General features: G+C 37.3%; 2 protein-coding genes across 2 annotated transcripts; both read right to left on the minus strand.

Moving 5' to 3' along the window:
• Window positions 1-249: 249 nt before the first annotated feature.
• On the minus strand, window positions 250-35,356 carry LOC131997229 (uncharacterized). The gene is made up of 2 exons (XM_059367840.1): window positions 35,268-35,356; window positions 250-384 (listed from the first exon to the last, which is right to left on the minus strand). The coding sequence occupies exon 2, from the start codon at window positions 380-382 to the stop codon at window positions 260-262; it is 123 nt and encodes a 40-aa protein (XP_059223823.1). The 5' UTR covers window positions 383-384; window positions 35,268-35,356; the 3' UTR covers window positions 250-259.
• Window positions 35,357-70,294: 34,938 nt separating this feature from the next.
• LOC106087973 (uncharacterized) lies at window positions 70,295-71,655 on the minus strand. Its single transcript, XM_013253205.2, has 2 exons — window positions 71,554-71,655; window positions 70,295-71,490 (listed from the first exon to the last, which is right to left on the minus strand). The coding sequence occupies exons 1-2, from the start codon at window positions 71,555-71,557 to the stop codon at window positions 70,640-70,642; spliced, it is 855 nt and encodes a 284-aa protein (XP_013108659.2). The 5' UTR covers window positions 71,558-71,655; the 3' UTR covers window positions 70,295-70,639.
• Window positions 71,656-72,089: the final 434 nt, after the last annotated feature.

The raw sequence follows: 72,089 nt of genomic DNA on the forward strand, positions 1-72,089 counted from the left end.
GCTTTGAAGTACTAATTAAACGAGAAAATTAATTAAACTTACTTTGTGTGCGGATAAATGTCCTTCCTTCTCTGCAGCGGCCACAGCAGCAACAATAGCAGCAGTAGAACTTCGCATCAAAATGGTCCTTTGTATGTGGCTGAGTTGCAGTCGGCGTATGTGTGTGTTTGCGACGAACTCGAATAGGGAAATGGAGATAGAGAATGAGGCCGAGTGTGAAAGACAGAGAGAGAGTGAGTGAGCGAACGGGCGAGACAGATTAATTGTTAACAAACAATTTCCAACCGAAGAACTTCAAGAGGGTACAAAACATATAAACAGGTATCAACATCAGGCCCACTAACACGTAATACAACCAACTGTCTGTTACGGCGTCCGTCATAACTGAAACGAAACAAAGAGCAAACGGAAACGGAAAAAGGTGAACTCATTTTCAAGAGATTTCAAAAATGTGCAACTTTTTAACTCCAAATAAAATGAAGAAGATGAGTGTTTTGCGTACCAAAAAAATCTATTTTAGATTAGGATTAAAAGTTATAACACCGTCCCATTGTTGGCTGCCAGCCTGGCATTTGAGTTCCAGCCATCCACCCACAGCAGTGCGGTGAGTGCTTCCGCCAGCCAACAGTTAGCAGCCATGGCATGGCAAGAGTCGGCCGAAACCGGATGAGAATATAAACATTGAAATTAAGACCATCAACCATCAGCCACCAGCATATTCATAATACAAATATTCGAAGAACGCATGCATGGCAGGAAGAACGGAATTAAGGCACCACCACCCCCCACATTTCGTGACCTAACCAAGCTCCACCCAAGAATATGATTGGGAAAAAAAGTAGCTCGCCTGCCAAATTGCCTAAATGTGAAAGCAATTAGTGAAAACCTTTTCGGTACTAATTCAATCCTTCCCTAGGGGTCTGTCCGTGCGATCAAACACACACATTGTTCTCCCTGTAGGTGCACATGCACAGACACAGTCACAGGCACATACACAGGCTCAGGCGTACATGTGTTCGAATGAATGTTCGAAGCCTCATATGAATGTTTAATAATGAAGGCTTTTCTAGTTACAGATGCATGGAAGTATGTAGAAATGATTGTCATCTGCACGCCTTCATTCGCCGCAGCGCTCCAAATGATGAGGCCTGTCATAATGAGGCCTCCAAAGCCTTTAATACCTGCAAAATTATCAAATTCACATTTCAATCAAGTATAAAGGTGAATATGGAAATCCCCCCACCGCCTATCCTCAAACTTCCGGCACGCACAGCAAAATTGACGTCTTTGGCATAAATTGAATTTTAGGATGCTTGCAACTTTCGGTGGCAACACTTGGGTGGCATTCTGCTGTCTCGATATGCTTCAAAAATGAACAAGAGGAAATCCAAGAAGAGCAAAGTGATTGCAACCTTAGAAATATAACCTAAAGGCAACTACGGAAGAATACGAGTAATTATGAATGTAGATCGGGTATATTTTGCAAAAATTTATTAACCAGCCAAATCTTTTGCAAAACGCATATCGTGGAGCAAGGTGTTTGTGGATAGAACGTGGATAGAAAGTTCGACGGGACCGAATCTTATATACCTCCACCATGGATAGCATTTGTCAAGTTCCGATTCGCGCCATACTTGGCTTTTATGTTGGAGACCATAGTCGATACCATTGTGCAAGATTTTAACACGGGCTCAAGAAGTAAAATCGGAAGATCTGTTTATATGGGAGCTATATCAGGTTTTAAACCGATTGGAACCATACTCGAACAAAACTTCAGTGAAATCGGATAGGAATTGCGCCGTATACGGGCTCAAGAAGTAAAATCGGAAGATTTGTTTATATGGGCGCTATATCAGGTTTTAAACCGATTCAAACCATTCTTGGACAAAACTTCAGCTAAATCGGATAAGAATTACGCCCTCTAGATGCTCAAGAAGTATAATCGGAAGATCGGTTTATATGGCAGCTACATCAGGATTTGGGCCGATGAATTGCGACCAATAGAGGCTCAAGAAGTCAACATCCGAGACCGGTTTATATGGGGGCTATATCCTAATATGAACCGATATGGCCCATTTACAATCCCAACTGACCTACACTAATGGGACGTATTTGTGCAAAAGCGCCTAGCTTTACACCTTCGAAAGTGCTTGCCACTGACGGCGGACAAACATGGCTAGATCAACCTAAAATGTCATAGCGATTAAGAATATAAATACTTTAAGGGGTCTTAGACCAATATTTTAATGTGTTACAAACGGTATGACGAAGTTAGTATACCCCCATCCCATGGTGGAGGGTATAAAAAATGCATACACTAGGTGCTAATCTCGCTTCTTCAAATGCAAGTGTACCAGTATTTGTAAAGTGTGATTTTTTAGGGATACCCACCATCATAGACTCTGCTAAAGTTGTGCCTTTGTTAAACAATCATATGAGGCTTCTATGGTCACAAAAAGTCATATCGGGGTTTGGGTTTTTAAGGGGCCTATATCTATTTATGAACCTATGAGGGTAGGATTCGTTGTGGTTATTGAGGACACAAGTGTATTTCACGTAGCAAATTTTAGCCAAACAAGCGAAAATCTAAGGCTCCTAAGAATCAAATCTGGAGATTGGTTTATTTGGGACTATATATATTTATGAACCTATCTGGTTGGGATTTGGCGTATGTGTTGGAAGGCATAAGTATACTTCATGTATGTGGGAAAAGTTTGAATGTATGTGTGTTTGGCTTTGGTAAACACAAAGACGAGTAAGCGAAGCACACAGAAATCAGTCTATCCGCAGCCGTGACGACGTAAAGACGCGAGTTAAAACCGAACGCCATTCCATTAGTTTACATTGATTACTGTTTTACTTTTCTATTGATATCAAACATTTTATTGTACTTTACTCTTAAACTTTAACTAAATATAAATAAAATAAAGGGATTTAAAAGAAGAAAAAAAGTGTCCACAAATTGGGGGCTCAACCGAAATAGAGTCGACTCAGTGAACTAAAACGACGATCGGCCAATAAAAGCCGCAGTGAAAGAAGAAACCTCGCGACGCGACTCGGTCGAGACGAACGGAGTAATTCAATGGTTAATGTGGAAAGGCGACAATCAGCCTGAACGGTTAGAAAAGAAAGAAAAAGAAAGGAAAAGACTCGACGAGGAAGTATATTTATTGTCTGCATCAAGCACATCAAAAGAGAAGAAAAAAGCAGAATAGTTTCTATCCACGAATGTCCAAGCACGGAATCACAGGTGTACAACTTCTTTAATTCTGCAACGCACACACTCTCACACAATCACGCAAAACGACGGTTGAATTTGAAAATACGGAGGTGGTTTAAATAACAACAGACGACGAGTGTATGTGTTAGTGAGAGAGAGACGGACTCTCGCAACCATACACAAAACGACGGTTAATTTTCAGAAGTGTATATGAGAACGCCGACATCCCAACGTTGTGTGTGTAGAGGCAAGTTGAGGAGAAGAGTGTGATTGTGTGTAAGACATTGTCAAGACACCTTAGACATTTGATACAATATCTGATTTGAATTGAGTGCACGTTTATGTGTTTGTGTGCAGCGGACAGTTCTTGTGAATATAAGAAAATAAAACTATAACAAAGACGCACACACACACTTGTGTAGGAAGAATACTCATAATAAATAAAAGAGAACCATGGCATGTTTAGGGGATTTTACGGCGGTTGACAATCGTTTAAGAACTGCCAAGCGTACGGTGGTGGTTGCGATGCATAAATTCATTTTTGGAAGAGAAGGAGATCGTGACAACCGAAAACGACTACGCTTGTTCGACGGCTTCGACTACGATGTAGACAGCGAAATGTATGCAAACAAAGCAACGTACATAAAGGCAAATTTGTGTCAAGCTGACCTGGTGTCGATATGTAACGCTTTGGGTATCGACTACATCGATGGTGATTTGTGTTTACACATCTTTAATAATCTGCGAAAGGGTGCAATGTTAGCTGCTGCTGTTGATGACGACGAAGACGATGATGAAGGCGACGACGACGACGGCGAAAGCAACGAAGACGACCGCACAATAATGAGAGCAGATAGCCAAGCAAGTGTTAGAGAATCAATTGGTGGTGGTTCACATAATGACAAGCTGTTGCTTGCAGGCGATTTGGTTCGCGAACAGTGTCTCAAAGCTGAAAGTGTTCACGTACAGCAAACAATGAATTGCGAACTGCCTAGTGGTGTAAATAGAGAGGTTTCATCGTGTCAGACGCATCAATACAATGACGTTCCCAGATTTACTTTAAATTTCCGAGATATTGAAGACTCCATTCGACCTTTTGATGGAACTGATGACTTACCCATTGGCGCATGGTTGGATGAATTCGACGAAACTGCTTTTGTTATGGGATGGAATGACCTCCAGAAATTTGTGTTTGCTAAACGCTCATTGAAAGGGCTTGCGAAATTGTTTATATCAAGCGAACGTGGTATAACATCTTGGAGTACCCTTAAAAGCAAATTGGTAGAAGAATTCCAGTCGACGACAAACAGCGCACAGCTTCATAAACAATTGTCCGAACGACGAATCCAAAAAGGCGAAAATTACCTGGAATATCTTTTAAAGATGAAAGAGCTAGCTTCTCGAGGCAACATAGAAGACGACGCTTTAATACAATACGTAATCGACGGCATAAATGATTTAGCAACAAATAAGGCGATGCTGTATGGTGCCAGAAATCTTAAAGAGTTTAAGGAGAAATTAACATGCTACGAGACGATGCAGGAAAAGATTAAACCAAGGTTTAATTTTAACCAAAAACAACCTGACAAGACGAAACAACCTGATAAGACGAAACAACCGGATAAGACAACAAACAAGGCCGAGAAAAAGGAGTTGTGTTACAACTGTGGCGAAAAAGGGCACACGTCCCGAAATTGCAGCGATAAAGATAAAGGGACCAAGTGTTTTGGATGTAATGAGTTTGGCCACATATCAAAACAATGTCCGCGCAAAAATGAAAGAGCCAATATGCGACGTTTAGTTCCTGATGACATAATGAAGAAAGTTGTTAAATTTTCTGATTTACAATACATGGCGATCTTCGATACAGGCAGCAGGTATAATGTTGTCAGCGATAAAGTTTACAATGATCTAAGAAGACCAACTCTTAAGAAATCTGATTTTTATTTGGTTGGATTTGGTGAAAGGACTCTCAACAACCGAATAAAGCCGCTGGGAAACTTCACGCATCAAGTTGAAATCGACGAGGAGGACTACCAATTGACATTCCACGTAGTTCCAGCAAATTCTATGGATATCGACGTGGTGCTAGGAAAGGATTTCTGCTCCGATGTTCGTGTTGAAATTACGGCGAATAGTTTAAAGTTCGAAAAGATCAAAGACGACGTTACCTCCCAGCAGCACAACATTATGCTCATAAGAACAGCTGACGAGCCAGAGAGTCAAGTAGACGTGAATTTAATGGCAAGTGATGGTGCAAAACGCGAAGTTATGAAGCTCATTGATAATTACAGACCTGAGAAGAACAAAACTACGAATGTCGAAATGAATATCATCCTGAGCGAAGACACTAACATATTTTCCAGACCTCGTAGATTACCAATGATGAAAGGGAAGCAGTGGATGAGCAAGTGGACAAGTGGTTGGCTGATGGCATCATTGAGGAATCTGTGTCTGAATATAGCAGTCCAGTGGTGATGGTTAGGAAGAAGGATGGTTCGTATAGACTATGCGTTGATTTTAGACGCATGAATAAGATCATAGTTAAAGACCGATACCCCCTACCACTCATCGAAGATCAGCTAGACCGACTGCAAGAGGCTACGGTGTTCAGCACAATTGACTTAAAGAACGGATTCTTCCACGTGAGTGTAGCCGAAGCAAGCCGTAAGTACACCTCATTTGTTACTCACAACGGGCAATACCAGTTTTGTAAGGTGCCATTTGGTTTGTCAAACTCACCTGCTGTGTTCCAGAGGTTTATTAACACAATTTTTCGTGATTTGACACGAAGAGGTGTTGCACTTCCTTACGTCGACGACGTTATTATTCCATCGAAAGACGAAGACGAGGCCCTGCGAAATCTGAAGGAGGTAATACAAGTTTGCAAGGATTATGGACTTGACCTAAACTTGAAGAAAAGCCAATTTTTAGTCAGACGCGTGGAATTTCTTGGCCACGTAATCGAGAATAAGCAGATATTTCCATCGAACAGCAAGGTCGCCGCTATATTGAAATTCCCAATGCCGAAAGACGTTAAAGGGTTACAGAGTTTCCTAGGGCTTGCTAGTTATTTTAGGAAATTCATTCCAGATTTTTCAATATTGGCTAAACCTTTGAGCGACTTAACGAAGGCAGGAAGATTATTCGAGATGGGTCACGAACAGATTGCTACGTTTAACGCTTTGAGAAAGATTTTGTCAGAAGGACCCGTATTAAATATTTTTAATCAACGATACGAAACAGAAGTTCATACGGATGCATCGATGGACGGGTATGGCGCAATCTTATTGCAACGATCTCCAGATGACGACGGTTGGCATCCAGTATACTACATGAGCAGGAAGACGACGGACGCCGAAAGAAAATATTCCAGTTACGAGTTAGAGATACTCGCAGTTGTGGAGGCACTGAAGAAGTTCAGAGTATACTTACTTGGAATTCATTTTAAAATAGTATCCGACTGCAATGCATTCACCAAGACGATGGAGAAAAAAGATTTATGTACACGAGTTGCCAGATGGGTGTTGCTACTGCAAGAATTCGACTATGAAGTGGAGCATAGACCTGGTGTAAGGATGAAACATGTCGATTCATTAAGCCGATTTCCAATAATGACGATAGTGGAGGATAGTTTACTAACCAGATTGGAGAAAGCTCAACAACAAGACGATGAGTTATTGGCAATTATAAGCATTCTTCAAGAAAAAGACGTTCATGATAACTATTTCATGAAAGGAAATATTTTGTGCAGGTATGTTGATGACTATGAGGTAATGGTGATTCCTAAGGGAATGCAGAGGGAAGTAATACGAGCTGTTCATGAGAAAGGGCATTTTGCCAAAGACAAAGTCAAAGAGATTATAAGAAGGGAGTATTATATACCCAAATTAGAAGAGAAGGTCAAATATCATTTGCAGAATTGTATTCCATGCATAATGGCTAACCGGAAAAAAGGAAAACAGGAGGGCGAACTCCACCCATTACCGAAAGAGTTTCAACCATTGCATACCTACCACATTGATCATCTAGGACCATTGGAATCAACTAGCAAACAGTATAAACATATTTTTGCCGTGATAGACGCCTTCACAAAGTTCTGTTGGTTGTACCCAACAAAGACAACATCGACGAACGAAGTTTTATCTAAGCTGAAGTCGCAAAGTGTTCTATTTGGAAATCCCCATCAAATAATTTCGGACAGAGGAACTGCTTTTACCTCAGAGGACTTCAAACTGTATTGTGAGACGGAGAACATCAGACATTTCCTGATAACGACGGGCTTGCCACGAGCCAACGGGCAAATTGAGAGATTGAACTCGACGATTATAGCCGTTTTGTCAAAGTTGAGTATGGATGACCCTGCAAAGTGGTATCGACACGTTGCAAAAGTACAGCAAGTCATAAATTCGACAATTTCCAGAAGTATTAGCACTACACCTTTTGAACTAATGTTTGGAGTAAAGATGAGGACTCCCGAACAATCTGAAATTCTGAAGATGATTGAGGATGAGCTGAATTCGAATTTCGTTGAAGAAAGAAACTTTTACAGACAAGCTGCGAAAGAGCAAATTTTAAAAGTCCAACAGGAAAACAGATTGTATTACAATCTACGACGACGTAAGGCCACTAAATACCAAAAGGGTGACTTAATTGCTATAAAGCGCACGCAATTTGGTCCAGGCCTTAAGCTGAAACCGAAATATTTGGGACCCTACGAAGTGATGAGGGTAAAGCCAAATGATACCTACGATGTTTTCAAACGTGGTTCTGGTGAGGGACCGATGAAAACTACAACTTGTGCAGAATACATGAAGAGGTGGTGCGATTTTGAGGGCGAAGATGAAGAATTCGAGACGAATTCCCCGCAGGATGGCCGAATTGTGGGAAAAGTTTGAATGTATGTGTGTTTGGCTTTGGTAAACACAAAGACGAGTAAGCGAAGCACACAGAAATCAGTCTATCCGCAGCCGTGACGACGTAAAGACGCGAGTTAAAACCGAACGCCATTCCATTAGTTTACATTGATTACTGTTTTACTTTTCTATTGATATCAAACATTTTATTGTACTTTACTCTTAAACTTTAACTAAATATAAATAAAATAAAGGGATTTAAAAGAAGAAAAAAAGTGTCCACATGTACCAAACTTCAGTCAAATCGGATAAAAACTGATGCTTCGTCGGCTCAAAAAGCCAAATCCGGGGATCGGCTTATATGAGGGCTATATCATTTTATACCCCGATTCGTATCATACCTAGCATGAATGTTGAAAGTCATAGCCCCATTGGCCTTGTGCCAACTTTCAGTTACATCGGATGAAAATTAAGGCTAACATCAGTTTTTATACCGATTCGAAGCATATTTGGCAAGAATGGTGGAAGCCAGAACAGAAACCTGTGCCAAATTAAGTCAAATCAGATGAAAATTAAAGCTTCTAGGGGCTCAAAAAAATCAAAACCGGGGATTATTTATATAGGGGACGATTAAAGTTAAGCCTACGTAGCTCCTTAATTTCTGGGAATTCAACAAATTCTCCTACCCCGGGGCCCCCATCCAGGTTGGACCCATCCGTGCAAACAGAGGGACCCAAAAAGTGCGAGACGCCCCCAGGCCAAAGGTTCCTCTCCAGGAGGACAATCTCAAGGACCCCATCGAAGAAAAATCCGCCCGGCCCATTATAAATTGAATCGCCAATGTTCTCAACGTCGCGCACTTCCCGTAAAAGTACAAATGCCTCAGATCAAATAATTCAGTGCTGCTCTTAAGAAAAAATTTCATACAAATTTTGTCTTAAAGAAAAATGTTTTCTTCTTTTTCTTGAGCCGATTTGACTGAAATTTTGCACGTGGTGTTTTGGTATCACTTCCAACAACTGCGCAAAGTATGGTTGAAATCGGTCCATGTTTTGATATAGCTGCCATATAAACCGATCTTGGGTCTTGACTTTTTGAGCTTCTAGAGGACGCAATTCTCTTCCGATTTGACTGAAATTTTGCACTAAAGAGAGATACAGCGCATATAACTCGACAAATGCGATCCATGGTGAAGGATATATAAGATTCGGCCCGGCCGAACTTAGCACGCTCTTACTTGTTTGTGATTAAGCCTATTGTCTTAGGAAATAAAAAGATTTTTTTCAATTGCTAAATTAAAAAATAAATTAAATTGGTAAAAAAATTAAGGGCTTGGAGTCGGAATCGAGCAATCTTCCCGGAGTGGGAGTCGAATAAAAATTGCGAATAAAAATATCCCGTTTTAAGGTATATAAGACCCTTTTATTAACCGATTTTGCTGAAATTGGGTAAAAAGTCTTTGCCGAGTTTGATTCTGATTGGACTGTATTTTCGAATAATTTCTATGGGTGCATACATACTGCATTTTCCATCGGATTTTGACGCAATTTGGTTAGCATATATATCCGAGAAGCTGGATATCCAAAGTTCAACCGGGCAAAACTTTTGGGCTTTTAACATCTATATCGTGATTACAATAGACAAACAGAGTGACAGACACACGGAAATGGCTAGATTGTCTTATATTGTCAACCAAAAGCCAGCTTTCGTTAATCCCATACGCCATTTGAAACAATGTTTGAGATAAGTATAGTTGGACAACTAGAAAGGTGGTTCTATAACTGGAACTAGACCGTGTACTGTAATTACTGATCTATATCATCGAACGCGATCAAAGTGAAAGGTGAAGCATAAACGCAAGCTAATACTGAAAGTTGACAACTATAACTTTAAAATAGTCAATGACTAAAGATAAACAAATGGCTTCAGTTGTGAACTTTGGACCAAGTTAGAATATCAACAGCCACCATTCGACATATTTTATTTTCATTTTAATAAGGGCCAAATTTTGCCATTGACAATGTGGATATTTTAATTTTCCCCTCTAGCCAATTGTTTGCCATAAAATAAGGCCTCCACCAAAACAACTTTCGGCCTCAATTTCAGACTTTGCGAGAGAAGAATTCATGAAAACAAATCATGTAGAGTTTATACTGCACACAGTATCCCCCACTCTGGGGTAAGTCACTGAGGACTGGCCGTGTGTTGCTGCAACACTTGCAATTTAACAAAATTTGTCGGCATGACTGAGTGTGAGCACCTTTTGAGCGTGAGACTCTGTTTGTGAATGACTTTGAACTGCCTTCCAAAGTATGGCCCTCATTCATGTCTTTGTTAGTGCCACAGCAATTTTCTCTCCGGGCTCCCAGTAGCACTGGGGCACCGGCATTTTGGCTTAAGGCAAAAAACGAGATATTTTCCACTTCGTCTTTAGGAAGAAATGTTTAATTAGAGAACTCACAAGTAATTGCAGTGATAACCGCATCAGTGGCCTGTAGACTTGATTTGTTGTTGGCTTAGACACCCCACCACCAACAGAAGGAGAAGTTGTAGCTGTTAAAAATTACAGGTACTTCTACGCTAGCCAAGGAGCTTAAGAAAAACCACAAAGGGCTTTAATCCATACATAGACTTACTGTAGTCAGCATATAAGAACACATTCATACAGCCACACACATACAGTGTGCAACTATCCCCCACTCTATCCCCCTCTCTATCTTTCTCTGCTTGCTTATAAATGCTTGTTAAATGTTTTCAAGTGAATTTCAAAATCTCCAAGTACTCGTACATGAAATGAATCAATGCAGTACCAGAAAGTTTTGTAGCACATAAGGAAAACGATTTGTAAAGTTTATGGTGATAATTTCTATGTTTTGGAGAGAACCCCAAAAAGTGGTCCAATGCAAACAGTTTTGTATTTACTAACCAAGCTGTACAATTTTTACTTAGTTGTATTTGTTACAATATTGAACAAATTGTATTAGTAAAATTGGACTTAGCCTTTCACGAAAATTAGTTTATCTAGAACAATTAGCTATTGATTCAGAAGAAGGGTTTTGGAGTGTATTACACATTGCAGCAATACGTTGCGTTGCAAATTCCAAAGACCTTAAAAAAATAAACTTTGCGTCAAATTGTACAACTCTTGCATTTTAGCTGCTAGAGAATATTTGTAGGTTAACAATCAAGAAGGAATATTTCGAAATTATTGAAGGTAAATGCTTGAAGGTGGAAAAATATAGGCAAGATCGGTATTGAGTGCAACGAACTACGTTTACCCAATCATCGACCTGAAATTATGTGAATATTGAAAAAAAAACACTCTTATTTCCAAAAGATGAATTTTTATACTTCTAACTGAGTACGAAATGTTTCAAATGTTTACCAGGAGAGTGCTAAGGACATCATTAAGCAGGCATGCTAAAAAAACGAAAACATATGGCATTTTCTTTCTCATATGAAAAAAAAAACAATACATTTTACAGAACCGTAGGGAGGACAACGTTCTACACTTGCTGACAATCAAACTTTGAAGAACCAAGTAAAAGCGTGCTAAGTTCGGCCCGACCGAATCTTATGTACCGTCCACTATGAATCGCATTTGTCAAGTTAGGATTAGGACCGATTGAGACCATTGTGCAAAATTGCAGCCAAATCGGATAAGTATTGCGCCCTATAGCAGCTCAAGCAGTAAAAGCAGGAGATCGGTTTACTTCGATATGTTACAATATTTCGATGTGGACCATATTGGTTACAAACGTCATGGCCATTGGGTCAAATTTGGGCGAAATCGAGTAATAAATGAGAATTTTATGGGCCTAATACCTTAAATGGGAAACTTGACATTACTGCTGTTTGAGCAGACATAGGGCTGTTGTATTAGCAAACATTTCGGTCAGCTAAATCAGCAAACAAAATCTGCTGTTTTAAGTACAAATCTGCTGTAAAAAATTTTATGCTATTTTTTATATTCGCCTGTTATTGGTTTTGATTACTTTAGGAATTTTTTAGATTTTTTTTAGGAAAATTGTTGGAAGAGATGATTTTAATTTGTGAAACATTACTAAAAAGAAGAAGGCTGAGCTCGCTCGCATTTTTTGTTATTGCTCTACTAATGTGCACATGACTGGCATTGCCTTTTGTATCTAAATTCAAAGAAAAAAATTATGGAAAGTATACATTCCGTGGTAATTATAAACATCCACTGAGACGCACATTTATATTTGTATTTTATTTTTTTTTTTCTAACATCAACGTCATAATTAAGCAGCAGTCATTTGCAGTAAACAACAGCAGCAATAACAGCAAACTTAACTACTAATATTCAGCAGACAGTGTTTGCTGTTATCAGCAAACTCTTTTCTATGAGTGAAGCATAAGTCATTGTGAAAATTTTCAGGTAAATCGGATAAATCTGGAGGCTCAAGATTTAAATCGGGAGGTCGGTTTTTATGGGATCTATATCAGCTTATAGACCGAGTAAGACCATGCCTGTGGTAGTCTTGCTCAAATAATGATTGCCTACGATGCTCGATATGAGATATTGGCCCATTTAAATAACCAATGGCCACACTGTCCCTGCGGCGATCTGTCTTGAGCTTGACGAGTATCGCCACCTCCACATGAAAATATGAGTACAACAATAACAGCACAGTGCGTCCGCATATTCATTGTGGTGGTTATTCCATGGAGGCAATCGTAGCGCATAGGTTAGTTTGTCGACCTAAGACGCTGGATGGCTGTGTTCCAATCCTGGCGAGATCATCAGAAAAAATTTTCAAGGGCGGTTATCCGCTACTAATGCTGGCGACATTTGTGAGGTAGTATGCCATGTAAAAACCTCTCCTCAAAGAGGTGTTGGACTGCAGCTCGCCGTTCGGACTCGGCTATAAAGAGGAAGTCCTTTACCATTTAGCTTAAACTGGAATCGGACAGCACTCAATGATATGTGAGAAGTTTTCTCATGTTCCTTAATGGAATGTTGATGGGCAAATTTGCTTTTGTGGTTAATCTACGTATTTCGATTGGATTCTACACTAAATCATTGTTGAATGTTAAATTCACTAAGCATACTCTATTTCATTTTGGCTCAAAAACTTAAAATTTCAAAAAATTTCATATTAAAATTTCCATACAATTTTCATTTTTATTGCAGGTTGAATGTTGAATAAATCTTCACTTCCCTATCCGAAATATTTGAGTGTTTCATAGAAAATAGACTAGAATATCATCCGTTGATCAAATAAAACAAAAAACCAATACGTGTCACACATCTACTCACATCATTTTTTTTACCCATCACTTTTAATTTATTCTATCGATATTTGAATCACTTTCAAAAATACTCTTTTTTGGAATGTCTTTCGATGGTGACATAACTTTGATAACTGCCAGCTTGCGCTGGCAGAAAGTGTGGTCTCTTTGATGGTGGGTATCAAAGAATGTATTTCCACTTCAAAAGCACATTTCCATTTCAACGCAATGCAATGCCTTGACAGAGCTTGCGGCTTTGTAGACACAGGTGTTATGAATAACGTGGCCCTGTTCCCTTATAATGTCTTCATCTTCTTGGGTTTCTATTCAATTGCTATGTTTTGATGGAATACAGTACAGCGCACATACAACGACCACCTGTATTGAAACACTGGCAGAGTAAACACGAGCAGAGGCATCCCCCCCCCCCCCCCCCCCCCACTACCTTAGCATAGAAAAACTCCCAGTAATGAAAGCCATTTCTGACGTTGTCTGGAGATATTAATTTGTTCGACGTACAAACATCATGAATAGAAAAACATTTGCCGTGTATCAATCTAATGGCTCATGCCCTGCTTACTGTGCTGTCATCAAGTTGCTGTCTCCTAGTTCCGTTGCTGCTGTTAATGGTGCTGTCGCATTGGATCATCAACCTAATCAGATCATTAAATGAAGCTCTACGTCCCATTATACATATGCCACCTATCCACCTGTTCTCGTATCTGTCTTCCCACATTGCTACTGTCGTCGCTCGGTTTACTTGCACAGACGGATAGTCAGTGTTCTGGGTTCTGGGTGGCGAACAAGCTCAATATTTTGCATGGAACACTCTAATGACACCAACAACAATAAAATTAGTATTTGAATTGAAATGTTAATCAAAATTAATGGTATTGAGATCCAGCAAAACGATTGGGATGCTACGAGAACTTATTGACGATGGCGAAACTTTTGTTTCCATTCGATTACGAAAAAAAACCAAACTGACGCGGGTTGGTAATGCGAAACTAAGGACTGCTCTCATCCACCTCTTATATAGGGGAGGAGGGCGGACATTGTTCAATGACTTCCTCAATATGTTCCAAGACTCGACGGCTTTAGGACAAGCAAACGAACATTTGCTCTTTAAAACTTGCCCAAATGAATTTTCGCCGAGCCCGCCCCTTGGTCCACTCCATGTGCTTGGCAAAAGATTACTTAGAGAATGTAATCTACATCAACAAATCAATATTTATTGAAAATCTCCATACTTTTGGACAATGGATAAACATTTTTTAAAGGAAAATTTACATATTAGATGTATAAAAACCAAGTCATCATTTGCATATTTCAGTATTCGTTTTGTTTTTTTTTTTCTTTTTTGATTTGTTGAATAATCACTCAGCATTTCTCATTCATTTGGAGCTTGGTCAGGACGGATATCCCCAATTGCACAGCCGGTACATAATTTTTTATGTACTCTAGGCAACATGGAATGGGCCTAGAGAAAATATACGGCAACGGAATAAGTAAACATTCGTTAAAAGTGAAAGAGTCCGGCATCCCTCCTTTACTTTGGCTTGACCATTTTAATAAGGGATTTCCAACGAGAGTTCGACTTTTTTATGTAATCTAAACAAGTAGTGCAAAAATAAAAAGAAAAGAAACGAATAAACAAATGGAAGACTACTTCATAATTGAACTTTATTACTATACCCTCTATCATCCTTTGGGAGCTTACAAAATTCGTCATTCATTTTGTAGCACAGCGAAATATAAATATTGCAAAAAAACCAATTTCAAAAGATTATAAATTTTTTAACGCAATTACATTTACCACTATGCGGCTCGTATCACCGTTGGAGCGGCTCATCGATCATGTTGGTGGTGGAGGATACAAACGTTGTATACATATATTGATGGTTAATCTTTACATCGAAATTATTGCGAAAATACTTATGAAAAAAGAATTCAGCAAACAAGGTTGAACATTTTGTCAGTTAGCAGCAGGGCCGCGAAGTGGAGCAATTTTGACTTGACTCCGACTGCGGGTAAATCGCTCGACTCCGACTCGAAATATATATCTGTGACCTTACAAAGTATATATGTATGTATATTCTCAATCATCTGCACATTTCAAGTCTGTTTATCCGTATTCGTCTGTCCGTTCAACGGGACTATATACATGAAATTTTTCATAGATACTTCTTATTGATGTCAGTCGTTGGCAGTTGCAAATGGGCCATTTGGCCAAGATTGATTATAGTTTATAATACTAACAAATTTTAAAATGCTTAAAAATTGTTTCGTACTACGTTTCTGAGCACGGACTTTCAAACTGTTCGGAGATAAACTTATTCAAAAAAAGGTTGGAAGTTTTTAATATTTTTATTTCCTACACCACTAATGTGAGATAAATCCGTTAATAAGCATACCGATCTGTTAATTTCCACACCGATCAACTAAGAATCACTTTCTAATCTCTGTTTATCCATCTGTCTGCCTATCCGTCCGTCCGTCTGCCTGTCTATGTTAATTTGTGTACAAAGAACAGGTCGCAATTTTCACCCATTGTCGAATTTAGTGCAGACCTCTTTTTTTTTTGTCTAGAGACAAAGCCTATTGATTTTTGAAGAAATCGGTTCAGATTTGGATATAGCTCCTACATATATGTTCATCCGATTTTTTCTAATATTGTAGTAATGTGGTCATTTGGTAACCGATTCTCACGACATTTCGGGGACTGCTGTTGAATTTCATAGCAATCGGTTCAGATTTATGTATACCTCCCATATATATGTGTCACGCGAATTTCTTAATAGATTTTCTCAAAATTTTTCACAATGTCTTCTTTTATGATTTCTATTATGTGTGCCGATTTTGATGGAAATCGGTTCAGATTTAGATTTATTTAGCTCTCATATAGATGGAAGCTATATCTAATTTGCGTCCGATTTCGATAATAATTTGCAATAATTTTATAATTAGTTAACCGATTATACAAAATTCGCCTCGAAAGTTTTTTTATGCCTTTTACATACACGAAGTTAAATCGGAATCAGGTTGAATTTAGATATAGCACCCCTATACATATTTTCACCCAAATTTTAACTAATTCTGCACTATTTTTTTGATTTGATAACCTGTCCTCACGGAATGAAGCACGAAGGTTTCTCTAATGACTTTTCTACTCACTGATACATTTTATTGAAATCGGTTCAGATTTAGATATAGCTCCCATATAAATGTATCCACCGATTTTAAATTTTAAGACCTTTGCACACGTATTTACTAACCTCTATGGCTCCTAAAATATGCACGGATATTGGTTGAATATCTAATTTAAAATTAATAGTAAAATATTCAGTGTAAACATAGGTCGCTAACAAGCTCCCTGCATCTAACTCTATCGTTGGCCAAAGCCTTGGCTTGATTCCACAATATATGAGTTGATTCCAACTCTCTCCTGGTACAGCGGATTCATGTATTCCTAGGGTCTCCACCTTCGCTGTCATTGAGGGTTCCAGTCAATGACATTTATCGCTATATCATCGCGCGGTCGGCGTAATATATGACCCAACCTAGTCTATTTTCTCTTCTGGATTTCTACATTGACAGACGAATATGGGTTGGACAGAAAATTCCAAGTATTTGTTTGTTGTCAGCGATTTATAAAAACTTGGCTTTGCAGGTAGTCCCTTGTGTCAAACTCCAAGTTGTAAAGCCATATAATAAAAAAGATTTCACTCTACATTTCTTATATGACTTATATGTCACTGCATCTCCAAACTTTGCTGAGCTTGTCGATACTTTCGCGGATGTCTGCTTCTGGTCCTCTGTTCTTTGCAATTTGGCTGCCAAGATAGGAATAGTTGTCAACATCTTCAATGACATGGTCGTTTATTAGAGCTGGCAAACTATTGATGTACGAAACATTCCACATTATAGTATCGATACTTGAGTTAATTTTCCCCCTCGTATTTTTCAAACGAAAATTAGAAGTAAAAATCACGAGATCGATTTATTTAGAAGCACAAACAATGCACAAACCGAATAAAACCAAATTTAATCTAGTCATTTGGAAATAATGAAATTATTGTACAAAATTTTCGCCCAATCGGATGAAAATTGCGCCCTCTATAGGCGCAATGTATCTTAAAGAATACATTCAGTGTCTGATTACTTAGTTTTGTTCAGCTTTGCAAAAAATTTACTTGGCCTATAATAACGATAAGAAAAATATCAATCGATATTCAGACAAAAAATAAAATATCGATAGTGACATCGATATTTAGCCTGCCAGATTTTTTGATCCTATCCAATCAATTTGGTCTGCCATAATATGTCTATGATTTGTCGAAATGTAGGATGTATGAGTGAGTTGTGTTAGGCCCTTCGACATCTTTCTCCAATTTGGCCCAGATCGGTCCAGATTTGGATATAGCTGCCATATAGACCGATCTCTCGATTTTAAGTCTTGCGCCCATAAAAGGCTCATTTAATGTCCGATTTTCCCAAAATTTGCAAATGCAAATTTTGACTATGAACATTCCATTAAGGAACAGGGGCAAACTCCTCACATATCAATGAGTGCTGTCCTATTCAAGTTTAAGATCAATGATAAGGGGCCTCCTTTTTATAGCGGAGTCCGAACGGCGTGCCGCAGTGCGACACCTCTTTGAAGAGAAGTTTTACATGGCATAATACCTCACAAATGTTGCCAGCATTAGGAGGGGAAAAGAAACGCTGAAAATTTTTTTTGATGGCCTCGCCAGGATTCGAATCTAGGAGTTCAGCGTCATAGGCGGACGGGCTAACCTCTGCGCTACGGTGGCTTTCCCAAAATTTGGGACAGTGAATTGTGTTAGGCCCTTCGACCATAATAGGCCCTTGGGGCCATAATAGGCGAATTGATTGCTCGATTTCACTGAAATTTGACATAGTGACTTATGTTAGGCTTTTCGACATCCGTGTTGTATGTGGTTCAGATCGGTTTTTTTAAATATAGCTAATAAAAAGACCAATATCTTGTTATACACAATTGAACAATGACTTGTACTTATTGGTATTTGGTTCCAATCGGAACATATTTCGATATAACTTATGCCCCATAGGGCATAAAGTATGCACTTTGACGAAAGGTGGTTTACATATATACCTGAGGTGGTGGGTATCCAAATTTCGGCCGGCCGAACTTAACACCTTTTCACTTGTTTTGGACACTCATTTTTGAACTATTTGCACTAATTATACCCACCACCGAAGGATGGGGGTATATTCATTTTGTCATTCCGTTTGCAACACATCGAAATATCGATTTCCGACCCTATAAAGTATATATATTCTTGATCAGCGTAAAAATCTAAGACGATCTAGACATGTCCGTCCGTCTGTCCGTCTGTCTGTTGAAATCACGCTACAGTCTTTAAAAATTGAGATATTGAGCTGAAATTTTGCACAGATTCTTTTTTTGTCCATAAGCAGGTTAAGTTCGAAGATGGGCTATATCGGACTATATCTTGATATAGCCCCCATATAGACCGATCCGCCGATTTAGGGTCTTAGGCCCATAAAAGCCACATTTATTATCCGATTTTGCTGAAATTTGGGACAGTGAGTTGCGTTAGGCCCTTCGACATCCTTCGTCAATTTGGTTCCGATCGGTCCAAATTTGGATATAGCTGCCATATAGACCGATCCTCAGATTTAGGGTCTTAAGCCCATAAAAGTCAAATTTTATATCCGATTTGGATGAAATTTGGCATAGTGAGTTGTGTTAGGCCCTTCAACATTCTTCGTCAATATGGCCCAGATCGGTCCAGATTTGGATATAGCTGCCATATAGACCGATCCTCCGATTTATGGTCTTAGGCCCATAAAAGCCACATATATTATCCGATTTTGCTGAAATTTGGGACAGTGAGTTGCGTTGGGCCCTTCGACATCCTTCGTCAATTTGGCTCCGATCCGTCCAAATTTGGATATAGCTGCCATATAGAGCGATCCTCCGATTTATGGTCTTAGGCCCATAAAGGCCACATTTATTATCCGATTTTGCTGAAATTTGGGACAGTGATTTGCCTTAGGCCCTTCGACATCTATCTTCTATTTGGCCCTGATCGGTTCAGATTTGGACATAGCTGCCATATAGACCGATCTCTCGATTTAAGGTTTTGGGCCCATAAAAAGCGCATTTATTGTCCGATGTCGCCGAAATTTGGGACAATGACTTGTGTTAGGCCCTTCGATATTTGTCTTCAATTTGGCTCAGATCGGTCCAGATTTGGATATAGCTGCCATATAGACCGATCTCTCGGTTGAACAATGACTTGTACTTATAAGCATTTGGTCTAAATCGGATGATGTCTATAGAGCTGCTATGGGGCATAAGGTATGCATTTTTCACTGGATTTTGACGAAATGTGGTTCACATATATACCCGAGGTGGTGGGTATCCAAAGTTCGGCCCGGCCGAACTTAACGCCTTCTTACTTGTTTTTATATTTTAAGGGCTACAAAGCGTGAAAAATTTTATGGAGATGGAGACATCTATTGTTGTCTGTAGTAATTTTAATTGATATGTATTAAGTACACGTTTAACAATGATATGTTCATTTCAGATGTTATAAGCGTTGCTTTTGTTTTACATGACACTGTATGTATTACTTTGTTGTTGATATGATGATGCCAAAAATAAATGGACAAATTTTAGAAAAAATGTAAACAAAAATTTTGTCTTTTTTCTTTTGTCTTTTGATCGATTTTTTTTTTTGGATTGAGAAAAATTCAAAGAAATTTAGTATTTTAAGAAAATTTGTCTTGAGAGAAAATTTTGTCGACGATTTGTCTTTGAAGAAAACTTGATGGAAATTTTCATATCTCATCTTTTCAGAAAATTTCATTAAAATTATTTGTTTAGAAAATTTTAAATGGTATCGTTTTGACTGCAAAATGAATGTTGAAGTTTAATTTCTAAGATGTTTCACTCTTATAAGAAATAACCGGTTTAATCGGGTTTTTAAAATAAATTATACCGTTTTTTAAAAAGGCCCATATTTGAATATCTCCGGAGTGTACTTTATATTTTTGTTTGGGGTGTTCAGGGATCAATGTTATTACAGGGTTCAATACAGTTGCAATACATTGCAGTCGTTGAGCTAATCCAGGAAAAGTAATAAAGTTTCTACACATATGAAATTTGCAGTTTGGCCTGTGTGATTATATTTGACCTGGGTAAACTTGGCCTCGAGCTTGAAGTTTCAATCAAAATAATCTGAATTGATAAAGTTAATTTAGATTCATCTTCTTCATTTGCTTAAATACGCAGTATCTTTATCTTCTTTCTTTCTCCTTTTCGTACTGTTAAGCTATTTTGCATTATTGTTGAGTGTTAAGAGATGCCTGTGCAAAACACGTGTCTTGATTATTTACGTTATTAGCACTTGTAACATAATGAAGAACTCACATCTTCTCTTCAAACACGGACTGCCATACGTTCGTTATACAAACACTCGAAAACACACATGCATGCGTAGTACTCTGTCGATGAGAGAGTGTGTATGCAAACGCCAAAAACAAGCCAAAGCAAAAAATATTCTTCTCATCTGTGTTAATGACCCATATCCGAAGATAAATTCACTCAAAATCAGATTCAGACATCAATTAACACAGTTAACGGCATTAAGTCTAGATTTATACAAAAACAAAAATTATTCAATGAATGATGACGATCTGCCGGCACGGCATTTGATAGAAACAATGCCAACGACAACAACAGCAATAACAATAACACTCCAGCACTTCTCAGGTACAACTTTGAGAGTAGAAGCTCATCTTTGCGCCGGCACTCTCTTAGCCCATTTACGTGGGCCAATGTCAATGAACTCTGTCTACAAAAACAACACCACAATGAACGGAGGAACAACCAACCGAACGACCAACTTTGTTGTTTTGATATCCCAAACGATACTTAAAGCCCATTTCGTTAACAATGCACACCAAACAAACACTTGACTCTCTGGCAAAATATGCGGCGGAATGTTGGCATTCCACAGAGTGGGAGTGTGGGGGCTCATTACTACCATCAGAACTTCCAAGAGCTTTTTTCTCCTAATTTGCATCGAAAATGAATAATAATAAGCAGCAGCAGCAGCAGCAAGCCACAACCACTGTCAGTAGCAGCAAGAAAGCCAAATTGTTTACGTTCATTAATCATGATACACTTGAAATGTTTCTATGTAGAAAGTCCGCAAGGCTTGCAATGAACGGCCAGCCAATCTCTACGGCTAAGCACAATGTGGCCCACAAAGGCCAAATACTCAGTGTCTGCGAAGGGCCCATGTTTGTGTGACGATATATGTGTCCGCCCGTCTGTCCGTTTGGCCGTCCGTCCATATGCATACAAACATGCTCCATACATAATTGCCAAACAACAATGGGGAACTTTGTTTAATATTCGTTCAGATAACGAACATTAGAAGGCGTTTAATGCCCCTCCCCTTCCCCATCGCACTCTTGCTGGCAGCCTGGCTGCCTTAATTTCACACAAATCGTTGCCAAAGTACATTCAAATGAAGCAACCAACTTCGACATCAAGTGTTATTAATACTCTTATCGAAATATGGCACACGCTTGTAGCTAGCAGTGGAGCTGGAGCTGGAGCTAGAGGAATTGACATAAACAAATTTTCTTGTTAATTGTTGGAAGGATACAAGAAAACATGGCCCACAAACAGTAAAGATTTGAATTTTATGTCCTTGCCTGGGATGTTTTCAAAGTTAATTTGAACATTTTGGCCCTAATTCGCACTCCTCAGGGGGACAAGATGAGGATGGGATCAACTCAAAGTTCTTATAGGGCTTTGAATTTTCTTTGTGATTTTAATTTTCCCGGGCAGGGGATTAATTTCCGGAATATTCGGAGATGTTGTAAAAGAAACGCAAAAGTTTTCAAATTTTTCATTGTTTCATAGAAAGACAAGCTCTTGAGTTCCTCATTGCAAACAAACCAATTTTATTGTCTTGTTGAAAATGTTCAACTTCAACAGTAACCAATGTGGAAAGGCTTGCAAATTTTCCGAAAATTATTGTTTCTTAATCTTCCACACCAAAATGTCATTCTTACAGACATGCTTGCGGTGAGAATGCATTTATTGTTAATTTAAATGGTATTTTGCTTTGCATTGGGAACAGCATAAGAAATGCAGAGAAATTTCCACTTAATCTGACGTTGTTCGGTCTAAAAGTAAATTTATACGCTGCTTCTATGAAAGCAACTATGGCCCAGTGGCCACTTGCACATTTAAATGTAGACATTTCAAACAGAAAGTGACAATCTTAGAAGCAGCAGACACTCCAATGCAGTTGGGGAAAATGAAAGAAAGGTTGTTGGAGTACATCTTTTGCATACTCAATGCTGTCATTGCACCACTTTTGTGTATGTGGCCAACACTTTACCCAGATTTGAGTACAATTTTAAGAATGTGTGTACAAAGACATTAGGGTGGCACAATTTCTTTCAACGAAATTCATTTTATACTCCATGAAGCAAAAATGCACGAGTAACTATGGTAGTTTGCCGAGTGCCAAAGATTCAATTTACCATTTTCTTAGATCTAGTTGGGCGATAGCGTTGTATGCGTCATACCCCATGATATTATTGTGTCTGATTCATATCTGCCATTGCATGTTGGGTGTAGCAACAGGCGACTGTTCCACAGAACTTTGTCGCATTAAGATGTGTTTGTAATTATCAAGAAATCAAAAATCTCCCAACTTGTTGAGTTTGCATTTCATTGTCGATTTCATTTCAGTTCAGTTTTTTGCCATATTTTGCAAAAGTGTCTTTCTTTATCAGTTGTTCAAAAACTCATACATAAATATGTACGCTCTTACGTTTGAATAACAATGTAAAGATTTTGTTGCTTATTAATGTTTGGTATGTTCAGTAGTTTGAAGATTATTTATTAGATTTTTCCTTTTCAAAGTTAGGAGCATTCAAGGAATCCTTTTGCAAAGAATTTCTTCTTCTTTACAGTTTTTTTTAAAGCTAACCGTAAATAAATGAAATTGCCGATTTCATAGTGACTTTTTTCCTAACTAGGTCTGCAAAGAAGAAGATGTGTGTGATTCAATCCCGTAACAGCAGGTTGTACGTACCGGATTGACCCGATGGAGCCTACAACGGCAAGGACTGGTGCCTCAGTGTACATTATAATGCTACAACAACATGTACAGTGAGGAAGAAGCAAAACCAAGTGAACGTTTAATTTTTTGCATATTTTTCGAAAATTAAAAACAAGTACCCACAAATACTAGTCCAAACTAGTTTGGCACATTTAATAAGTTCTGCACTTTTTCGATAATTTTAGAATATAATCTTTTTTTGATTCTTTATTCATAAGCCATTATTTTGTTCTCAAAAATGATAAATGTGCAATCCGATCTGTGATATTTAACCAAGTAGAATGTAAGAAAACTGTACCAGAATGATAATCGACAGCTGGGCAATAATTGGTGCCACTCTATAAATGAGTCACTCATGAGTGGTTACTTCCCATCTAATTGGAAGGAATTCATGGTCACCCCTATAGAAAAATCAACGAAAGCAAAAACTAGCGAAGAGTATCGCCCAATCAACGCATTGAAAACGTGCGAAACGAAATAAATAATTGAAAAATATGAATATTTAGTTGGAACAATAATAATTTGTTATTGAAATATCAATCGACATTCAGAAAACACTTTTCATACGAAACTACTGTGAACTATGTTTTAAATCTATGGAAAAAAAGAAGAAAAAAAAACAATCTAGCAATCTTCCTTGACTTTAAAAGGGCATTTGAGACAATACACAGAAATATATTGAAAAATAAACTATACAAATACGGAGTGCTGGGAACTGAATAAAAATGGTTTAAGGAAATAGGTATGAGCAGTCAGTTGAAACTCGCAATCAATAATAAGAAATCGAAAAGATGACATCGATTAAATACTTGGGTCTGATTATAGACAAAGATATGAATTTCAAGGAACATGTTATCAATGCTTGCAAAAAGATCGGTAAAAAATAAGTTTTTTCGGGAGAATAAGAAATCAAATATCGATAACAACGGCGATAAAATATACAACATGATGATAAAACCACATTTTGAGTTTTGATCTACTATCCTATATACATGTTGCACGAAAACACAGATAAACATACTGCAAAAACTACAAAATAAGGGGAATGAGTTACATTCTGAGAGTAAATACAGTTCTATTTATACAGAAAATGAAAAATGGGAATGCACAAAGATGCCCATGCGAGCAATTACAATATGTTGGGAGTGCACAACCATATACACTACGAAAGGCTGATCACTTCAGAATCAAAAGAGTATCAAGTAGTTCAAAATAAAATACACTTTTTTACAAAGGCTTACAATTATATAATTCTATTCCAAATTTTATTAAGAATTAAAGCAATCCCAATGCTTTTAACTCAAATGTTATCAAATTTATGAAAAGAACAATGTAATTAAGATAATGATTTACTTTTTAATTTAAGATATTCAAAGGAGTGTTTATAAAATATTAAAAATACTACTAATAAATTGAAAAAAAGTAAGTTAGCATAGCTTCCATTAATTTCCAAGTATTTTTAGAAATTTCTTATTTGTTCTGCTGAAATTTTTGTCGGTTAACGTAACGTGGACCGTTTCATGTATTTTTAACGGACCGTTTGCAATTTTCTTTGAGATTTTTGTTGGACATAGGACCCAAAATTCGCAATTCCTTTCTTTTAAAAATAAAAATGTGAAATTTATTAACCTTGTAAATTAAGTTTCCATTAGTAGAAATGTGATATTAACGACCACATACGTGTTATTGCCTAAATTTGTGGGATTTAGGGATTAATAAAAATTCAAATCAATTTGTTTTCGACGATATTTTGAATTTATTCGACTTTCTAGAATCGTAGTGGTTTATAATATATACAACACAAACGATCCCATATCTAGATGTATCGTTTGATGGCTTCTATTTCGTAAGCCTTTAGCCTTACAAACTTTTAACAAAACTTGAAAAGCCTTCATATATTGCGTTATTTGGTCCCTAAATTCATAATTTTATAATTTTAAGTCTAATCTAAAGAAATATTCTTAACACACTATACCGTCAATATCCAACATGGTCATAGAACAAATAGTACAAATATTAAACACGTCAATATGTTATAGTATAAAGTCGCACCACATGCTAGTTTATCCGATAGCTTCATAAACTTAAAGCGTATAACTAACTTTATTCACTCGAAAATTTCTTACTAATTGTTGGCGAAACATGTCGAGTTCTATTGGACGACATAGCACAAACAAAAGTCGCACAACAAGAGCAACTGCACAGAAAAGATGTAACGAAATTTTTTTCAATTAAAAACTTTACTGTTTTCAATTAAAAAATAAATTGAGTCAATCATTTTTTTATTGAATCCGGATGTTTTTTCAATAACGATCGTGATTGAAATTTTTGAATTTTTAAATAAAAAATTAATTGATTCAATCATTTTTTAATTGAATCTGAACTTTTTTGCAATTAATATCGTAATTAAAATTTTTTAAAATTTTAATTGTAAAATAAATTGATTCAATAATTTTTTTAATTGAATCTGAATTTTTTTATTGAATCTAGACTTTTTTATTACGATCGTGATTGACACTTTCAATTAAAAAAGAAATAGATTCAGCCAATCTTTTGATTAAATCTTAACAAATTTTATATATAAAATGTGATTGAATTAAACAACAACGGCCTAGACCACCAACTATTTTTTCTTCTTGTACTTGATTCATTCGCCAATTCATTGAAAACAGCTGATTTTATAAAACAAAAACAGCCGCCGTCCATTTGCGAACGAATATAGTGATAAAAAGAAAAAATCTTAGTGATTTATGCAGTTAGTTCTTTCAATAATTTTTCAATTTAATCGGAAACTTTTTAGATCCAAACTATAGATCCGTTTTTAGAAAACGGAAACTTTAGATTCGTTTTTGAAAAAATCCAGCCGCTCAAAATTTTCATAAATACTTTCTATATATTATTTCATCATCCTTATTGAATTATATAAAAGTGCATTGTACAATTTTTCTTGTTTCACTCGCGAAGCTTAAGGCTTTTCTGCAAGTTTAATAATAAAAAGGACCAAATACCAATTATATTATTAACCAATTATATTATTAACACTTAGGAAAGACAATACAAAGTATGTTTGAAACATAAGAAAAAGTATATAACCTCATACACATACATAGATCATTATTACTTAATTATGTTAAAAGCTTTTTATATAAAATGATTTTTAATTAATTTTTTTTTATTTTCTCATACGAAATTTTTGAAAATTTTAATTGAAAAATAAATTGATTCAATAATTTTTTTAATTGAATCTGAATTTTTTTATTGAATCTAGACTTTTTTATTACGATCGTGATTGACACTTTCAATTAAAAAAGAAATAGATTCAGTCAATCTTTTGATTAAATCTTAACAAATTTTATATATAAAATGTGATTGAATTAAACAACAACGGCCTAGACCACCAACTATTTTTTCTTCTTGTACTTGATTCATTCGCCAATTCATTGAAAACAGCTGATTTTATAAAACAAAAACAGCCGCCGTCCATTTGCGAACGAATATAGTGATAAAAAGAAAAAATCTTAGTGATTTATGCAGTTAGTTCTTTCAATAATTTTTCAATTTAATCGGAAACTTTTTAGATCCAAACTATAGATCCGTTTTTAGAAAACGGAAACTTTAGATTCGTTTTTGAAAAAATCCAGCCGCTCAAAATTTTCATAAATACTTTCTATATATTATTTCATCATCCTTATTGAATAATATAAAAGTGCATTGTACAATTTTTCTTGTTTCACTCGCGAAGCTTAAGGCTTGTCTGCAAGTTTAATAATAAAAAGGACCAAATACCAATTATATTATTAACCAATTATATTATTAACACTTAGGAAAGACAATACAAAGTATGTTTGAAACATAAGAAAAAGTATATAACCTCATACACATACATAGATCATTATTACTTAATTATGTTAAAAGCTTTTTATATAAAATGAATTTTAATTAATTTTTTTTTTATTTTCTCATACGACATCAAGTTTGTTGGCATTTGCATATTGTTGGTAGTGTTACTTCTAAGGCATTCTTTTCGTAGTTGTTTGCAAAGTTGAGAATTTTAAAACTTCCTTGTGTTGACTGGATGATTAATTAGGTATTTCTACACCTTATTGTAAAATTCTTAAACAACTGTTGTTTTGAAAATTACTTTAATGTTAAGGATCCGAAGATGTTTCTTTCGCGCAGCTTAAGGCTTGTCTGCAATTTAATAATAAAAAGGATCAAATACCAATTATATTATTAACCAATTATATTAAATATTAACACTTAGGAAAGACAATAAAAAGTATGTTTGAAACATAAGAAAAAGTATATAACTTCATACACATACATAGATCATTATTACTTAATTATGTTAAAAGTTTTTTATATAAAATGATTTTTAATTAATTTTTTTTTTTTATTTTCTCATACGACATCAAGTTTGTTGGCATTTGATTGCATATTGTTGGTAGTGTTACATCTAAGGTATTCTTTTCGTAGTTGTTTGCAAAGTTGAGAATTTTAAAACTTCCTTGTGTTGACTGGATGATTAATTAGGTATTTCTACACCTTATTGTAAAATTCTTAAACAACTGTTGTTTTGAAAATTCCTTTAATGTTAAGGATCCGAAGATGTTTTTAAATATTTAATTGTTGGTTCGTGTTTAAGTTTTCATGATGTTGGTATTGATAATTTTTTGAAAGAAGTTTCGTTACCCTGTCTTCCGTATTTTGTGAGGCTTTAGTGTATATAGAACATCAACAGCAGCTATGTCATTTCTTAAGTAAAACTCTGACGGCGAAAGGTATGCTTATTTCAAAACTTTATATGATGAACATCTGCTGAGAAGATATAGAGAAGACAATGTTTTACTCAACTTTTTCTGTGTGTGTTCAATATGAACTTTCCATTTAAAATGTGAATCTAGGTATTTGCAATTGTCGACCATTTCAATCATTGTGGAGCAACTACTCATGCAATCCTGGGTAATAGAGTAGTACATTGTGGTTCGTTTGCTGAATACGTTTTGGCCTAAAGTGCATAACTTTAGTTTTTGATGCATTTATTATTAGTCCCTTGTCGTGGCACCCTCTCGTGATTATATTAAGTTCCTGTTGTATAATTGTTATTGCCGTTCGTGAACACTTGTGTCTTACAACAATTATTGTGTCATCCGCATATGCAAAAGGTGTTGAGTTTTTAAGAGCATTAAGTATATCATTTGCATAAATGATAAACAGAATTGGACGTAATTTCCACCCTGTGGTAAACCGTTAGATACAGTCATCAATTGCTTTCGTTGTTTTCTATTTTCACTCTGTAAGTCCTGGAACCTAATTAGTTATTGAACCAATTGAGATATCTGCCTCATATTCCGACATCTTTTAATGTTTGTAATAGTTTATCATGAGGAATGGTATCGAACGCTTTGCTGAAATCGATGTAGAGTGCAATGCAACTAGATTGTTTGCCGAGACTTTTGTAAATCTGATTTGCAAATGCACCGAGTACCTTGTTTGTTTTTAGATTTTAAGAAACCGTACTAATTTTTAATGATTGCATATTTTTTTTCTTTATGAATTAATTTAATCTGCGTATAATGACTTCTCAAAAACTTTATCTAATATCGGCAATATGGATATCGGCCTATAATTATTATAATATTTTTTTCTTTATATAGAAGATAAAAATCCCCCACAAACAGTCTTTTGACTACTTTTTTGCATTTCTGGACGCAATTCAAAATTTTTTTTTTAAATATACATTAAAATTGCATAAACGCTTCTTTACCATCGATATAAATAATAACACATCCCAGATAAACGTTTTCTGTGGGTTTCTTCCCCTATACATGTAATTTATAAAGGTACTGTAATAAAAAAATAATTACTGTAAATCTATGCCGGTAGCTAGACATAAACCAGCCCCACATTATTTTCCGTTGCATTTTTAGGAGGGAGTGATCATGGACCTAAACATAAACCTCAAATTCATGTTCCAGGGCTTTTACATATGTGAACCATGTTGCATTGAAATCGAGGTTGCGTCCTATACAGCGTGCTTTATTAGAAATTTCAAAAAATTCCAATCATTTTTTTAATTGAATATGCAATTTTTTGCAATCACTCGTGATTGAAGCAGTTTCAATTAAAAAATTAATTGCATCAATTAATTTCGTGATTGAACCCGATTGTTATTTTTTCTGTGTATGGGGTAACAAAGTTGTTAAGAGTCATTTCGTGAGCATTTAATTACATTTGCAATTAATCGAAGGGAAATTTATATTGGCGCAGCAACATATTGGTGTTTTGCTCAAAAAACTCAGTACTACTTCTGCGGAATGTGCTCCCATTTTCTTCGTCACAATTTTTTTATTACGTGTTTTGGCAGTTGTTCGGACGAAAAGTCAGTACTAGGCCTTATGAGGAAATGGTTTTAAAGATATTTTAAAGACTTTCATCCTTTCTAAACTTAAATTACGCAATTCATACGTTTAGCAAAACACAATTTAAATATTAAAAGAAAGGAATTACAAAGTTTGGATCCCTTTTCCAACAAAAATCCCATAAAAAATTGCGACTGGCCCCTTAAAATGCATATAAACAGGCTACGCTAAATTAAATGGGTAATAGACAAATAGACAGCTATAGAATTGATTAATTTAATAATAACGAAGTAAATCTGAAATTATTGGAGAACATGTCAACAAATGCTTAAATTTAAAAAACAATTGTTCATGAATAAAGTATAAAAAACAGATAGTTTTTAAAGTGCATAACTGAGTGCACGTGCCAATTTTGTGGGGACTTTTCTTTAATTTTTTAAATTTTCAGTTATTTTTATCAAAACGCGATAAGAGTAAGAGCATAAAAACAGATGATCGATCATTTGGATCGGAACGAGCTTGCAGGAGCTTGACGAGGATCGCCACCTCCACATGAAAATGAGGCTACAACAACAAAAACAGCTGATAGAGTATGTCCGATTGAACTAAAATTATACTGTTAACAAATATTGTGGGAAATTATTAGTAACCTTGTTTTTAAAAAACGTTAGCGAAATGTTGTTTGCAAAAAAACCTGGCGGAGCGCCAAACCCACAAACACCACAAATTGAAAAGCAACATGATCAGAACATCATATGTGAAATGAGCAGGGTAGACCGCAAATTTCAGGAGGATCTTCAAAACACCCATATGACGAAACTTTGGAAGTAGAGTACGAATCTGCTATGATGTTAGGGGACGACCCATATACGTCACGGCATACAAACACACCACAACATTCTAAGTCGGCGTGTGGATATTTGTCCGTCCGCTTGTCGAAAGCAAAAAGTTCTCTTAAGTTGCTTCAATTTTTCTTCATCAATTAAGGAAAGTTTTGAAGTTTGGGATTTAAGATAGCCCAAAACGGTTCATGCCTTTTATTTTTGAACTTTTGATCAGAGCTTAATTCCAATTCAACATTACGGTTGGTCACAATTTGCCTATAACTTATATATAAACCAGTTTTAATTTTGTCTTCTTGAGTCCCTGGATACAATTCTTTTTTAATTTAAATGGAACTATTGGATGTGAACTTTTGTTCCGACTTCTATTTTTCAAAATGGTTACAAAGAGAAAGAGAAGCCATGAAATGATGAAAGCTAATCTGCACTGGCTCCTACTTAAATACAGAACGCCTTTGATGCTCAATATAAGAAGGCGAATTATTGGCACCTTTAAATCACTAGTGACCATCACGTTCCCGCAGCGATCGTTACTATGAACCCAATCAAACTTGCTCGTCTGTAAAAGCGTGACGAGGACTGCTATCTCTACATGTGGCTACAACAACAAAAACTTAATATACAATAGATACCGGCAGGGGATGAATATAAGCACCACACGGGTTGCAATACTTATTACCGACTTATGTGGTGTTCATCGTCATCACGAGAAGCTCAACTGAGAGCGCGTCCACAGGTTGCGAATTGTGGAATACGGAGTAGATGCAATTACAGTCACGGCCAATCAACGAAATCGAGTGCAGAGTTTCATCGGGAGGTCGAGAAGCACTGGCTCATGCTTTAGTACAGAGGACTCCGATACTCGATATGGCAAGGAGGGTTTTTGGTTTCTTTGAATAACCAACGGCCATAACGTACCCATGGTGATCGGTGTATTGAACCGGAATGAGCTTGCTATACTATGGAGTTTGACGAGTACCACTTAAGGCGATAGGTGTGTAGGCAGCTGAAAGAGATGATCGGCGGAGTGACAATTCCGAACATCCAGTGTCCCAAATTACTTCGTGTCACGAGTTGTTTTATTTGACGTCCAAACGCGTGTACAAAATTTCATAAAATTCGGTTTAGATTTTAAGCCTGCAAGACTTTAAGCTTGTATAAGCCACAATTTTGGCATCCTAATACGTGCGCAAAATTTCATTAAAATCAGTCCTGATTTAGATATATGTAGCTCATATTGACTTTTTAGGCAATATACATAAGATCAATATTCAATTATCATAAGATCTCTACACGGTACGTGTGCGAATTTCATCAAAATCGGAACAGATTTAAATGCTGCTCCTTTATATAACATTTGTCTGATATGGGTTTTTGAGGCTGTAGAAATCCACAATTTTTTCCTAACGTAAGAAAATCTTACAAGGTTCTATTCGATTTTTGAGGCTGTAGAAATCCACAATTTTTTCCTATCATAAGAAAATCTTACAAGGTTCCATTCGATATTTCAATGGGTATTCAAAATTAAAGTCTGACTAGATTTAGCGATTCTATATACTAAAATTAGTACGTAGCCAAGGTGGTGTAGGGTTTTTATAGCCCCACTTTTGCCTTTCCTTACTGGTTTTATTTTAATCAATAGCGGCCAAACTGTTGATGTTGGCAATAAAATACTGATTTCATTGACCTTTAGAAATGTTTAGTGGTAAATTGTTTTTTTGTTTTGCTCACGAAAATATGTGATAAAATTACAGTAAACAAATTGCAACGCATCAAAATACTGATTAATTTATCCAAAGCGAATTATGAATGGTGTGCAATTTTGAAACTACAAAGAAACGAAACCTTTTCTATTGTTGTTATATTTGTATGTGGAGGTTGCGATCCCCGTATAGCTTCTTCAGGTCAGCAAGGCGATTCCGGTCCAAAGCTATAAATACTACATAAGTCCGAGTTCAAAGTTGCATGATTTGTGGTGCTCATCGTTATGCCGTGCCGGGATAACCTTTAGCCACATAATATTGGAGAATTTCACCCGTTGCTCTCCGAAACGAAAATCTTGATGAATACGCTTACATTTCACCAGAGGCATGGCTACACATTCCAGTTCCTTTGTCAGCTCGGAGTATCCTGTTTTGTATAGTGATTAAATGATTCTAAGTACTCCTTTTAAGCCATTAGAAAAAAGGCATTTATTTATTTCACATGTTTTTAGCTTATACTTTTTATGGCAATTAACAGCTGTTCACGTGGAAATTCGAATAGAGTACCAGCCCTAAGCAGTTAAATCTTATGATCTGTCAATATCAGTAATGTGACGGAGGACGGACACATGTTCATGATCACAAGGGTGCACGACGTGCCAAATTTCTGTCCAATTGGGCAAAAATTGAAGGCTTCCGGGGCCTCAAGAAATCAAATCAAAAAATGGACTTATATTGCGGGCAATGTCCGTTTACAGAGTTATCAAAGCGTATGTGGCATGGAGAGCAAAAATGTACTTAAAGAAATAGCTGCGAAAAATTTACCTATGAAAGTTGCATTATAAAAAAGTGGCGATACTTATCTCAAATCAATGAGTGCTGGCCGATACAAGTTTAAGCTCAATGATAAGTAAGTCTTTTTTTAATGCCGATTCCGAACAACTTGCCGCAAAGCGACACCAATTAATAGAGAAGTTTACACAGCTGATTACTTAAGGTAAATACCTCACAAGTGACGCGAGCATTAGAAGGGGATAACCACTCCTGAAAATGTTATTCTGATCCTAGGAATTCTGCGTCAAATATGGATATGCTAAAATCGAAGCAATTGTGACCCCTTTGCTAAATTGCAAAATCCTGTATTGCATTCAAGATTTAGTTACAATTCATATTTCAACAAGTAAAAAAGTGTTCAGTTCGGCTGTGCCGAACTTTGGATTCCCATTACATTGGATATATATTAATCATCCTATTTCATTATAACTGCACTACCATATCCATAGTTATATTTAATTAGAAGCTGGACGGATCATATTTTATTCAGGTCCCGAGAACTCTTATACAAGCAAAAGTTTCATCGAAATCAGGCAATAAATCCACTTTTTATGGAATTGAGACACTAAGTTGGAAGATTGGTGTATATGGCAGCTATATCTATACAGTCTGATCTGATTCATACTTGGGTTCGTCGGTTTCAACGAAATCGGATAATAAATAAATCTTCTATGGGCTTTTGACACTTGATCGGCAGATTGGTCTATATGACATCTATATCTAAATAAAGACAGATCTGAACCATATTTAAGTCGTATGTTGGGAGACTTAAAAAAAAACCTACTGCTTAAAATTTTAGCGAAAACGGGTAGTAAATAAAGCATTTATGGGCTTCAGATACTTGATCGGCAGATTGAACTATATGACAGCTATATCGAAATATAGAGATCTGAACCATATTTGGGTAGGATGTCGAGAGGCTTAAAAAACCTACTGCTTCAAATTTCAAAATCGGGTAACAAATGCAGCTTTAATCGGTTGTCAGACCCTTAAACGGCAGATCAGTCTATATGGCAGTAATATCCAAATATGGTCCGATTTGGCCCGTTCAAGAATTAAACATGCGTGCAGCAAAAAGACATATATGTGTCAAATTTCAGCCCAAAATTTCATTTTTTGAAGGCTGTAGAGCGATTAAACAGACGGATGAACAGATGGACGACGATCGAAAATATATGCACCTCGTAGAATAGGAAATAGATATTTCGATGTGTTGCAAATAGAATGACTAAATGAATATAACCCCTATGCAATGGTGGTGGCTATAAAAATATTACCACGTCTATGTATTTGATTTTAAAATTTTCATATGTCATACCAAATATACCGCAAAAATAATTGACGGACTATTTGCTTTCATCAAAATTGTCACAATAAGAGAATTTTACTTTAACTCGAATCGAATACACTCAGTTGATGGTGGGTTGCCCACCTCTGGATCTGGATCAATTGCTTCAAAACAACAAACGACATACTCACTCATAATCTTTGTGGAAGATTTATACACCATTTCATGGTGTTTATTAAAACACTGTGGGAGAGTGGCACTTCTACCACTCAAACATTTGTAAGACTTCCTCACACAACTTGGCAAAGTACACACGTAAATATGTTCCCCGGCCACGGTTCCGTTTCTTGTCCTATATTGTATTATAGATCATATTTATCCTGTGTTGCATTATGGAACACTATTAGGTCATGTAAAGATGTTTGTTCAAACTCCTTTAGGATGTGGTGTAATAATGTTTACTCGACAACATGTAGCATGGCAACAGTTGATAGAACACACAAGCTTTGCTGATTACAAAGGGAGGGAGGGGTTGGGGCGATACGAAGACGTAAGACACAAGATGGTAGCCCACTTGCATTGCATTGCTTATCGAGCAAGTAAATGCATTGCATGGCTTGTCGACTTGCGCTCAAATGTCAAAGTATGGTGCACCTTTTTTTAAGGAGAATTCAATGGGAGAGTCTGGGTGGGCCGCTCTATTTCATTGTTGGAATCTAAAGTTCGGAGTGTGTTTCATGTTTTACCTTCTGCAGCTATTGGAAATTATATCTCTACGATGACACAAACAGCTGTTTCTGCTTTTATTCTTCGACGGCTTTCTTTATGTTGCGCGTCGTGGTTTTTGTTTTGTGTTTTCTATATTTCTTTTTATTTTTCACTTTGTTTCTTTCTTTCGTTTCTTTCTTGCATTTGATGCCTTGTTGTTGTTATTGTGTGGCACTAAACAAAAATTCATTCACATGTTGCTGTGCTTCCGCAATATTTATTTTTTCTTTTCCTTCTGAATTTTTTTTGGCCCGAACTTTAGAAGGTATTTACGACCACTTCGATATCAGAGAAACGGCATATTAAATGCGATACGTTTAGCAGGTCGCGGTTTGTATTTTCGTTTTTTTCTCGTGCACTACACTACGGATTAATACGTGTCGGCAAGTTTGTTGTTTGTTGGAAAAAGTTTACTTTTGTTACCACGTCCGTTCCCTGCGCGACTTTGATAATGATTGGAAATTTAAGCAAAACAGTCTAGGGAATCTGAAAGTCGATTTTCAACTAATCGACTTTTTGTATGGGAAAGTCGACAAATCGAAGTCGACTTTAAATGGATTAAAAATATCGAATAATCGATTTGTCCATTTAATTATGCTGTGTTTTTTTAGCTCTAACCAGTGCAAGTCTTATAAATTGTACTGAACAGTTATCGATATCGTCTGATAACAGATAATGGAATGTTTTTTTTTAAATGCAATGCATGGCTGAATAGTTTAAAGGGTATCTCACTTGTACAACAAAGAAAAATTCATGTGGTAAAATCGCCATGTTGTCATCAAGCTGGTTGACGTTTTGCCAGCACACACAAAGAAATTTGTGGGAGTGTGTGTATACGAGAAAGAAGATAACAACAAAGAGAATGCATACATGAGCAGAGAATATGCGAGAAGGAGAATACAAACGCGCGAGAGCACCTTTTTAAGTCCGCCTTAGGTTTTCAACAGTGAAAAACAAACAAAGTACCAGCCTTATGGTACTGAAATAAAACACAGCTTTTATCAAGGCGGATTTAACAAGGTGGGCTCACGCGAACAGCTGTTAACATCCGGCCAGGTTTGACAGTATTAAGTTGTCAGATTTTTGCTTGCATTCTCTTTGTTGTCATCTTCTTTCTCTCACATTCTCTGCTCATGTACGTATGTGCATACGTGTGCGTACATGAGCAGAGAATATGCGAGAAAGAAGATGACAACAAAGAGAATGCAAACAAAAATCTGACATCTTAATACCGTCAACCCTGGCCGGCTGTGAAACAGCTGAGCATGAGACAACTTTGTTAAATCCGCCTTGTAAAACACAGCAATTATATCCCGTAAATTTTGTGGTTGCTGCACATGATGTAAATAAACAATTTGAATGTCATCTTGAGAGTGTACAGAAATTTTACAGCCTAGGGGAAATCACCAAACCCACAGAATTGCAAAGTTGATGGTGTTGTCCTTCTTAATTATATCACTGGATTCGCTAATAGAAGGTTAGGTCACTTGCGAAAACATAACATCATTATGGATGATAAATATGCCGATTGAAAATGTTATTAAATAGGAGAACACGTAAACAAAGAATGGATGTAAGAAGAGAACAAGTTGACATCCTCAATGCCAAAAGTACGATTGTTATCGCTTATAACCCATCGCACATATAGGGTAATTTCATATATAGTCAAAAAAGTATATTTCTGGTGTCATTATGCAGTAAGTTTCAAGCATTTAGTTCGTTCAATAATCACTTTCATATATAGTAATTTTTCGCATATATTCCATTGTTTTATTGTACTGACAAAAATAAATAAATTTAAATTATTTAAGATGTAGTGCACAAACAAACAAAATCTGGGAAAAATTACAAAACAAGTAAATTTTTTAATAATGAAAAACGCCACATTGGTACCATTTCCTTTAAAATAAACATTGTTTGGCTTTTTTAACATTTGTTCACAGAGTTGCATTTTCAAGGTGACGCTCCTCAACACCTTCATTCTGTTTATGCCTTGAGCGCGTTGAGGAGCGTCTCGTTGTAAAATGCAACTCTGCAAACAAATGTTAAAAGCAACTCGCAAAAGTTAAACAATTTTTAATTTTGACGACTGCAAACACTACTGTACATGTGGAAACACAGAATGACGCTCGCTTGCAAGCATCAAAGTTAAAAATTTTTTAACATTTAAGCATTACTTTTGTGGTATTTGAGTGCAGAGTTGTGTTTTCACAACGCGACGCTCTAAAACAAACTCAACTCGCTCATTCTGTTTTGGCCTTTATTGTCAATGAGGCCTCTCTACTCTTTGATTTCGGCAAGTGAAGTAACTTCATGCCATGACAAGCCAATGACGAATGATTTTCGCTAGTCAATAAAAGTGTGCTGGCGCCATCTGTGAATGTCAGCGTAACATTTTTGAATAGTGGGTTGAAACTTTATTGAGAACTGCATTAGCACTGTAACTGTTTTATTAAAGACGCTGTTTTATCGGCATATCGTCAACTTTTGGGGTAAATATATCCGTTATAATTTTAAAAATTTTTGAGTGCTGCAAATGTCTTACACCGGACATTTTTAATGTGTTTGCTTGTGTTAGATGAAAACTGGGAAATATGGGCATTTTTACATACATTTCTCTTCCATAAAATGAGACATGCGACCAATAAAATTGCAGAGTGTAAACAGAGACTTACATATGGTAGCTTGAACTCATTACTTCTTTTTTTAAGTTTTTCTTCATTATAATAACTACATCCGCTTTTTGACATTGTGAAAATGACATTGATCGAATTTTCACAACAAACTTTTTAGGTTAAGTGGAATACATATTCAAATTTTATTTGGCACTTCCTTCAGCACTCCGTACATTGCCGTTTATATTTTGCAGTGCCATCTATGAAAATCAACATAGACTAAATATATTGTTAGCTGACTACGGTATTAACAGTAGAACTTCTTTATCGACGTTTGAATTTTCATAAAAGCTTTTGCTATTTTATCGTATACTTTTTCCTGAAAAATGTCTTTCTCAAAAATGATTTTTTTTGTGAGTGTTGTTTTATATTTTAGAGGTTTTTTATTGCTAGTAAGGAATCGAATTAAAAAAGTGTTCAATACAGATTGGTTGTTTATTTGGCATAAGAAGTTTTGCTAACACACCAAAGACATTAAAACTTAAGTGTTATGGTTACAACTATGCGGAAGCGCGAGCTTGCACGATTGTTAAAAAGTTATATTAGTTAGGTTTGTATTTCCTTTGTCATTGCCCGGCTTTCGCGTCTAACAGATACCGGAACTTAGGTGGAGACACAATACCAGACATGAACTAAGTTAGGGGAGTGGTATTGAAAACCATTAAAAAAAAAACCATTAAAGCACGAAATTTCTAACTTATTTTTTTTTAGAGGTTACTTTATAGTTTTTAGAGCACAACAAGCCGATTACTGGCTTAGGTCTATGTTCATAGTGGCATGGGGCGGATTAATATCTGCACGCTTTTTTCAACCTAACCAAACCTAACCTAGGTTTGAAGTGTGGGAGTTACAGAACAAACACATGCACGCATCTGACGGAATAAGTTAATCAACTCTCATCTTTGAAAGCGTTTCAGGGCGCAAGACTATGATTTGAATATGTTTTCTTTCAAAAATTGTTTTGCAGTCCGTAAATTAAAGAAATCGTTCCATTAAACCACATTGCCAATTTCCGTTGAAATTACGCAATACAAATCAACCTATTTTAATTTTTTCTGACATGCAACCCCACCTTTAACTTTGAACGCATTTCAGGGCGCAAAACATGATTTGGATTTGATTATAAAAATGGCTTTGCAGTCCGTAAAATGGAGAAATTCCTTAAATGAAATCTTATTAAACAACATTATTGACAATTTCCATTGAAATTAATGTTGGACATGTCAAAAATAAGCTCATTTTTAGAAATTCATATGGCGCAAAGGCGCATGGTATGTAACTCAACCCAAATGGCGTATATGCGCGCATTTGACGGGTTAAGTACGCATAAGTGCTGCGCGTGGTAAGTAACTTCAGCCTTAATGGAATTACTCTAAAGTTTTCAATTTCATGTCGTTTGGTTAATTTGTCGCACTTGTAAAACTCAAATGTTAATGATTAACTCTAAGGTTTTCCGTTTATGTCGCCTATGTTATTTGCGCACTCGCATACAAAACAAATGAGAATTTGACTTTTCCTGCCGTCGCTAGAGCTTTAACGAACACTTTCTTTTGAACCTTTACATTCCTTTGTTAAAAGGTTGTCTGAGATAACGACCTGTAATACATTTGGTGCGAATATTTTCCAAAAGATGGCAGCATTACGGCCTGCAACATCGGTTTTATATGTGGGCTACATCTACTTTTGGACCTATCTGGGTGACATTTGGTAAGTGTTGTTAGATGTCAAAACTAAATTTTAAATTCAAAATCATGCCGAATGATTTATGTATTAAAGCTTATACCATATATAAGCTGTCTTCGCAATTTTCAATCCCTAATCCCTTCAATAGGAAGTATCTATTCCTAATTTCAAAGGGATTGCTTTATTCATTTGTGAATTTCATAGATGGATGGGCGGACGGAGTTGTACAAGATATTCAGACTGCTTGGTCTTCCTAATATCGTAAAAGTATGATCTAAATCTGTTTATAACCTGATATAGCCGCCATATACACCGATCCCCCGATTAGACTTTTGAGCTTCTAGAGCACGCAATTCTTATCCGATTTGGCTCAAATTTTGCGAGAGGTGTTTTGTTATGACTTCCAACAACTGTTTCATGTATAGTCTAATTCAGTTCATAACCTGATATAGCCGTTATATAAACCGATCCCCCGATTAGATTTTTGAGCTTCTAAAGGACGCAATTCTTATCCGATTTGGCTGAAATTTTGAACATATCGTTTTGGTATGACTTCCAACAACTGTGTCATGTATGGTCTAAATCAGTCCATAGCCTGATATAACCGCCATAAACCGATCTCCCGTTTTGACTTCCTGAGCTCTAGACGGCGCAATTCTTATCCACTTTGGTTGAAATGTTGCATACGTCGTTTTGGTATGACATCCATTAACTCTGCTAAGCATGGTCTAAATCGGTTGAAACCCTGATATAGCTGTCATATAAACCGATCTCCCAATTTGACTTTCAGTGCCTCTGAAAGGCGCAATTTTAACTCAATTTGCATGAAATTTTTTTTTATCAACGAACGTGATAAATGCGATCTCTAGTGGGAAGGGTATAAGATTTGGCGCGGCTGAACTTATCGCGTTTTTGCTTGTTTTGGTCTATCTATGTATGTGTGGAATGCATGACAAATATTGTCCCTTCTAACTTTCCGCTTCATCGAGGAAACTCATTCGTTTGGTTTTTCTGGCATTTAGCCTTTATCCATATCTAGCGTGTAGTAGAACAACAATAGTGCAAAGGTATTTTAAACAGGGAAATGCCGCATAAGTCCTTCATACCTACTTGATGTTGATGAAACATGTGTGCTGTGTATTGCTCACAATAACGATCGCCATCTTTGCTATGTCATAAAACGCATGTGATGTCTTTGGTCGAAATTCTTTTACAGACAGCGTGTGCAATAAACAACAGAAGGTTATGCTTTTGGGTGTAGAGTGGATGTGTGACCGCAACCCTTTTTACACCCACCACCGAAGGATGGGGATATATTATATTGAAATCACGCTACAGTCTTTAAAAGTAGAGGTATGAGTTGAAACTTTGGGCCGCTTTTTTTGTCCATATGCAGGTTAAGTTTGAAGATGGGCTAAATCGGACTATCGGATATCTTGATATAGCCCCCATATAGACTGATCCGCCGATTTAGAGCCTTAGGCCCATAAAAGCCACATTTATTATCCAATTTTGTTGAAATTTGGGACAGTGATTTGTGTTAGGCACTTCGATATCCTTCCATAATTTGGCCTAGATCGGTTCAGATTTGGATATAGCTGCCATTTAGACCGATCCGCCGATTTAGGGTCTTAGGCCCATAAAAGTCACATTTATTATCCGAGTTTGCTGAAATTCTGGCCTGGTAAGTTGTGTTAAGTCCTACAACATATTTCTTCAATTTGGCCCAGATCGGTTAAGATTTGGATATAGCTGCCATATAGACCGATCTCTCGATTTAAGGTTTTAGGGCCATACAAGGCGCATTTATTGTCCGATTTCGCCGAAATTTGGAACAATGGGTTGTGTTAGGCTCTTCGACATTTATCTGAAACTTGGTCCGAATTGGACCAGATTTGGATATAGCTACCATATATAGATATCTCGATTTAAAGTCTTGGCCCCATAAAAGTCGCATTTATAATCCGAGTTCACTGAAATTTGACACAGTGACTTATGTTAGACTTTTCGACATGCGTGTCGTATTTGGTTCAGATCGGTTTATTTTTAGATATAGCTACTAAAAAGATCAATATTTTGTTATACACAATTGAACAATGACCTGTACCGATTAGTATTTGGTCCAAATCGGAACATATTTCGAAATAGCTGCTATGGGACATAAGGTATGCATTTTTCACCGGATTTTGACGAAAGGTGATTTACACATATACCCGAGGAGGTGGGTATCCAAAGTTCGGCCCGGGCGATCCTAATGCCTTTTTACTTGTTTTTATTGATCCAGAACTGGTTTTAGAGAAATCGCTTCACAAAGTTTGCAGGTATAGTTCTGAAAATGGCACATATTTAACAGATTTAAGTACATCGTTTGTAAAAATAGGTTTTAAGAAAAATTTTCCAAACACCATGTCTTTTCTAAGATCCTTCATTGCAAAATAATTTCATATAAATATATAAACATTAATTTGTGTTTGTTTGTCGGTTTAATTGTTTTTGTGTTCAAAAACGGCTAAACCGATTTTCATAAAATTTTCACTGATGGTGCATAATGATCCCGTGGTGAAAAAAGGGTACTAAATTTTTTGATATCTGAAGGGGAGACGGACCCCCCTCTTACCCTTATTTTCAGAAACGCCAGATCTCGGTGATGGGTAGTGCGATTGAAGCGAAATTTTATGTACTTTCTTATAGTAAACTAAAAATAAAAATTTGGTTATCAAATTTCGGATGGGGTACCTAGGGGGGCCTCTCCATACCCAAAACCTACCATATATATATTTAGACCAATCACTACAATATGGGGCTCAAATGAAAGGTATTTAGAAGAAGTAAACGTATCTGATATCCAATTGTCGGACCAAGTGTTAGGGGGACCTATCCAACCCCCAAAACTCCCCTTAATCGGTATTTGGGAGTAGAGCACGAATCTGATATCAACATTCGGGACCAACTGCCTAGGGGACGTCCCTCCCCCACAACTACCCCCAAATAGGACGTATTTGCTCACCATGACAATTTGGGTCTTAGAGGGAGTGGATCTCGATATTGATAGTTTTTAGGGCTCCATACCCCAAACCGGACATATTTGCTGACTTTTGCAATAAGGGGTTTGAATGCTCATCATGACAATTTGGGTCTTAGAGGGAGTGGATCTCGATATTGATAGTTTTTCGGGCTCCATACCCCAAACCGAACATATTTGCTGACTTTTGCAATAAGGGGTTTAAATGAAAGTTATTTGAGATTAAAAAACGAATTTGAAATCCAATTTTGAGGCAAATGACTATAGCATGTGTTCTATAGTCTCCTCTTCATCGACTTCCTCACAGCTTCTGTAAAAGCCATTTCTTGCAAACCTTTTTCGATCAGTCAGTGACCTTACATGACGGACACAATGACTGAGACGCTTTTCGATCCAGCTGCAGCCAAGCGGTAGACCTCTTCAAGTGTGGGCCAAATAATTCTGATGTGTTTTGTGATTATTTGCCATTCGTTGACTTTCGGGCCTGTTCTTGATGAAGTAGCTAACATGAGACTAGATGACAAAGCTAACATGTGACAGTGTGCGCAGGAGCCGCATTACCAAAAAGAAAATTCCCTTAGCCTCACAGCAGTGGTTGCAGCAATTTGCCTCTCCACAATGCCCAAAGGCATTAGGTGTAGCATTAAATTTAGTCCATCAGACGGTGTCGTCCTCAGTGCGGCAGTGATGCACAAACAAACCATCCTTTAGATCCGGCTGAGTACTGAACAGAAGGTTAATTTTTGAGGAGCTGCCCAGCAGACTACAAGAACGGATAACATCCTTGTGGCACTGGACCTATTGAAGGCATTCGACACGGTCAATCATGCAAAACTGCTTGAGGACATCGTCAATAGTCCGAGGCCTTCAACGCCAAGTATATGTATGGTCGCCAGTCGTTTGTGGAATTTAGGAATAAGAGGTCGAAGCAACGTAGAGTGAAACAGGGAGTTCCCCAAGGCGGGGTGATATCTGCAGCACTCTTAAACCTCCACCTATTCTCCATTACTCCGCATCCAGACGGCATAGAGATTGTATCATATACTAATGATCAGGCCACCACCCCTTGATGACATCTGTGATAAGTTAAACATCTACCTCGACGAACTTGCCTTTTATTTTGCTGCAAGAGATCTAAAGATATATGCGACCAAATCTTCAGCCACTTTGTTCACTACATACACGCATGAGGTGGGTAGGGAGCAGAAAATTATGTTTTTTTTTTTAATTATTTCAATGGAGTGACAATTCCGTCCATTATGATGACTTTGGTAGTTCACAGGAACTTTGGCTGGTTTTGTAAATGAAGATAGCTATGAAATATTTAGTAGAGTACAATGCTGATTTATTTTCAGGGCTAAGTGTTTGGGAGAACACACCACTCCCCAGAACACACCTATATCGGGCATATTTACCGACCACTTAAATGTGAGGCTCAAATGAAAGGTATTGGGGAAAATAGTACGAAATTGATACCCACTTTCGGGACCAATACCCCAAAACACCCTACAAACAGCAATTATTTACTGACTATCGCAATATGGGGCTCAATTAAAGGTATTAGGGAGCAGAATACGAATTTGATCTCCAAACGTTGGACCATGTCACTTTCCCGAGACACCACCCAAAGAGTACAAATTTTGGGGCCAAGTGTTTGAGGACGCCTTATCCCATAAACTCTTATTAAAACAATGACGATGCTAATACTTTTTTCAGGGCCAAGTGTCTAGGAGACCACATCACTCCCGAATACACCCCTAAATCGGACACCATGACAATATCGGGCTGTAATGAAGACTTTAAAGAATGAAGTATATCTAAAATCCAAACGTTAATGACCCTAAACCCTCCGAGCGAACATAAAGACCAATAAATATCATATGGGATTCGGATAAAGGCATACAAGATACAAGAAATATCTTTAAAGCACCGAAGCTGAAAACTTCACTTCGAAAAATTTTCTATGAGAACATTTTAATTACGAGAAATAGGAATGAACGCTTCCATAGAAAAAATAAACATATGCAGGCCAAAAGTGATTTGTCATGTGCATATTCATATGATGGACACATTGCCCTGCGGGCTTAGGATGAGTATGTAGAAATGGGAACACTACTCATATAAGAAAATTCTTATACAAGTATGAATCTACATAGGAAACTATTTAGTTTCTTAAGTGCAATAAATCTAAATAAAAAGCTAGGCAGAACCTCACAAAAAGGGGCACATAAATTCCTATTTAATCGCTAGCTCTTTAATATTTAATTACCCATTTGCTTCTTCTATTTTCTGGCCTTATATTGGCAGATTCAACAAGCTTCCAACGGCCACGGGGAAGAGGATACTGCAATGAGTCGCCTCCATATAGCACTAGCTCTAAGGGTGTTATGTTGGAAAAAGGGGTTTCAACCATTTTCTCCTGTCCCTTACGATGCTAGCTGGAGAAAAACAACAGAGTGCAAAAAAAAAAAAATTCAACGCAACACACGCCAAACATTAATAAATGGTAAATTTTCACTTAGTTCCTGGTCGTACTTTTGCCTTTTCCACACAGAGTACTTGTGCTTAAGGGAATTAAACTATAAAATGGCTAAAATGGCAACGCTGAATACAACAACAAGTTAGACGCATAATTCAAGCATTGGCTAAATGCGAAATGAATGATGCCCTATGCGTACAACCATTTCTGATAAGGTACTTTTCTTCTACACACAAAAAAAGTTGATCCAAAGATTTTGTCCTGCATCTAAGGATTTTGGTAAGAAGAGAATCTTCAATATATCTTCAAAATAAAGATGGTATCTTTTAATTTAAGTAGCTGTATACTAACCCACACAGCTTGCTGATTTGAATTTCGATCGCTGAATGTTATAAAATTATATTTTACTTTACAGATATTCTTAATATCTGAATAATACACAAAATTAAGGATATATTAAACCTCCATTGAAATAAAAATTCTTTCGTATTAAGTAAAAAATCTCTAAACATATGAAATGTTTCCTCAAACTAAGTTCGGCATCTTCGGACGAATCTTTAAGGACACAATTTTTGTCCGTGTAAGTTATAAATCAAATGGAACATGGCACATAAAAAAGGTTCCAAGTTCCTAAGGAACTGGAGGATGAACCAATACCCACCCTTCAAAATATTCTAAGCAGAAATATTTACGTGGGCCAATAGTTTAAAGTTTTCTGTTTTGTGCAAACTTTATAGGAGTTGGGGATGACTTATTTTTATGAGACTCCCAGAAGACCTCTACAATACAATGTTGCTGCAAAGAACCCTTTTAGTTAAAAACTAAATGGTACTGACGAGAAGAAGAAGCGAAAGGAACAGCGAAAAACTTCTCACACATCAATGAATGCTGCCCGATTCAAGTTTTAAACTCAATGATAAGGGGCCGAGTCTAAACGGCGTGCCACCGTGCGAACAGCGTTAGGAAGGCAAAACCACCGCTTAAAATTTTTTCTAATGGTCCCGCCAGGATTCGAATCAAGGATTTCAGCGTCTTATGCGGTCATGCTAATCTCTGCGCTATGGTGGACTCTAATACATGGGCCTCTATATAACACATGGAAGTGCCCTTCCGTCTGTAAATTGGTTTTGATGCCACTAAAACATTACAAGCTTACAAGCATCTATTTACGGTGAAAGAAACTGATGAGGCCCTGGTAATGGAAAATAAACCAAAATTGCAATCATTGTGGCTAGCCCTGTACATTTTAAAGCACACCACATTGTCGATAATTTTTAAGAACGAGGACACATTTCTCCAAGCTGGAATTACGAATCCAATAACAAAACAAAATATCTATATTCTTGCTCGAAATTTCATCTAAAGTGGATGCAAAAATTTCCGTCCATACTTTCGAAAGGTCGATAAATGAACCATACTAAGATATAGTTATCCAAAATAGATTTCCAGGCGCCTCGATATTTGCGTTCATTCTTCAATTTGTAACATCTAGCCTCGAGATGTCTTTCTTCACTCGATCTTCCATCGCAGATCGATTTTCCTCTTTTGTGTGCACGTAACACTGCGTTGACCTTCAAACGGCTTCCTAGCGGGAATGACAATATAATCTAGCCAACGCAATCATCGTATTTTGATAAGTTGAACTATGCTAGCGTCGTCATTGGGGTGTGGACTTTTTTACTACCTCATATCCCAGTATTTGATGAGTTTTTATTGATGAGTTTTTATTTAAGTTTATATAAAATGGTACATATAAGATGATCCGTAATATTCAGGAAATAATTTTTTAGAAAAAAAAAACTCAAAAGTATTTACCTGAATTGTCATACAACTCGTTTATCATTCGACGCCGAATTTCTTCAACATACAAACTGGCCCATAAATTGTACGAAGAATCTTTCCAAGTATTGACTCGTCTGCTGTTACAAGTACCCATGCTTTGGAACCATATAAAAACAAGTGAAGAGGGAGGTGCCTTTTGAACTGATTGCTTAATCTTAAGTAACATCTGTAAACCAATATTATACTTCGTTTTATGTCAAAACTGGTGTAAGTCGTTTCGTGGAGGTGAAGAGGTTAGCATGTCCGCCTTTGACGCCCAACGCCTGGGTTAAAACCCCGAACATCAGAAAAATTTTCAGCGATGGTTATCCCTTTACTAAAGTTGGATACATTTGTGAGGTTACACTCGAACTTTTTCGAGGTATATTCCCATGTTTATTATAAACGACCTGATGTCCTCGCTTTATGTGAAACCCAGGTGGGTGAGGATTCTGATCGACATTCCAGGGTATCACATTCTATCTCTTTTTATCCCCGACAGAGGCCTTGTGCTATATGTACGTAATGATATAGTGTTCTATAGGCAGCAACACTTGGGCTCACAAGATCCGGAATTTAATTCCATTTGGGTTAAATGTAGGATGGGAACACACGTACTTTATTTTGGATTTATATATAGAAGTCCAAACTTGGAAAGGTTTCCTTAAGCGGCTTTGACTCCCTTTCTGACTCAATCACTACAATGTTAGAGGATTTTCCGGACAGTGAAATAGTAGTTGCTGGCGATTTCAATGTCCACAACTTTTCTTGGCTTTCCCATTCGGGACATACGACTCCGGAGGGTCAATACGCCGAGCTATTCGCCGCTCAGAATGGCCTGATGCAACTATTGAATGAACCGACACATATTTCATGTGTCGAAGGGCACCAACATAACACTCTAGACCTATTTTTAATTTCGCACCCTAAGAAGTTCAAAGTTAATGTCCTTGCACCTCTTGGTAATTCCTATCATGGCACCATTTCAGCGTATTCTGCTGAATACGCGGAACTATATGGGATTCAAATGAAAAATATCTGAGAGTAGAGTACGAATTTGATATTAAAAATTGGGACCAAGTATCTAGGGAGCTGTCGCCACATTAAACGCCCCTTTAATCCAATATGGGTGGCTGATAATGGTAATATGGGATTCAAATGTCAAGTCAAAAGCAATGAAAATATGAATGCGTTATAAAAGCGAATGGTACCAATCTGTTCTCCGATATGGTCCATTGTGAGTAGTGTCCCATGCCTATTCCAGGATAATAGAGATCATACGATAAGCTGTCTCCCTGTCTGGAACCTCGTTTGCTTCGGAGTGAGAAAAAGGAACTATTCTTGCTGAGGAACGTGTGTCATCCTGCTGAGGATAACAGTAATACCAAACTCAGATATGGCCTGAAATAGCTATGAACGTATAGGGCGGTAGTCGACGAAGAGATGGTAAGTGTCATTCTATTGTTCTCGCATCTTTTACAAGATTTGGCGCAGTGTGATGAATATCTGGTCAATGCCGGGCTTACCATGTCTAAAAACGCATTGATGGGGCTCATTCACTTTCGATTTTAATCTTTCGATGGGAAGGAGACATTTTCCTCTGTAGTTGGCACATACTATATTGTGTCCTTTCTTGTGTACGGGACATAGTATGCTGAGGTGCCAACAATCATCGAACATGCGTTTTTCTAACCAAGCTTAATGCCATTTTTACTTGTTATACCCACCACCGATAGATGGGGGTGTATTAATTTTGTCATTCCGTTTGCAACACATCGTAATCGACCTTATAAAGTATATATATTTTTGTTTGTCGTAAAAATCTAACACCATCTAGCCAAGTCCGTCTGTCTGTCTGAAATCACGCTACAGTCTTTAAAAATAGAGATGTGAGCTGAAACTTTGAACAGATTCTTGTTTTGTGCATAGGCAGGTTAAGTTTGAAGATGCCGATTTAAGGTCTTAGGCCCATAAAAGACCCATTTATTGTCCGATCTTGCTGAAATTTGGGACAGTGAGTTGTATTAGGCCACTCGACATCTTTTTTCAATTTGGCTCAGATCGTTCCAGATTGGGATATAGCTCCATATAGACCGATCTCTCGATTTAAGGTCTTGGGCCCATAACAAGGGCATTTATTGTTCGGTTTCGCCAAAGTTTGGCACGGTGAGTTGTGATAGGCCCTTCGTGTTTTTTTCAATGTGGCCCAGATCGGTCCAGATTTGGATATAGCTGCCATATAGACCGATCTCTCGATTTAAGGTCTTGGGCCCATAAAAGGCGCATTTATAATTCGATTTTGCTGAAATATCGACACAGTGACTTATGTTTGGTTTTTTGACATCCGTGTCCTATATGGTTCAGATCGGTCTATATTTGGATATAACTGCTAAAAAGACCAATATTTTGTTCTACAAAATTGAACAGTGACTTGTATGTATAAGACCACTCAATGTCCGCGGCGAATTTGGTCCAAATCAGACCATATTTCGATATAGCTGCTATGGGTTCATAAATTATGAATTTCTCACCGGATTATGACAAATGGTGGTTTACATGTATACCCGAGGTGGTGGACATCCAATGTTCGGCCCGGCCGAACTTAATGCCTTTTTGCTCACTCACTCACTAACGCCTCATGCAATTTTAATGCCCTAACTAGCTTTTGCAGCGCAGCAGCGAGCAATGAATAAAAATAGTTTTAGAAATTGCTCACAATGCATTTGTTTAGCTTGCGTTATGCTTTTAAGCACATTTGCTCGGCGTTATTGTTGCACTAATTGTATTTCCATTTATGCGAATAGCACAACTCCGGCGTGCTTGGGTGGTGGCTAGTGGGTATATGTGCATATAGGATAAGTTTACTGACATTTGTTTGTATCCAATTGTTGATTGTTCTTGGTTAATTGGGCGAGGGAAGGTTTTTGGAAGTTGAATGTAGCATACATAGTTATTTTATCGTACACATCTTTAAAGTTTTCAATTACATGGTGAAAGGAAACAACAAATTTATAATTATATTTAAACAAATAATTGAATTTCCGGGGTTTCCTGTCTAAACTTTTCAACAATCTTGTACAGTGGGAAATACAAAAAATTAGGAAAAATAAAATTAAAGACGAGTAGTAATTTGGAAATCTTCATTCAATCATTTATCACTGAGTCAATTGTTATTGCGTTGATTCAACATGATGTGATGATTGCTAGTAGTTAATACGGACAACACCATATTTACACAGTTCTTTGTTTTAAAATAAGTAGGGGAAAATAAAGGAAGGCCACCTTAGCGCTGAGGTTAGTGTGTCCGCATATGACTTTGAACGGCTGGGAAGCATAGAAGCCATGTAAAAACTTCTCCCCAATGAAGTGTCGCACAGCGGAACTCCGTTCGAACTCAGCTATAGTCTTCTTTTTATACCTTCCACCATAGGATGGGGGTATGCTTATTTCGTCATTCTGTTTGTAGCTCCTCGAAATATTCGTCAAAGGCCCCATAAAGTATATATGTTCTTGATCGTCAAGATATTTTAAGTCGATCTAACCATGTCCGTCCGTCTGTCTGTCGAAAACACGCTTACTTTCGAAGAAGTAAAGCTAGCCGCTTGAAATTTTGCACAAATACTACTCATAAGTGTAGGTCGGTTGGGATTGTAAATGGGCCATGTCGGTCCATGTTTTGATAACACTGCCATATAAACCGATCTGGGATCTTGACTTCTTGAGCCACTAGAGGATTCCTATCCTATTCCTATCCGATTTGGCTGAAATTTTGCATGAGATGTTTCGTTATAGTTCCAAAGAACTGTGCCAATTATGGTTCCAATCGATCCATAACCTGACGTAGCTGACATATAAACCGATCTGGGATCTTGATTTCTAGAGCCTCCAGAGGGCGCAATTCTTATCCGATTTGGCTGAAATTTTGCATGAGATATTTTGTTATAGTTCCAAAGAACTGTGCCAATTATGGTTCCAATCGATTTGTCTTCAATTTTGCATGAGGTGTTTTGTTGTGACTTCTAACAACTGTGCAAAATATGGTTCAAATCGGTCCATAACCTGATGTAGCTGCCATATAAACCGATCTGGGATCTTGACTTCTTTAGCCTCAAGAGGGCGTAATTATTATCCGATTTGGCTGAAATTTTGTACAACGGCTACTCCCATGACCTTAATATACGTGTCAAATACGGTCTGAATCGGTCTTCAGCCTGATACAGCTCCCCTATAAACCGATCTCCCTATTTTCCATTTTGAGCCCCTAAAAGGCCCAATTCTTATTCGATTTCGATGAAATTTTCCACATAGACTTCTACTGTAGTCTCCAACACTCAACACTTTTTCTTTTACTCGACAAATGCAATCAATGGTGGAGGGTATATAAGATTCGGAACGGCCGAACTTAGCTTAACTTGTTATATACAGAGTCCGAACGGAGTTCCGCTGTGCGACACCTCATTGGGGAAAAATTTTTTTCATGGCCTTATCATTGACCAGAAAAACTTTAATTGGACAGCACTCATTGATATCTGAGAAGATTTGCCCTGTTCCTCAATGGAATGTCGGGCTGTGCGGGCTATATAACACCCTACACAAACCCTAAAATTTAAATGTTTATTTATTATTAATTGTGCGATGACTTTATATGAACGCTATATTTAATTTCATCTATCAAATTTTATTAAGATTAAGTGTAAATTAGGCTCTACCTACATTAACAAGTTTTATGTAAATCTAATGCGATTTGGACCAAATTCCACACGGATATTGAGTGGTCTATTAGGTACAAGTCATGCTCAGTCAAGAACAAAATATTGGTCTTTTTGGTAACCATATCCAAATATAGACCGATCTGAACCATTCACGACACGGATGTCAAAAAGCCTAACATAAGTCACTGTGTCAAATTTCAGTGAAATCGGATTACTAATTCGCCTTTTATGGGCCAAGACTTAAATCGAGAGATCGGTTTATATGACAGCTATACCCAAATCTGGACAGATCTGAGCCAAATTGAAGAGGGCTGATGAAGGGGCTAACCCAACTCACTATTCCAAATTTCGGCGACAACGGACAATAAATGCGCCTTTTATTGGGCCAAGACCTTAAATCGAGAGATCAGTCTTTATGACAGCTATATTCAAATCTTGACCGATCTGGCCCAAATTAAAGAAGGATGCCGACTGGCCTAACACAACTCACTGTCCCAAATTTTTGCAAAATCGGATAATAAATATGGCTTTTATGGGCCTAGGACCCTTAATCGACGGATCGGTCTATATGGGGGCTATATCAAGATATAGTCCGATATAACCTATCTTCGAACTTACCCTGCTTATGGACAGAAAAAGAATCTGTGCAAAGTTTCAGCTCAATATCTTTATTTTTAAAGACTCTACCGTGATTTCAACAGACAGACGGGCGGACATGGCTACATCATCTTAGATTTTTACGCGGATCAAGAATAGAATATATCCCTTATATGGTCGGAATGGATATTTCGATGTGTTGCAAACGGAATGACAAAATGAATATACGCCCATCCTTCGGTGGTGGGTATAAAAAGGTTATATGTAAAAATTTTGCCTTATCTGTTGAATATATGAGAAAATGTCTGCAATCCCAAACCAGTATTCTATTGGTATTGCGTTGATTCTCTTCAAGGTTGTAACGTGTTTCGAACAAACCACAACTTTCTCTGTGTTTTTGGTATTTAAATTTGAGTTTGCCAAATTGGTTTCTAACTTTGGTTTAAATTACACATTTCTGCTGCTATATATTTTTTGTATCGGAAACAAATAATTACAATTGAATTTAGAGAGTTCTTTGCATATACCGACAAAGTTTCTAACGCCTTTTCAATGGCACATCACATTCCAGTTTGAGTTCTTGTTTGTTTCTTTTGCAGAAACAAAAAGACCCAAACTCGTGCCATGCAAAAATTGTTCTTTTGGAAAAATCCATTTGAATGACTGCTTCGGTTGAAAAGTTTACAGCTTAAAGGACAATAATAACAAATTGTTGCGCACTTTCCTTGCTGCTGAACTCAAACTCGAATTAGCCAACAAATCTTCTTTTGAAACTAAATACACCTGTAGCTAAAAGAAGAGTATGCGAGGTGCGTTCGGGAAAGTTAAAATTTGGTAGATATGGAATTAACTTGAGGGTAGCTAAGGTTGAAAATAAACCATTCATTATGAAGCAGTATTGCCATATTGAACTTATAATTAGACAATTAGACGTCCATCGACCAACGTTGCGGTAATTTCGATGCCAACTCACACATAATCCAATTCACTTTGTATCAGTCACTGTTGAGACAGCAACGAATGAACATGAGCAAGTGTGTGCTCTTCGTTTTAAACCCCTTATCATTTTGATCTGCGATCCTATAGAGCACATATCGTCTTGAAATTCTAAGTGGATGTTCGTCCGCTTGTCTGTCGTAATCACGATAGCGGTAAAACGCGTAAAACTAGCCGCCGAAATTTTGCAGAGATATTTCTTATTGATGTAGGTCGTTGGGGATTGGAAATTGGTCATATCGGTTGAGATTTGGATATAGCTCCCATATAAAGTTCACCTTAAACGTGAGCCTCTAGAAGCTGTAATTGCTTCCCGATTACGCTGACATTTCGCACTTAGGGCACTTCCAACAACCACCGTAAGTATTGTCCAAATCGGTCTATGACCTGATATAGTTCCATTCAAATCGATCTCCGGATAAGCCTTCTACAACCCCTAGAAGATTCAATTGATACGGCAGAAATTTGCTCTTCAACAAACTCCATTTTGTGTTAATTTTCAGCAGAATCCAGGATGGTGGATTCCCAAGATGTAGTCCGTTTATACACCCACCACCGTAGGATTGGAGTGGTATGTAAAACCTCGAAATAGTTATCTGTGACTCCATATCGTCTTAATTTTCTAAGTCGATCTGTTCGTCCACCTATCGAAATCACGATAGTCGTCGAACGAACAACGTATTCCGCTTCAAATTGTTGGAAATTGAAAATGGGCCATATCGGTTCAGATTTGGATATAGCTCCTTAATATAGCTTGGGCTTGACTTTGGCGTTATGAGCCTGGAAAACAAAATTGTTGTCCGAGTTGGCTGAAATTTTGCTCGTAGTGTTTTGTTATGATTTTCAAAATTCATGATAAGTACTTTTCGAATCGATCCATAACCCACTATAGTTCCCATTTGAACCCGATTAGCCTTCTACATCCCCTTAAAGCTTTAATTTTTGCCTCGATTGGCAAAGATTTGTGATGTAAAGTACTACGATCCTCTTCATTTTGTGTGCATTCTCAACAGTATTCATGGTGGTGGTTCCCAAGAATCCTACCGGCTGAACTTAGCCCATTTTAAAATTACACACCTGTATTAAAAAATGTTCATAGATTGTGAATATAAATTGATAAATTTTGATAGAATTTCGTCTCTCACCTCGTATGCAAATGCGAACGGCACATCACGCATAGATGTGTGACTTGGTGTTGAGGTTGTTGTCAGCTCTGCACAATGTAGTCCAAGTTTTTATTACAAGACTGCACGGCTGCAGTCCGGTAATCGCAAATTACAACGACTGGAGTTCACTTAGGTCTCATATTTAAAACACACCCAAATAAATTCTCGTTTAGTCATTCGCTTTGCAACGTACGTCCCAAGTGATAGTTGGAGCAATGTGTAAGAGCAACAAGAACTTTAGACATTTGGGAGATGGGGGAAAGTACCATCTTGGTTTACCAACTGATCCAAGTTTACAATAAGAACATCTGTTGATGCAGTTGAAAGCCAGAGCTTTACCTAAGTGAAATGGCGGTCAGCTAAAATATCGAGAAGATGGCGATGTTGAAGCAGCGGGTGAATGAATAATGAATTTTAACCATGTGCCACCCCAACTGTTTTAGCTGCAATGCTTATTCTCTATTCTCAGTTGTTAATCATGCAATTCGCACAATATTTCTTAAGACAGCCAGAGTATCATGGCCATTTGAATTGGGCTTATCTACGAAATGTAGATGTCAGAGACTATGCCTCGAAATATTTGTCTTCATTTCAGTGCTTCACGAAGCGAGAATTTCGTTTCCCTATCCACCGGAGGATCTGTAGCCCAATACACATTTCCATGATGGTGATGCCAGTTTTAATAGGATGCCTGCCACAAACCGCTAACATTTGTAAGTGAGCCAAATCCTTGAATTTTGTTTGCCCCGTAAGCTTCTTTGTTAAGCATTTCGTCTGTCTGAGTGGCTGTGTGGATTTGCTCATGTGTTGGCATTGTGGCGTCGTTTTGTGGCTGCAATTCATGCAGTTGTGATGTTTGCTCATTTCCCACGGGAAGGATGCAAACGTTTATCGAACAACGCAATCAGCCTTGCACCGAGCCAATAGTGGAGTGTGCTTAGACCCAGGGCTCAATGGATTCGCTAAGCAGGTTATACACAGAGGGCCTCATTAAGAAATGCACTGACAGAAAAGGGTATCGTATTATGTAGTCAAAAATTTGCCAAAAATTGGTATAAAAATTTTATTACGCTTTATGAAAATTTGCTAAACAACCGAAACGTATTCTCTTTTAAAAGAAATTGTAATTAGTTCATATACTTAACACAGGTATGGAAATTCCCTAAAATTTTTCCCTATAACCAGTTTAAAGGAATTTAAAATTTTTGTATGGGAAAGAATTTTGTAACAAATTTTTACTGAAGATTATTACCACTAATTTTGCTAATTTGAAGTTCAATTTGAAGTGAATAGAAGCAAGTAAAACAAGTAAAAAGGCGTTTAGTTCGGCCGAGCCGAACTTTGGATACCCACCACACCTAAGGAATATATGTAAACCACCTTTCATCAAAATTCGGTGAAAATTTCATACCTTATGTCCCATAGCAATTATATCAAAATATGTTCCAATTTGGACTAGATACTCATAAGTACAGTAGCTATATCTAAAAATAAACCGATCTGAACCATATACGACACGGATGTCGAAAGCCTAACATAAGTCACTGTTTCACATTTGAGTGAAATCGGATTATAAATGCGCCTTTTATAGGCCCGAAACCTTAAATCGACAGATTGGTCTATATGGCAGCTTTATTCAAATCTGGACCAATCTGGGCCAAATAGAAGAAGGACGTCGAAGAGCGTAACTAAACTCACTGTCTCAAATTTCAGCGACATCGGACAATAAATGAGCCTTTTATGGCCCCAAAACCTAAAACCGAGAGATCGGTCTATATGGCAGCTATATCCAAATCTTAACTGATCAGGGCCAAATTGAAAGAATATCTCGAGGGGCCTAAAACAACTCACTGTCCCAAATTTCAGCAAAATCGCATAATAAATGTGGCTTTTATGGGCCTAAGACCCTAAATCGGAGGATCGGTCTATATGGCAGCTATATCCAAATCTGGACCGATCTGGGTCAAATTGACGAAGAATGGCGAAGGGCCTAACACAACTCACTTTTCTTAGTTGCCAGTTAAATATATACCAATATACAGTCGGAATTTATTTAAATCTGTTTTGTTTACATTTTTGGGCAAGCTAGTGCATGCTGTAAAACGAATGGCTGTGTGTGAATTGGCGTATAAACATGTATGCATACACACATAAGCATCACATAGGCAATTATCTGCCTAATTTTTTTAGTCAGTTGGTTTAGTTACGAATTCGGGTGCGAACGATGCGCCGAAAGAAAACAAAAAAGCAACATTCAGAAAAAGAGGTAAAAAATAGTCAAGTCCAGGTCCCGACGAAAAATTATGATAATTTTAAATGGTGAATTAAGTGAAATGAAATGTAATTATTTTTTATACCCTCCACCATAGGATGGGGTATACTAATTTCGTCATTCTGTTTGTAACTACTCGAAATAATCGTCTGAGGCCCCATAAAATATATATATTTCTGATCGTCGTGACGTTTTATGTCGATCTAGCCATGTCCGTCCGTCTGTCTGTCGAAAGCACGCTAACCTCCGAAGGAGTAAAGTTAGCCGCTTGAAATTTTGCACAAATACTTTTATTTGTGATGGTCGATTGGGATTGTAAATGGGCTATATCGGTCCATGTTTTGATATAGCTGCCATATAATCCTATCTTGGGTCTTGACTTCTTGAGCATTTAGAGGGCGCAATTCTTATCCAATTTGGCTGAGATCTAGCACGTGGTGTTCTTGGTATCACTTTCAATAACTGTGCTAAGTGTGGTTCAAATCGGTTCATAACCTGATATAGCTGCCATATAAACCGATCTTGGGTGTTGACTTCTTGAGCCACTAGAGGGCCTAATTCTCATCCGATTTGGCTGAAATTTTGCATGACGTGTTTTGTTACGACTTCCAACAACTGTGCTAAATATTGAAATCGGGCTATAACTTGATACAGCAGCCATATATACCGATCTTTGATCTTTACTTCTTGAGCTTTTTAAAACCGCAATTCTTATTCGATTTGGCTGAAATTTAGCATGTATTTTGTTATCCCAACATCTGCGATAAATTTGGTTCAAATCGATACATAATCTGATATAGCTGCCGTATAAACCGATCTCGGATCTTGGCCGATCTTCCGATTTGACTTCTTGAGCCCCTGGAAGCCTCAATTTTCATCCGATTTGGTTGAAATTTTACACATAGTGTTCCGTTATGACTCTCAACAACTGTGTCAGGTGCGATCCAAATCGCTCAAGAACATGATATGGCTCCCATATAAACGGATCGCCCGATTTGACTTCTTGAGCACTTACAAGCCGCGATTTTTATTGGATTTGACTGAAATTTTATGTTATGACTCTCAACAATTGTGCCAAGTGCGGTCCAAATTGGTCTATAACCAGATATAGCTCCCATATTTCAACAGAATCCATTGTGGTGGGTTCCGATGATTCGGCCTGGCCGAACTAAGCACGCTTTTACTTAATTTAATTTTAATTTTCACTTCTATATTTAAATACAATTAGTGATACCCACCCACATACTGCATACGACCTGTGCTGTAGTTACAACATTTTTTGAAGTGTTGTGTTCTTTCTCTCGCACATCTACCAGTTGTTTCTCTTACTCTCGCCAATAATACTCCCACCTACGTCTTTGCATTCATACTCTTAACGAATGCCTAGGAAAACAACCAACAACAATTTGTTTAAAAAAACTGAATTCCTAATTTTCATGGCTTTTCTTTAAGAAAAATTAATTTTTATATATATTGGTCGCTTTTCAATTCCCAATTCATTAAACCCCATTTAGCCGTTTGACCGTAATATGTAAAACAAAATCGCTTTTATAAAACAAACAAAATACTACTTGCAAAAATTCATTCAAATCGGATAAGAATTGCGCCCTCTAGAGGCTCAAGAAGTCAAGTCCCAAGATCGGTTTATATGACAGCTATATCAGGTTATAGACCGATTTACCATACTTGGCACAGTTGTTGGATATCATAACAAAACACGTCGTGCAAAATTTCATTCCAATCGGATAAGAATTGTGCACTCTAGAGGCTCAAGAAGTCAAGACCCAAGATCGGTTTATATGGCAGCTATATCAAAACATGGACCGATATGGCCCATTTACAATACCAACCGACCTACACTAATAAGAAGTATTGGTGAAAAATTTCATGCGGCTAGCTTTACTCCTTCGGAAGTTAGCGTGCTTTCGACAGACGGACGGACATGGCTAGATCGACATAAAATGTCGCGACGATCAAGAATATATTTTTTTAATAACTTTGACATAAAATCACACCTGCTGTCGAAAGTAGAAGGCTTATCGCCATAAATTTATTTCTTTAATAGGGAAACCATCTTCGTCACTAAACGGGTTTCCAGAAATCTCACTCCAAAGAATTTTGAGAAAAATTTTTCTTTGATTTTTTTTAGGTTAAAGAAGTAAGAGCGTGCTAAGTTCGGCCGGGCCAAATCTGATATACCCTCCACCTTTGATCGCATTTGTCGAGTTCTATGCGCGGTATCTCTTTTTAGACAAACATAGAATATTGAATAAGAACTGTTAAGCTATTGGAGCTATATCAAATTGTAGTCCGATTCGGACCATAAATGAATGCTGAACATTGTAGAAGTCACTGTGTAATATTTCAGTTCATTCGGATAAGAATTGCGTATATACTTTATGGGGTCTTAGACGCATATTTCGAGGTGTTACAAACAGAATGATGAAATTAGTATACCCTCATCCTATGGTGGAGGGTATAAAAATTGGGGAAAATTCATCAGGGGTGAGAGCATATGGTCACGTCTCGGCAGAAAATCATTGGCAGCGTTGGTTGTGCCTCTATATAAAAGGCCCTGAAACAAAGAGCCTGGTTTCTAAACTCGCCTGGAATCCACGCTGACAAGCACATAAACAGCACACCACTGGAGCGCGTAGATGTTTAATAGTTTCAGACTAAATGCGTTGGTTGGCTTTTCCAATTGCAATTTGGCTGCAGCCGGCGAAGTCAACATTTATTTTAGCATTTTTTTCAAAATAGTAGGTCTCCTTCCAAAATAGGATTTTTTCGAGGCAAAATACCACCACAATTAAATGTTATATTAAAACTATATGTTTCGTGTGTCTCTATTTAAGCTGCACACCTTTCGTATGTGACAGTTTTTCTTAATCATGTGAACGTTACATTCAGTTTTTGTCATTTTGTTCATGTTTAGTTTTTTGGTAAAAAAAAATTTAAATTTCCGCTACATTCGATGATGCATTGCCCTAAAGATATAACTTTTCCCATTCATTTTCTCTCTTCTGAAACACATGGCACAAAAAACACTATTCCTTACCGCATCCATGGATGCTGCACCAAATCCTACAGCATAGACAACTGAGAGAGTGGGAAAAGTGCTTTGGCAGATTTGGTGTCAGGATGTTTTTACTATGTTTACCTTTTTTTGGAGACTTAATGCAGCGTTTCGAAATCCAGACTTCCTTTTAATGTAATACCAGAGGATTTGTGTGTTAAACGATGTTTCAAATGGCGTTTCCAGGATATTGTTACAACTGGAAAATTAGAATGGCATTTCCAATTTGGTGAGGGTGGAGAAAGACACCAAAACGTTTGAAGGAATGTGTGAAAGCAACAACGGCGGGTGCATCGCCAAAGGCAAGTGGTGTATCTGTTCCCAATACATATGCATCGTATAGTAGATGTATGTAGATTCGTCTAAGAAGTTTAATGGCGTTATGAAAACATTATGAAGGGAAGCGTTATGGACTCTAAATGGCAACGTGATATCAACCGAGACGGCAAAATAGACACATGGACATGCATAGAAAATCTCATGCAGGCTTAAAAGTGAATCTCGGATGAAAGATATACACAAATGGTACACATTTGATGAATGAAAATATATGTAATACCGGATTATGCTAAAATGTGGAATACTATGTTATAATATACTGATCACCACGCCAAATTTGATTGTAATCGGTTCATATTTTGATATATATATACCGATCTTCAGATTATTGTAATATTTCTGAATTTTGGAACGGGGAGTTTGATTTGACTAGGCCATTGGGCGGTAAAACACCAACGGTCAACTATGCACTAGAACTTTTCAAACAAGGTGTTACAAATTCGATTTTCGTTTGTATCACGGCAATGATTGATAAATATGGCCATATGTTGAACATATTTTGTATGAATTAAATTGTTATTTAATAGAATTTTTTTTTGAGAGTCGGGATGGGAAAATGCTTTACGCATGTGACCAGTACGTCGCTCGCCTTATGCCGGCTAAAAACCCACCCTGTGTCACCCCTGGTGATTAATTCCGCCTCGGAACCACTTTTGCATTACTTGAGATTTTTCATAACATCTTCGTTGTGTCTGTATCCATACCTCCGCATTCATACACTACGCCGCTGCGTCCAGGTCTATCTTTATCCTGCGCAGTACTTGTTCGTCGTATCTGATCACCGCCTCCCAGTTCTTCTTGTCTTCCAGCATCTTCAGGATTATGCGAAACGTCGCCAATGGCTGTTTCCAATTCCCTGCATCTTTCAGCCAAGGGCCTCGCAGTGAAAGAATGTATGTTCCATATCGTCTACAACTTCTAGCTCCTCATTAATGCACCTGCTAGATGAGTATCTATCCATTATATGCAGGTATTTCCGGAAGTAACCATGACCTGTCAGCATCTGTGTGAGATTGTAGTTGACATCGCCGTGTTTCCTATCTCTCCATATCCGTACATTGGATATTAGTCATCGCGTCCAGCCGGCCCGACGCTCATTCGTCCAATTTTATTGCCATCACTCTATAGTCTCCTCTCGTATGGCCTGCGTATGATCCGTTTGAATCTCGCCCTGTTCTCTCTGGGTGTTGCGGTGTAGAGCCTGACAAGCCTTATGGTCTTTAGGTCATTCAGAACCATTCCGGCTATAACAAGAGTTGCGGTAGGATGATATGACTCTAAGAGCCGCCGTCCTCTGTACCGAAAGCGGGGATTTCGCTCGGCATGTTGTCTGCAGTGTCTGGCCCCATATTTCGCTCCCATAGAGGAGGATGCTATTGCATGTATCCATTAAGAGTCTGCGCCTGCTCGTGAAAGATCCACCCATGTTTGCGATCAGTTGACTGAGTTGCGCCGTTATCCTAGCGGCCTTTGTTTTCGTAGTGTTCACCAGTGTGTCGTCTATGGGCATATCAATTTCCACTGGTTTGTTTTTGTTACGAGTAGCAACTTCGTCTTCTGCATCACAAGTTGTAAGCCGTGGGAGTCCAGCCAGACCTTTGCTGTTTGCATCACCTGCTGTAGTTTGCTCTATGCACCTTCCGTGTATCTTGCCATGATGACTGCAGCAATGTCGTCAGCATATCCTAATAGAAAGGTCCCGTCTGGCATTTCCGTGCGTAGTATTCCATACAGTGTTGCCGTTTTTGGTAGGTTCCTACCAAAATTGTTACATTTTTATTCTCTTGGTAGGTTGGTGGGCTGACCTCAATTTTGGTAGGTTTTTCCAACATATAAATACAAAGTTAATTACTGAAAAAATCGATGGAGATAACTAAAAATTTATTCACTTCTTGTCGTTTCTGTATATTCGATAAGGGTGCAGAATAAAACCATGGATGTCGACGGACTGTATACTGTTACGGAGGAATTTGAGGATAAAGGGCGAATTTCGATATTGACTGTAACTGGTACGAGTACTAAGGGATCTTTTCCAAATGTCGTAATTTTTGGGTTAGAAATCCGCCTTTTTTGTTGAATGCATTCAACCGGAACACAGGGCTATGTGGCAGCTGCATACAAGTATGGTAGATCCAGTCCATACTCAGATGTGGAGGGGTCCAGGCAAATCACTGTAACGACGAAAATTTCTTGCATTTCTTGGCAACACTTAAATCGTTAGCTTTAACCACGGTTGTTCATTGAAAGGGGGCAAAATTACGGCTTTATGAAATCAAGACTTTTTATCGGGAGTTCGGTTTTAATGGTGCTATCTTAAGATGTAGGTCATCGAACTTTAGGCTTTTGAGTGATTTCGACAAACAGTCGGACGGACAAGCCTAGATCGTCTATATAACGGCGATCCAGAACTTTGTTGCGTTGAAAATATGTACTTTGATGTGTTGCAATAGAAAATGGCTCTTCGGTGATGGGTATAAAAACTTATAAAGCATTTTTGGTTAGTAGAACATTTGGTAGGTTCTGAACAGGTAAATGCAAATTTTGCCCATGAACATTCCACTAAGGAACAGGGGCAAACTTCTCACATATCAATGAATGCAGTGCAATGAAATTTTGCACGACGTGTTATTTTATGATATCCAACAACTGTGCCAAGTATGGTTCAAATCGGTCAATAGGCTGATATAGCTGTTATATAAACTGATCTTGGGTATTGACTTCTTGAGCCTCTAGAGGGCACAATTCTTATCCGATTTGAATGAATTTTTGCACGAGGTATTTTGTTATGATATCCAACAACTGTGCCAAGTATGGTTCAAATAGGTTAATAACCTGATATAGCTGTTATATAAATGAATTCAAGAGGGCGCAATTCCTATCCGATTTGGCTGGAATTTTGCATGACGTATTTTATTCTTACTTTCAACAACTGTATCAAATAAGGTTCAAAATGGTTCTTAGCCTGATATAGCTGCCGTATAAACCGATTTGGGATCTTGACTTCTTGTGCCTCTAGAGGGCATTATTATCTGATTTACCCGAAATTTTGTACGACGGATCCTCTCATGACCATCAATATACGTGTTTATTATGGTCTGAATCGGTCTATAGCCCGATACAGCTCCCATATAAATCGATCTCTCCATTTTACTTCTTGAGCCCCCAAAGGGTGCAATTCTTATTCGAATTGGCTGACATTTTACACAGGTCTCCAACATATAATTTAATTGTGGTCCAAACCGGACCATATCTTAATATCGCTCTAATAGCAGAGCAAATCTCGAAAACTGCGATCCATGGTGGAGGGTATATAAGATTCGGCCCGACCGAACTTAGCACGCTTTTACTTGTTAGTGTTAACATTCCCTACAAAAGTCAGAAATGGGTTTGAATAAATTGAAATGACTTTGTTATTGATTATTTTTTTGAGTTTCAATATTTATGAGACGCTGTTAGACCTATCTAGAGATAAATAAAATTTTCTTGAACTAAAAAAATACACATTTAGGATTGAGATAAGGTATGAAGACAAATGTGTTAAAAAGATAGTAGGCATACCCTTTATATCAGCTTTCATACGTTATTATTTTCAGGGTGCTTGAACATGGAAGACCAACTACAGCTTTGCGATCATCGCGATCCGACGATCTTGACGACTCTGTAAAAGATATATCTTACAAACCCGGTTCGGAAATAGATACTATAGACGAAATTCCCCAAAAATCGACAAAGCCAAAAACTTTATTCCGTCCCTTTACGATAGCAGCCAACTCTGATGACAAACAACCTTCTGTTACCAGTTCCAAAGAGCAGAAGAGTCAGATGAGACAGAAAAGACAGAAGAAACGGAGGAGCAACCGTCTTCTGATATAGCACTAGATGCATCAACGTCAACCTCTTCGATAATTTACACAAGCCCAAGGGAAGAAAAAGAGTAAAGCAGTCTGAAAATGGAAGAAGCGGGACGAATCTTATATACCCTGCACCATGGATCGCATTTGTCGAGTTCTATGCGCGGTATCTCTTTTTAGGCAAACAAAGAATATTGAATAAGAACTGTTATACTATTGGAGCTATATCAAGTTATAGTCCGATTCACAACATAAATGAATTGAATGCTGAACATTGTAGAAGTCATTGTGTAATATTTCAGTTCATTCGGATAAGAATTGCGCTTTGTAGGGGCATAAGAAGTCAAATCGGGAGATCGGTTTATATGGGAGCTGTATCAAGCTATTGATCGATTCAGACCATATTGTTCAAGGTCATGGAATAAGCCGTTGTAATTTTAGCCAAATCGGATGAGAATTGCGAGCTATAGAGGCTCAAGAAGTCAAGATCCTTGATCGGTTTTTGTGGCAGCTATATCAAAACATGGACCGAATTGGCCCATGCCGACCTACACTAATAAAAAGTATTCGTGCAAAATTTCAAGCGGCTAGTTTTACTCCTTCGAAAGTTAGCGTGCTTTCGACAGACAGACGGACGGACAGACATGGCTAGATCGACATAAAATGTCACTACGATCAAGAATATATATACCTTATGGGGTCTCAGACGCATATTTCGAGGTGTTACAATGAGAATGACGAAATTAGTATATTGTTTGAGACGAAGCCAATGGTCACCGCGGAGTTAATGTTCCGATGTTGGTGAAAATGGGGTAATATTTAATCGAAAGAGACTCAAAACGAATGCTTAAAAGCGGTCCCATTTATACTACTGAATGGTTTGTTGTAATAATTCGAAGAGCCAAAAACACAAAAGACCCATTTATTGTAACGGAGCATTGCTTTGATGACTTTTTATACCCACACTCGTCATTCCGTTTGCAACACATCGAAATATCCATTTCCGACCCTATAAAGTATATATATATATATATATATATATATATATATATATATATATATATATATATATATATATATATATATATATATATTCTTCATCAGCATACAAATCTATGACGATCTAGCCATGTCTGTCTGTTGATATTAAGCCGAAATTTTGGACAGCGACTTTTTTTTGTCCATAATGAGGTTATGTTCAAAGATGGGCTATATCGGAATATATCTTACTATAGCCCCCATATAAACCGAACTGCCGATTTTGGGTCTTAGGCCCATAAAAGCCATATTTATTATCTGATTTTGCTAAAAATTGGGACAGTGACAGCATACCCCAAAAAAAGAGATGCACATATGACTTGATAAGAAAACAATCTTATTCCACGTTTTTATAAAAACTTAAACTTTTAAGAAAGTTTGCAAACATGACTTTATGAAACTAGAATATGAACATTTTAATTTTGAAATAGAAATAATTTTTTTCCAATGTAGCAAAATTCCTTTAAATACCATATCTATGATTTATGACACAATTATAGATTTATAGCATCAATTTATGGAGTTTTTTCACTAATAATGACACATATTAATATAAAGGGTGATTTTTTTGAGGTTAGGATTTTCATGCATTAGTATTTGACAGATCACGTGGGATTTCAGACATGGTGTCAAAGAGAAAGATGCTCAGTATGCTTTGACATTTCATCATGAATAGACTTACTAACGAGCAACGCTTGCAAATCATTGAATTTTATTACCAAAATCAGTGTTCGGTTCGAAATGTGTTCAAATTTTGAAAAATTTTGTTCAGCGATGAGGCTCATTTCTGGTTGAATGGCTACGTAAATAAGCAAAATTGCCGCATTTGGAGTGAAGAGCAACCAGAAGCCGTTCAAGAACTGCCCATGCATCCCGAAAAATGCACTGTTTGGTGTGGTTTGTACGCTGGTGGAATCATTGGACCGTATTTTTTCAAAGATGCTGTTGGACGCAACGTTACGGTGAATGAACACATTTCGAACCGAACACTGATTTTGGTAATAAAATTCAATGATTTGCAAGCGTTGCTCGTTAGTAAGTCTATTCATGATGAAATGTCAAAGCATACTGAGCATCTTTCTCTTTGACACCATGTCTGAAATCCCACGTGATCTGTCAAATACTAATGCATGAAAATCCTAACCTCAAAAAAATCACCCTTTAGTACACTGCTGTTGATATACTTTATCAATAATAACGACATATTGTATTTATCAAATATACTTTATAGTCGTTTATATAATGTCAACTTTGAGAAACTAATTTTTAATTTTCGAAACGTACGAGCCAATTGAAACCTTGAAATGCGTTTTCTACAAAATCAACTTTTTGAGATAAGACGTTGTTTAAGCACATGAGCGATATATTCTGGCATTTGGGCTATAAAACTTTTACTCACATTTTATTTTTGTTCATATTATTTTCATATGTATCTTCATATGCATTATCTTACTCGTTTATATGAATGCATATGCTAACGTGGCGGCGGAAATTTCTATATCGGCTAAGCAAACGATAAGCTGATATGAAGTGGCAATAATCCGATTGCAACTGAATCAACTGAAACAAGTAAAAGCGTGCCAAGTTCGGCCGGGCCGAATCTTATATACCCTCCACCATGGATCGCATTTGTCGAGTTCTTTTCTCGGCATCTATTCTTAGGCTAAAAAGGATATAAGAAAAGATTTGCACTGCTATTAGAGCGATATCAAGATATGGTCCGGTTTGGACCACAATTAAATTATATGTTGGAGACCTGTGTAAATGTCAGCCAATTCGAATAAAAATTGCGCCCTTTGGGGCTCAAGAAGTAAAATAGAGAGATCGATTTATATGGGAGCTGTATCAGGCTATAGACCGATTCAGACAAGAATAAACACGTATGTTTATGGTCACGACTTCTAGAGGCTCAAGAAGTCAAGATCCCAGATCGGTTTATATGGCAGCTATATCAGGTTATGAACCGAGTTGAACCTTATTTGACACAGTTGTTGGATATCATAACAAAATACTTCTAGAGCCTTAAGAAGTCAAGACCCATGATCGGTTTATATGACAGCTATATCAGGTTATGAACCGATTTGAACCATACTTGGCACAGTTGTTGGATATCATAACAAAACACGTCGTGCAAAATTTCATTGAAATCGGATAAGAATGTCGCCCTCTAGAGGCTCAAGAAGTCAAGACCCAAGATCGCTTTATATGGCAGCTATATCAGGTTATAGACCGATCCGAACCATACTTGGCACAGTTGTTGGATATTATAGCAAAACACGTCGTGCAAAATTTCATTCCAATCGGATATGAATTGCGCACTCTAGAGGCTCAAGCAGTCAAGACCCAAGATCGGTTTATATGACAGCTATATCAAAACATGGACCGATATGGCCGATTTACAATACCAACCGACCTACACTAGAAAGAAGTTTTGTGCAAAATTTCAAGCGGCTAGCTTTACTCCTTCGGAAGTTAGGGTGCTTTCCACACACAGACGGACGGACGGACGGACATGGCTAGATCGACATAAAATGCCGCGACGATCAAGAATATATATACTTTATGGGGTCTCAGACGAATATTTCGAGTAGTTACAAACAGAATGACGAAATTAGTATGCACCCCATCCTATGATGGAGGGTATAAAAAGAAACAATTCTAAGAAATAGAGTAAATAAAAATAACTCCGTACACTCAGACAAATAGTGCGCATAAAATAAAGTAAAAAACTTAGTTCAAATTAGTTTGCCAATTTTAAACTAATTTGGTTAAATTTTGAATAAAACAAGGAAAAATTACACGATTTTAGTAAGTTTTACTCATCTGTAATTAGTGACAAATAGTTTATAAACTTTGGTTTGGGGAGTCATTTTACTTAACCAAGTTTATTTTCAACAAGTTAAATATTCCTACAGCAAACATTGTTTTTATTTACCCAATATAAACATGTTGTTATTTTGAGTTCAGAGTTGAGCATTTGATATTAACGAATTTCCCAAATTTCAGCAGTATTGTATAGATTTAATTCAAAATATAAGTTTTAAACTTTGGTTGACAGACTTTTTTCAACAGAGATCATTAAATCCATTTATTTCTCAGTAATAATACAAGCCTAGCCTTAATACAATTATAAAGGTGCCATTTTCAACAAGTTGTTTGTCAGTCATGCAATCACCACTGGATTAAAAACTTAGAATATCATAATACAAGCACGTTTGGGACTTCACTTCGTATAGGATAAAAGATCCATGTTAGAAACCCAAAATAAAATGCTCTTACAAACCCTAAAGGTTTATGACTGATACAAATGGGACAATCTACATATTTACCTGCGCTGTGTGTGAGTAAAATTCGAGCCACAAATTTTCCCGGTATGTTTGCTCGACAGGGAGCTTCCATACAATGCTGTTAGTGGCAACTACCTGAGGTAATAATAAAACCTGTAAGGAAAGGCAAAAGTCGGGCGGTGCCGACTTTATAATACCCAACACCTACCCTATAAATACAAAATGGCGGCTATAACAAATTCTGAACCAATTTTGATGGACTACGGCGGATGTATTCAGATGGGGTATTAAAATTCTTGTGTCAAATTTCGAGCAAAGCAAATATGTTTAAAATGTATTAACTATGGCTGGCAAATGACAACAAAATACCCAAAATCTAACGAACACATATGTGGGAACTACATCAAAATCTAAATCGGTTTTGAACTAACTTTTTAGATATTGTGGTAGTCAAGCGTTGTGCACAAATTTGGTAAAAATGGTCAATAAATGCGTTTACAGTGGCTTAAGAAGTCAAAATCGGCCAATATATATAGCTGACAGCTATATCTAAATCTGCTGTATTATTGCAAATCGGACGAACATATATATGGGAGCTATATCTAAATCTGAAACGATTTCTATGAAATTCACAAGTAATATCGAGAGTCATAAGAAAATCCTTCCTGCCAAATTTCGAGGGAATCGGTTAACAAATGAACATTTTATTGCTGTATTACTGCAAATCGGACGAATATAGATATGGGAGCTATATACAAATTTGAACCGATTTTTTCCAATTTCAATAGGCTTCGTCTCTAGGCTAAAAAACATGCCCATACCAAATTTTGAGACGATCGGATGGAAATTGCGACCTGTAGTTTGTACACAAATTAACATGGACAGACAGACGGACATAGCTAAATCGAATCAGAAAGTTATTCTGAGTCCATCGGTATATTTATCTAGGGTCTGTCTCCCGTCCTTGTGGGTGTTACAAACAAAAGCACTAAGTTAAAATACCCTGTACCACAGTAGTGGTGTAGGGTATACAAAATGTGCATATGCCATTGTACATCATGCGCCAGCCAGAGCAAAACGCATTTCACGTATGTCGCCGACGAAACGGCCTTGTGTGATCACCAATACACTTAAAAGGATAGGCAATAGCTGAAAACTACGCAAAGAACCGAACCGAATACCGTGTCGCACGCAAGCTAATGCTACGCTCAGTGCGATGTACGTATTCTGCGAACAAAATCGTGGACGTTAATAAGCAAAAACGAAAAAGTGAAATCATGTGATATGAAACTCCCAATTGGTATTTAATAAAAAATCAGTTTTTATCATCGCATAACAAATGTAAACAATTATGAAATAGTCACCGTCTTTTTAGTGCAAATGCATGCACGAGCATGAAAATGATATTGCTGGCGCAGACAAAGATGCCTGCTGAAAATACTTTTACACAAGGCAAATGTGGTGAGAAATGAATTCCAGCTCTTGTTTCTGTGGAAATAATGACTTTATTTTTCTACTCTGAATAATATTATAGGAAGAAATTTAATATGCGTCAACTGCAGCGATTTTGCGTCAACTGCAGCGATTTTGCATTAGAATTAAAAAAAAAACAAACATTTTCTTTCTTATTCAACTTTGTTGTAGGAACTTTTTCAACTGAAATGCGAACTACATTTTGTGCAGCTATGTAGTAATGCTGAATTTTTTACAAAGGATTTATACTAATATGTAACTAAAACCTTACGCAAAAATTTTACAATTGGAGATTTCTCCAAAGCCGCTGAGAACTCAGAATGTGAATGTTTTAATTTGAATCGTAATATATATGACGCAAAGTGTATATATGGAAAATATTAATAAACAAAAAACAAGACTAGTGTTAAATAAATAAATAAATGAATAAAAAAGAATTAATATGAAAATGAATAGTGTATCTACAATTAAAATAATTATTTCGGGCGGATTAGTTTAAACTAAACGGATTGGAAGTAGAGATTTTGCAATAAATTTGTACAGATGTATTAACACCCAAGAAATTTTCCAACATTTTATTCCAACAATTATTTTGAGTTCAGTTAAAAATTGTTAGTACACAATGGTTCATCATATGTACCGAATAAATAATAGTCTATTTCCATTTAGTTAAAGTTGAACCATCACGAAGTTTATATGAAGTAATAATTTTTACATATACATTGACTAAAAACATATAAAAATGTCTTTAGCGCTATATGAAGTGCAACTTTATTCGAAAGTAGTTTATTTTAACCCAACCATGGGTTCACTTTTTTTTTGAGTGTACTAAAGTTTTTTGCGCGTGTGCCCATTGAATGGGATTAAATTCTAACGAGGACTTCGTATGAATCGACTTTCTCTTCGCCGCCTCCAAAGGGAATGTAGAGACAGCCGTGGGAGGGGTGCACTTTGCCAACACACAGGCTACCACTAAATTCGGTACGACCAATATACAGTGTTTCGCCGTCAGTGGTGGAGCCAGCTGGAACGGCACCTGGTACAATATTGCCATTATCGCAAGGAGTCCACATGAATCCGGCACCGGTCAATACTTGGAAATTTTCGACTTTGTGTTCTTCGCTGCCCCAACAGACATAGGCGCCACCTTTAGCGGGTATTACCTTGGCGGGCATTAGATCGCCATCCTTAAAAACTCTACCAACATAGATGACATCTCCGTCGGCGTCATGGCCACCTTTTAAAGCATCTTCGGGCATTGAATCTGCGGATGCAGCAATCCATTGGTCGGGTTGTGTCAACACCTCATATTCGAAAAGTTTGACCTCCTCCTCGCCATAGGGAATATAGAGACATCCATGCGAAGGATGTACTTTACCCACTGTCAGGCTGCCTTCCCATTGACCACGACCAGCATACAGGAAATCCCCATCAGCGGAACGGCCAACTTTAACTGCAGCCTCGGGAACATCGCCATTGGTGGCGCCCACCCACTGGTAGCGTAAGCCACTGAGTACCTCATAAGTGTCTACTTCGATTTCTTTGCCTCCATAACAGACATAGGCCTTGCCTTTGGATGGTATGACCTTGGCTGGCAAACGATCACTTTCGTAGTCTGCACGTCCTACGTAGATGGTGTCGCCATCAGAATCATGTCCCGCCACCACAGCCAATGAGGGGATGGCACCACTAGCACAACAGACCCATTTGTGATCTAAAATTGCCATAACATCGTGAATTATTTATTTGCCAATGCAGGGAGGTGAAGTACACTTACCCATTCTGTTGTTTATTTCGATAATGTTACTACCGACTTCTGACGTTGCCAGTTTACGACTGACGGAGGTGAGTCTTGTTGTATAAAAGATTCGGCCCGAGCGAAATGAATGTGGGAGAGTCGATAAGGCAAGATAAGAGCATACTGATGTACTTTTTCGTTGTTTATATGTGTTCTGCAGGTGCTGTTACTATAAAGCAAGCGGAAACTTTTATTTCCAAAGAAAATTTATTTTAAAATGTTATACATATGGCACAACTGCACCTATGCATTACTTAATTGCCATGCGGTAGAAAATTGAGCATAGGCTCATATGGAGCATAAATGTTTATAGAAAACTGTTGTATGAAAAATTAACAGCCGTATTCACAAAAATTTACTAATGAAACATTAAAGTGCACAATAGTTATTAAACGATTATTGCACAATTAACCCACTTCAACATTTCGTATTCAAAAACACCTACAATAGCAGCTGAAGAGATTTGCAATCAGCTGATTTAAACCGCACAAAAAAATGGGAGAAACCAATTACTT

This window comes from Stomoxys calcitrans, chromosome 4, assembly GCF_963082655.1.
Source record: "Stomoxys calcitrans chromosome 4, idStoCalc2.1, whole genome shotgun sequence".
Lineage (NCBI taxonomy): Eukaryota > Metazoa > Arthropoda > Insecta > Diptera > Muscidae > Stomoxys > Stomoxys calcitrans.

Bases quoted from the DNA above. Each gene is read 5' to 3' on its own strand.
- LOC131997229 (XM_059367840.1), bottom strand. From the start codon at position 382: ATGACGGACGCCGTAACAGACAGTTGGTTGTATTACGTGTTAGTGGGC.